Source organism: Aptenodytes patagonicus, chromosome 7 (assembly GCF_965638725.1).
Source record: "Aptenodytes patagonicus chromosome 7, bAptPat1.pri.cur, whole genome shotgun sequence".
Classification (NCBI taxonomy): Eukaryota; Metazoa; Chordata; class Aves; order Sphenisciformes; family Spheniscidae; genus Aptenodytes; species Aptenodytes patagonicus.
In genome coordinates, this window is record NC_134955.1 from 61,763,821 (window position 1) to 61,834,605 (window position 70,785).

At 45.6% G+C, this 70,785-nt stretch overlaps 2 protein-coding genes and 1 long non-coding RNA gene across 4 annotated transcripts; 1 reads left to right on the forward strand and 2 right to left on the reverse strand.

Annotated features, from left to right (window-relative positions):
- Positions 1–3,573: 3,573 nt before the first annotated feature.
- On the reverse strand, positions 3,574–11,741 carry CKB (creatine kinase B). Of its 2 annotated transcripts, none has more exons than XM_076345522.1 (8): positions 11,662–11,741; positions 10,513–10,725; positions 9,232–9,386; positions 8,203–8,335; positions 7,113–7,284; positions 5,426–5,549; positions 4,522–4,711; positions 3,574–3,939 (listed from the first exon to the last, which is right to left on the reverse strand). In XM_076345522.1, exons 2-8 carry the CDS (start codon positions 10,703–10,705, stop codon positions 3,761–3,763), a joined length of 1,146 nt encoding a protein of 381 aa, XP_076201637.1. In that variant the 5' UTR covers positions 10,706–10,725; positions 11,662–11,741; the 3' UTR covers positions 3,574–3,760. The 2 variants fall into 2 exon arrangements, with proteins under 2 accessions (XP_076201637.1, XP_076201638.1); XM_076345523.1 differs by lacking the exon at positions 10,513–10,725 and adding an exon at positions 9,867–10,054 and having other exon boundaries at positions 11,662–11,732.
- A 992-nt stretch (positions 11,742–12,733) lies between these two features.
- Positions 12,734–16,300, reverse strand: LOC143163725 (uncharacterized). The gene is made up of 3 exons (XR_012995956.1): positions 16,081–16,300; positions 15,402–15,580; positions 12,734–13,853 (listed from the first exon to the last, which is right to left on the reverse strand). It is a non-coding gene; the product is annotated as an uncharacterized LOC143163725 (long non-coding RNA).
- Positions 16,301–16,401: 101 nt separating this feature from the next.
- On the forward strand, positions 16,402–40,873 carry TRMT61A (tRNA methyltransferase 61A). The gene is made up of 4 exons (XM_076345524.1): positions 16,402–16,467; positions 19,243–19,607; positions 29,259–29,525; positions 38,756–40,873. The coding sequence occupies exons 2-4, from the start codon at positions 19,277–19,279 to the stop codon at positions 39,082–39,084; spliced, it is 927 nt and encodes a 308-aa protein (XP_076201639.1). The 5' UTR covers positions 16,402–16,467; positions 19,243–19,276; the 3' UTR covers positions 39,085–40,873.
- The last annotated feature ends 29,912 nt before the right edge of the window (positions 40,874–70,785 follow it).

The window sequence follows — 70,785 nt, forward strand, 5'->3', positions numbered from 1 at the left end:
GCAAAATGGAAAGCCGGAGGAAAACATTGCCCTGGCTTTGGCTGTGTTTGGGGCTGAGCCGCTCCGAGCCAAGCCGTGCCGAGCCGAGCAAGGATCCCCAGCGGAGGGCAGGACTCGAGCAGCAGCCTCCCGCGACCCCAGGCAGGGCTCTCGCCAGGCATTGAGCAGATAAAACCCCCTTGCTCCATATTTTGATTTCGTAAGAGAGGAGTCAGACGGGTTGGCCACCTCATCCCAGGAAGCAGGAGCCTGCCTGGAGCACCTGGACCTCCTCGTGAGGCAGCCGTCCTGTCCCCTCGCTTGGCTGGGGGCACAAGGGAGCGTGCGGGGAGCTTGACCACTTCACTCAGGCCTGGGAGCTTCCCACAGCATGGCAGGGTGCCCAGGGTCGATGCCGTAATGCTGAGCTTACCATCGTCCTCTGTGTGGCTTAGTCCGCAAGCGGGTGAAAGACCATGAATAATTTTCCAGTACACAGCACAAAAGTGGAATAAGGAGCATTTATGGGCAGTCTACTGCCAGTAAGTGTAATGTGAGAGGTCAATGGTTTCCTAAGCAGCTTGATTTCTTGAATAAGGACCCTGGGGTCCCAGCAGGCGATGTGCTGCCTGTGCCACGCAGGCTGAGAGGGAAGGGGACTGGGCTGGCTGACTGCTGCCGGCGCAGGCGTTGCCCTGCACGGGCATCGCACGCAGGCCAGGGCTAGGCAGCTGCTCCTCCGAGGAAAGCAGAAACATTCAGAAGAAAAAGAAGACAATGACAAAAAGAAATTCCCCTTGAAAATGTTATAAAAACGGTGCGTGTTTCGAGTGGCGAGCCGGCAGCCGAGGGACAACATGCCAGCCTGTGGGAGCAGGGCATGTGAAGGCAGAGAAAGAGGACAACGCAACAAGGCCCACGTTACAGCCGGCAGAGCTCAGCTGCTCTCACTGGCAGCGGGACGGCAGCGACGATCGCTGCTTCCGAATCTGTAAGCGAGAAAAGTTCAGTTGAAACTTCACTGGAAAGCCCAGAGATGCAACACGCGCCTGCACGCCCCGAAGGGCTTCCCGGCCCCCCTCCTCCCCCAGCCCGCACCCACACATCATCAGCACTTTTTCAGCCAATGGAGGAGCCTGTGCACAGCTCCAGGCTTGGTGAGGAGTGACGCCATCACCGCTGGGTGTGATGCAGAGCATGAGCTCACCCATCCAGAGGGCCCTGCCGGCTGCGCCAGCTCCTGCGTCCTTCCCAAAAGCTACGTGACACGGGTGGCTCCACCAGCAAGGCTAATTGCAGTTCCCCTGTATAAAGCACAGCAGCGACTGATGACCTCCCTCTCCTCCCCCCAGTTTAAGGCCAAGGCACCCCTGACACATGGCAGCTTGCCATCACCCAGCACAATTTCAGGTGCTCGAGGCACGAGCGAGCGGCCACTCCATATGACCTACTTTGTACGGCCGCAGTATCTGAGCGACCCACGGTAGGCACCCAGGGCACGACGGTGAGTAATGCTGAGAATCAAACTGAAGCTTTTAAGGCAAGGGGGTGGGAGGTTTAATTTCTCTCTCAATCACAGGTTTTTAGCGAGTCCCAGCTGGGGTAGGTTGCTGTGTCCAGCCTTTTGTGACAGGTTTGTTCTCTGGAATATTTTCAATTGCTTTGTACAAGCTGAAACAAAAGCATGGTCGTGTTACTCCTCGTGGCAGCACAGGAGGGAACACAGCAAAGCTGGTGGGTGGGAAAGAAAACCAATTTAAAAGTATTTTCTAGTTGGATGCAAGCATTGAAGACTGGCTTGCTGCTTTGACCATAATTTTTTAGCCAGCTACAGGTCCTCAGCTATAGCTCAGCTACAGTCCCCTCAGACTGCGGGGACCCAGGGGCTAAAATGAGACAGAGATGTAGCAGCTCCAATGGGCTGCGGACACAAGAGAATCAAGATGCACAGGGAGAGAGATGTTTTTATTAGTCCAGCTGATATAGCTAAAAAAAAAAGACAAGTCTTTAGGCACGTCCTTCCATTAGATAATTGCTGTGAGCGTAGTAACGACGCCATGTTGAGGAGAGGCACCACTAAATGAACACTCTCTGATTACAAGATGCAGCACCAGCTATTTGCCAAGCATCTGTGAACAGTGACATGAAGCACAGCAAGGGGGATCTAAAGAATATACAGAACCAACCGGTTGTCTCTTGCACCATTTTCCCTTCCCTGCTCTCACAAGCCTTGTACAGAAAACTCCCTGTGCTGATTAACTCAAATACAGGAACATCACCCAGCACAGAACAAAACTCCTACATGTGATCTCCTCTCCCCCACTCAGTTAAATTTGAATCATGTAGAAAGCTATATTAAAAAAAAAAAAAAATCTCATCTGAGATGTTAATTCAGCCTTTCCCTCACCAAAATTTAATTAGCTTACCCCAACTGGAGCCATCACTTCAGCTAAGTGACAGCCTGCAATCACAGCCTTAGAAATATCACAGCCTCTACAAAAGAAAGCTTATCTACGTGAGTCTATATAAAGCTGCACGCTGTGAAGCTACGTATCAACCTTTCATCACACTCCCTCTATAAAAGTCAGGTTTTAGCAGTGGGTAGAGCTGTTGAGCAGGTGCTATCTGCTTCCCAGGTTGCATGAGTTGCAAAAGCTGTTGCTATTAAGGGTCCAGTGCTCCTAGCTATCAATACTTCTGGAAAATGTTGTTCTTGTAGGTTAATAATATGACACTTCCACACAGCAAGCACACATGTATGCTGACGACAGCCATTCTGGAGAACAGACCTACTTGATACAACACTGTAAGCTCACACCCAGAGAACAGCCTGAGCTTGCAAGCCAGACCCAGTTTGGAAAAAAAACCCAACTATTTAGCATGTTTTAATTGACTATACTGCTTTTTTTTTTTTAGGTTCATAGGACAACTGATGCATAGGTCAAGAGTCAGCTGAAGAAAGCTACAGTTACCTGGTATTTTCCTATAACTAGCAGTTCACAGCCCCCATCTCTTCCCTGGCTAAGCTGAAACCACTGAAGAGAGAAGCATGGGCTTAGTTTAAGTTTCACCTCACTCCTTACCCCGAAAAGAGCAATTAGTTGTTTATACCAATTCTCTGCACATCTCTAGAGATTAAAGATGTGATCTTCTCCCCACAAACTAGCTTAGCGATACATTATGGGCTGAAGTCTGACCTCAGAGCACTGCCCCACAGCCCCAGGAGGACCTGCCTAAGAACAGCAGCCCTTTGTACCCAGATCTGTCTCCTCTCCCTTACAGGAGTCAGCCTGGCTTGCTGCAGTCAGGATAATAACAGTTTACAGTTGCCATGAGCAGATGCACAAGTCAAAGCTTGGAGGTAGGGCATGTTTGCAGTGACTCACATTTAACACTAGTTCTCAAGTTTACAGCAACTACAATCAAGTTAAAGGTTCACTTCTGACACTGCTTTTAGCCACACCCCAACTCGAGTAGACTGCAGCAACACAGCCAGGAAGATGTGCTAGCACACAAAACCAGCCCCTCTAGCATAACTAAGAAAACTAAGTCACTTAAATATCAGAGACATTCAGTTAACACATCTAAGACATGTCAGGCCAAAACAATAGTTTATTTTGTTTTCAGCAACATCTCAGCCATCAAAAAAATAAACTCTAACACAGATGGATGGAAGACTTCTCTACAGTGTAACTAAGTGGGCTCTGACCCCCAGGGGTTTGAATTGGAGTGACATTTTATTATTCATCCAATAAGTTAGGAAGCATGAGAATAAAGTGCTTTATTTCTGAGCTGGTATGAGGTCGTCAATGGACTGGCCTTTTTCAAGGCGTTTTTCCATTTCAATGAGCAGCTTCACACCATCCACCACCATCTGCACCAGCTCCACCTCAGAGAAGCCAAGACGATCAGCATTGGAGACATCAAACACCCCTCCAACAGCAGCTGTGTCCACACCACCTGGAACAAGAGATTTAGTTAGTACACTGATCACTGCTAGCACAGGTAAGTCTACCTTTCTTCCCTCACTAGCTTGAAGTGGAAACCCAGCAAGACAACTCTCAACAGTTGCCACTGCTGCCACCTCCTACATGCAGGGAGATAAAGCTGCATGTGACTGCCAACATGAGCCACGGAGCATGCCATTAGGCCAGCTCTCTGTTCTTTTAACCCATGAGCAATCTAACCTGTGGTCAGAAGTACCCGCTGTAGTATTTCCTAGCCAGAAGTTAAAGCAGGATTCCCATCCCTGCTTACAACAGTAACAGCTGCCACCAGGTCCACCTTATCTGGTGCTCAGAATACCACATAGGACATACCTAGGTAGCCAGATACAGTAAGGTATAAGCAGGGCACTGGCATCCCCAACTCCTCCAAGATATGATTTTAAGGCTTGGTTCTCTCCATGTGCTTTATAACGGTACCTTTTGGATGGTCTGACAGGCACTGCCAGTGTGAACCAAGACAAGGCTCTCACTGTAGCCAGGCTTTTGCCAGTGTCTTAGGGCAGCCTGACTAGGACATCACTGTATCACCTCTCACCTGTGCCTCGTTTCTGCAGCCGAAGCCTCTTGAGGACTTCTCCAAACTTCTCATGTTTCCCAAGGTTCGGTAGCTTGATGTGCACACCAGCACGAAGTCCTGTTCCAAGGTTGGATGGGCAGGTCAGGATGTAGCCCAAGTGTGGATTCCACATGAACTCGTAGTTTTTGGACTTGAAGAGAGTTTCTATCTATAAATAGAGAGAATGGATGTTTAGAGATTGTTCTCTGCCTGAAGGATGTAGATCATCCATTAGCGCTCATTTACAGCTTCAGTTACATAGCAACAGCCACAACAGTTTGAACAGCTATTTAAGTCAGCCACGTAAGCCCCCTCCATTTGGAAAAAAGGGCCACCAGCAAGGGGCTTTTAAGGCCTTAATCTTGCTCCTAGCAGTGAGACAGGCTAAGTTTAAGCTATACTACAAAATCTGAAGTCACTATCTGTTGGGAAGCTTGATTTAGTACATGTCAAGCTGGCGCGTCTGTTAGGATTAGGGAAGGGGCTGGTAAGGCTCAAATTCATATCAAGACTAGAAGCTGAGAAAAGCATTCAGCCTAGAAACTTCAGCTTTGCCCATCCACATTCAAGCAATTTCTCCTCCCACCCAAGGTGTCTCAATGCTTGATTTATAGAACCATGTAGAAATCCTTTAAGTACAGTTTAGACACTTGGATAAGGGTGCCACATCAGAGGACATATTCTAGATTTCATAGCAACAATGCTTTGCCAATATAGGTGTTTCAGAGCCCTCACAGCTCTGGACCTCAGTGTTCCCAGAGACCCAGGCTACGAAGCACCACCATGCAGGACTCCAGAAAGGGCTTGAAAGAGTTTGCATTCTCAGCTCTAACCAGAGAAACATGTGCCATTTGAACCTACAGCTCAGGCAATATTGATTTACCTGTGTTAGCCCAGTACAGAAGCGGGTAAATACTTCCTTCATGTTGCCACCTTTCTGCATGGAAATAACTCTAAGGTGATCCTCTTCATTGATCCAAACAAGGAAGGTCTTGTTATCATTGTGCCTAGGAGACAAGGCAAACAACTTGTCATCTGTCCCACCTGACATTTTCAAGACAATTGTAATAGCACCAAATTACTCATCATTGTAGCTTTTATTTCCAGAGGCTCACTTAGTTGCTTCTTCAAAGAAATTAATCCTACTTCTTTCGTCCATGCAGGACCTAACAGAGTTAAGCTAGTAGTTTTTACCCTGCTCTTTTCAAGAGGTAGTTTGAATTGGCCTATATCTAAACAGGTCAGAATGAGTAATAACATGACATTAGCCAGTCTTACAGTATCAAACCCTAAAATCCAGTCATCCCCCTAGCTCACTTGTGGCCTGAGTTTACAAATTTAAGAGATTTCATCTGTTCAGCAGAGTTTGCAGAAGGGTGATCAGTACAGACTTTGAGGCAGCCCTGTACAGTGATGCTCATAATGACACCATATTGACAATGTATAACAAAGCCTTTTATCAGAATTTTGTCAGATTCTGTTAAACTGCACTTTGTACCTTATCAGAGAACTAAGTTGAGCTTTCACTACTAATTTTAGATCAGGGCTCTTCAAAGATTCTATATAAGCCTCTGAACACCAATGGGCCCCTCTTGTCCTAGCTTGCAGCTGGCAGCAAGTACTACCATCAGTATTTATCATGCTGATAATTTCTCAGCTTGATTAGGATCAAAAATTAACTAGTACCTGAGGAAAGTTATTTATGCGGACAACACTGAGACTTTACACTTCAAGCTTGTAGATTAGTCATGCTCAGATGACAGTGCTATCTAGTGCTGGCAATCTGCAGGTAGATGATGCAATCTTAAAGGTGACCTACAGAAACAAAGCATGCTTCCTCTGGGTTGTATTGAAGCAGCTACAGTAATAAGATTGGAGTATTCCAGTTGATAAAAACCTAGCCCTTAGCTTACAAGGGAGCAAGTTAATTATGCTGCAGAAGCTCCTGAGATGCAGAGTTTTATGTAGGTGACCTACATCTGACAAGCAGAACCCTTCCATTCCACACCTCTGCATCAGTCAGCTCATGTCACCGAGTCTCTGGGGGCAGGGAGGGGGGAATCTTACCACTAGTACAGGTAAAGCCATACTAGTCCAGCATCAGCGAGTTTCTGCAAGCAGAAGCAACGAGACTACAAGGGAGCAACCATGCATCCAGTATCAAGTCTGAGCTAAGCCAACGCTACGGTTTGTTACCACAAGTTACTCTAAGCTCCTGGGACAAGAGCTGAATGTAGTGGCACATCTACTCCTTCAGAAGTGATCTACTTTCATAAGCTGATTCAATTATTGTCTGGTGCTTCACTAGACTGTGCTGGATGGGTAGGCTCTGGTTACAGGCTAGCCAAGCTGGCTTATTGCTACCAGCCCAACATGGTGCATAGTAACACTTGTCCAAATTCTGCTGGTTTAGATGCAACTTCCCCAGAGGAGACCACACAAGTTTCTCATTAGATTCAGTAATAAGAGTTCAGAAGCTGCCATTTTGCCCAACAGTTCGAGCCACAACCAAGACTGCAATATTTTTTTGCAGGGACTTTGTACAACTCCTCCCTTCCAGGCATACTCACCAGATACCCCTGGCATCAGGCCAATCTCGTGCCATCCCAGATGCCAACAGAAGAGGAGAAACTGGCTTATCAAACAAGAAGTGATCATCAATCAGCTGCTGCTGCTCTGCATCAGTCATGTTCCTCAGAGCATAGTACTTCCCCTTGAGATCACCTTCCAGACTACCCAGAGCTGAAAGAGAGAATCACTTTTAGGATGGAACCAACAACAGTGCTAGACATTCCCAGCACTTTAAAGACTACACGCAAAGTATGGCAATGTCTGATCTGCTGGGTTTGGTTCCTCCCTTGCTTTCATCTGCAATGACAATGCCTTTGCGGCTTTACAGAACTTAAGGCAGTATCAGATGATTTGTCTGCACCTTCCAGGCTTATACAAGTAGCCTTTGTTCCCTTACATGCAGTATAGAATCATTACTGCTGCTTAACTGTACAAGTAGAGTGCTTTCTTCCAAGGAGAATCAAGGTCATGAATATAACAAACAGTATTATTCTAGTCAAGGACTGTTACCCTGCCCTTGAGAGGTTTTGGAACAACTACACTCTCAGCCTCCAGAACTGCACCTTGAGTGTACCCTTTCCTCTCACTTAATAGAGTTGGGAGGCAATAGAAAAAACCTGCAGCTGAGGAATCTCACTGAAAACTAGGGCTTACTCTAGGCAAGTGCACATTTGGAGCAAGACTACACCTCTAAGCAAGCTGAACATTAATGAAAGTCAATTAAAAGCAGCCACAAAATACTGCAACCATGACTCAAGCCCTGAAGTTGCTACATACCTGTTACATTTCAGGTTTGAGCCATGATGAACCAACCTCTTTCCCCACACACACAGAAAGAAGCTTTCAAGATCAGCAAAGGCCAACTTAAAGCAGTCCAACTTCCCTCTGACATGCGCTCTTGCTCTCAGCTACAAACTGCAATGCTGAGGCAGCTGTAATGTAATGAGCCTTTTTCAGGGAAGGCTCATGTTCAGACTAAGTCTTGAGGGAGGCTGCTTTTGCCATCTGCCTCCATTTTCAAGCTGCAAAGAACACCTCTTGTGCAAAGGACATAAGTAGTTTCCCCAATGCACCCAGTTCTCACTTTACCTTCAACAGAGAGCTTTTCAATAGCCCGCCTCTCTCCTCGACTACAGTGCGGGGGAAGACAGAATCCACGGATGCTTCTACCAGTTCTGACACGGGAACTTAGCACGTAATTGGGATCCAGGTCATCACCTCCCTACAAGATTAGGAAACCAGTGAGTACAACCCCGTTGCCAAGATACCTACCTTAAATACATGTAGGTTCCATGCATTTAAGCATGCACCTTATACTTGAGATATTGACTACTTGGCCTGTAAGCCAGTGTCTTACTTCAGGACTATTTTCTTCAGCATTAGCTCAAGTATCTGTGTAACACAACCCTTGTTTTGAGGCTAAGGCTACAGCTACTAAGTAGTGCTAGAAGATACGGATACCACCACACCATCAGTTTTATGTCCACTTCAGACTACAGACTGGGCTTCTGTTACCCCTTCAGATCTGCAATCTAGAGGTATCAACATAAGGCAAACCCTTGTTGTTTATGTAGGTGTTTACTCTTGCAAATGAGAATTATTCACTACTGTCCTCCAAAGTCTTGTTTTAAAGATGACCTATGGCTAGCCAATCAACACGGCATTAGGAATTCCTAGAGTCTACAGTAACATTTGAAATCCATAAAATGGGGAGAAATCCTTAATCCTAGCCATAACAATGTCTATTCTATAGTATGAGACCACCAGGTGATATTTAAGATCCAAGATGGGATACTAGAAAGTGTTACGTTTTATGACAGTCCTTGATGCCTAGGACAGTGTTGTTTAGCTTGACTACTACAGCCCACAGTTCATGTTAAACATGTTTGGCATGACCTACATTGCAGCAGCACATGAAGCTGGTTCTACCCAGCCACTGACATCCTACAGCCACAAGCTCTTAAGCCTAATTGTACTGGACACAAAGCCTTGGGGGGGGGGGTTCTGTGCTGGGTGAAAGTGAGGGGACAGAGCCTGAGCAATCAGTTTAGGCAGCTGCCAACAGCTTTACCCAGTCCTCAGATCAGTAGGCATCAGTAATTGATCAAAAGTTTATACCTGCAGGTTATCAGCATTCAGGTCGGTCTTGTGCTCATCAGTTGGTTTGTAGCCACCATGCCTGTCTTCAATAACTGGATCAAAGAGTTCCTTAAACACATCATAGGATTCTTCATCACCAGCTACGCATCCTACTGTCATTATGAAGGGATGGCCTGGAGTGGTAATAAAGTCAGAAGAGCTAAGTTTGGGTGATGTTTGGCTGTATTCCAGTGCAGCACTAACCAGGCAAGTTCTTTAGTGGTAGGTCTAGTCACTTAGAAATGCATTCTTACGTAAAAACATTTGGAGAGACCCTACATTTTACACTTCATCCAGTTAGTCAAATGCAGTGCTATGGAAACCCGTAACTGTTGCCATTAAACCACGCTAATTCATCAAGCTTGGTTTAGGACAAATTTGCACAGCACATCCAATTTCACTAGCTAATTTAGACCACTGGATAGTATGTCTAAACAATCATGTTTTGCTGTAAGCAAGCATACTTCACTTTTTGTTCCTTCTGCTACAGACAGAGCTGCATTTCTGTAGTCTGCTCATAAATACCACCTCCACAAGATTAGTTGTAAGTCACCATATTCAAAAGCACCAGTTACTTCAGCTGGCTCACACAGAATATTCTCAATGCATTTTACCAGGATTATCAACCCCAGTCTGAATGACATCATCCAGGGTGAAGCCACTGGGTGTGACTCTGTCTCTCAGTTTCTTGTATAAATCCAGGGTTAGAACTTTGGCCATGTGGTTGTTGTGGGTGCTCAGGTCCGGGTACTCCTCATCAGGAGGCAGTCTCTGATTATTTAGTTGGGCCATTTTGATATTGCTAGAGTAAAAATAAATACTGTAATGTTAACATGTAAACACATCTGCTCCCCCTTTTTTCATAGAAGTGCTAGAGAACATCACATAACCAGTTTGGAATAGGAATAGACCAGAACAGCCAGGTAAGCCCACATTTTTTTCCCCTCCGCGGTTGCGTTACAATTAGAATGCATTTGGTTTGGGGTTTGTTTTTTTTGTTGTTGTTCAGATTCAAAGTATTTAGCAGAGCAGTTACATAATTGAAGTGTCTGGGAATTGATTTGTCAGATCACAGCAAGGAACATGGCTTGATAGAACAAGGCCTCTTTTAACACAGCCATGTGTTTAGAGCCGTCTCTCAATGGTTTATGAGATTTGCCTCTCAGAAGCTCAAGAGTTCTGGGTGCCGTTGTCAAGAAGCACTTCCAGTAAGGAGGGAGAACAGATCGTTATGCAGATCTAACGGTCCCCAGCCGTTACCTGGGTTGTCAACCCCAGTCTGGATGACATCATCCAGCGTAAATCCACTGGAAGTCTGTTTATCCCTCAATTTCTTGTACAGGTCCAGGGTCAGCACCTTGGCCATGTGATTGTTGTGAACGCTCAGGTCAGGGAACTCCTCATCAGCAGAGTGCTTCATCTTCAGGAGGTTGTGGCTGTTTGAGAAGGGCATGTCTGACCCTACCGCAGTCACTAGGGGAGAAAGAGGGGAAGCCTATCACTGGGGGCTTGGCAGGCCTCCAAACTGCCCAGGATGGGAAGCCAGGCACCCAGGCAAGGTCACCTTGGCTGTTGTTCCACCCGTGCCTTTTACACCTTTGTTGCTACAACACCTTCCACAAGAGCCAAGGAGGAGGAAAGAAGAAAGTTCTTCACCTCCACCAGCCTTGCCCCATCCTTAAACATCCCAGCCGCAAGGGCAGGGGCTCTCCCCGCTCCTCCGAGACACCGTCCGGGTGAAGGGACGCACCCAAGGTCGCACAGAGCAGCCGTGGCAGCGCCGGGCAGACCCCGCCGGCGGCTCTGGGATGGGGGGAGCGTCCGGACCGCCACGGGGCTGGGGGTGCTCGGCCCCGCCGGGACCCCGGGCCGGGCAGCAGGTGAGCGGGGCGGCACCGCGATGCCCTCGGCGGGCGGTTGCGTCTCCTCCCGCCGCTGCCGGGCGGGTGGGGGGGGAGGGAGGGACCCACCGCGACCCGGCCCGAGGAGCGATAACGCCCGGCGCCCTCCGCGCCCGCGGAGCCGCGGCTGCTCCCCGACTCGGGAGCGGAGGGGTGAGAAGCATCCAACAAGCCATTATACAACAGACGGCTCCCTCGGGGGACCTGGCTGGGGCGAGCATATGTAACTACCCTGCTAAATACCGGGTTAATCTGGTTTTAGAGCGGGGCCGGCTCCAGCTGGGGGCAAGCCCGGTGAGCACCTGCGCCGCGCCCCGCTGGAGCTCTGCGCCACGTCCCCCACCCCGGCTCCACGCCGGGCGCCCCTGCCCCGCGCTGCCCCCCGCCGCACCCGCAGCCCCGCTCCCCCTCCTCAGCCGGACCGGCTCCACCCCACACAGTGGAGGGGGAAAAAAAAAAAAAATGTTATTGTAAAGCTGCAGGACGGCTCGGCTGCCCCGGGACTTACCGAGGGCTCCGCAGCCAAAGCAAGGACCTCCGCGCCCGCTCAGCGTCCCGCTGCCGCCCTAGCCGGAGTAGAGCCTCGGCACCGCCGCCGCGCCTCTTTTATATAGAGCGCTACCCGCCGCCCCATTGGCCGCTATTTATAGCCCATTCATTCCATTGGGCCAGGCGTCGGAAGGCGGGGCGAGCACCCTGCCGCTGGCCGGGCCTCGGCTTGCCGCCATTTTGCTTGGCCTCGGGGAGACAGGGCGGTGTTGGGGGGGGGGCGCGGCGAGGCCGGTGGGACTGCGCCGGGGCCGCTCCCCGCAGCGGAGAGGCCACGGCGGCCTTGGTGGCTCCATTAAATACATACATGCATGCGGGGGAAGGTTTCCGCAGAGGTTCCATCGGCCAAGGGTTGTCCGCAGGTGGCGGTGCCGTTGCACACCAACACGGGCACACAGCCTGTTGCCGTTCAGGCTTCACACCTTGGTTGAGGATTCGATAACAGGTGTAATAACCTGCCATCCTAAAAATAAGGGCTTTGTAGTGTCAGGACTGGCATGGCCCGACTCACGTGAGTGAGTGACTGCCCCCGAGTTGGCTTGGCAGAAGGCACTGATGCGCCTGTGGATCTGGTGCTCGGCCCCCAGCACCCGAGAGCAGCGGCCTCATTCTGCAGAGGAAGGACCTGCCGCTCGCCCTGCGCCTCGCCTCCAGCACCTGCGAAGCTGTGGGCTCATTTTACTGTTTAATTTGAAAGGAAGTAGGGTGGTTGTGTAAAGCACAGTGAGTCTCCTGCTCTTGTCATGTGCCAAAAAACAAAGTCTTAAGTTTTATTGGAGAGTGGCTGATTTCCTGCTGAAGGCAGAAGCAGGAAGGCTGGGATTTGACCCATCTAAAGCTCACCTGAAATTCACGAAAAGAGTGACTTCCACTGGTCTGTTTGTAGGAACAAGCAGGGTTTGTCCCAAAGCTAAGATGCAGCTGAGAATCCCATTGTTTGCAGAAAAAAATACATTAGCAACGTGAAAGACTATCTTGATCTGACTTTCACCTTTACATAATAGTTTCTTTATCTTTCTCTGACGTGTATTTCTCAGGACAGAACCCACGTTTATCCTCCTGTCCACACAGAGAGTGTACTTACCCATGTGAATGCGGATCTGAGTCGCGGAGTTGCTTTCTTTGACACGAGTTGTGAATGGCAGGAGACATCAGCCGGAACTCTTTCCCCACCACAATTCTTTCAGCACCACAACCAGTACCCTCACCCCGACGACGAGAAGCGCGTGCACTTTAAAGAACCGCTTAGGATTTTTGAAAAAATATATACATATAGAAGAAATCATTACAAAACAAAAAGCATAGACTGCTTCAAATAAAAACGCGTTGTGTTTGGCTGCCATCCAGATTTCCGAGTTATTCCAGGTCTGATAGACTGAGATGCTGAGTATACAGATCTCCAGTAGAAGCCAAGGGCTCGACATCTGTGCAAGTCTGGTCTCTTATCTCTCGGATCAAAGAACAAATCCTCTCTCTAGGTCTCCTCTGCCTTTTTAACCTCACAAAATCTTCCCCTACGTTTTACTAGTTTCACACATTGCTCATGCTTCAGAATAGTGTAAGTTGCAAATAATGCCTTCACTAAGCAAGTATTAAATGAATGTAAGTGTAAAATCGTACCCAGAGTCCTCAAAATAAATGTAATATTGCTGGATGACCACAGTTGCAACACCTTCTTTTTTTATCTTTTTTTAAATCTTTTGTCAAAGTCATGCATAGTTCTGATTGTGGATTTTTTAAATGTAAACCACTCAGTTGTTATTTTTAATTTATAACAATAGAAATAAAACTAAGTACATTTTCTTACATTACACCATATTTTTGTGATGTTTTTCTTCACAAAAAAAAGTATATCAGGGTAGGTAGTGAAGGCTCCTTCTGTCTTATCCCATAATCTGTTGCCACACAAACAGAGAAGCAATCAACTGTTCTGTACTATAATTGTTCTGTAGATTCGTGGAGTCAAGGTCACCTCAAGAGCCAAAATCCAAGGATCCATTTCTATTCATTGGATACGCTCTTTCCCTCCCAGTCTTGCAGAACAGGGAATACCAGTCATTATAGTTATTAGAAGCTGGTAGTATTATCAATGTGCCGTTCATTATAGCACTTCCGACACAAAGAGACACCTCTTCTTCACAAAACTTTTGTCTGAAAAGAAGACATGGAAAGAGAGTCGCGGGCGGAAACAACCAAAATATATCCAATTTACCTGTTTAATAAACAATGCACCCTCTACCCCCTTTTCCTCACCACTGTTTGACAAATTTCTAGCATGCAGTAAGTCAGAAGTGGCTATTACCTCATTGGGTTTTATTCAGACGGCATTTTAAGATTTGCTGAAAGCTGTGTGTGAATCGGATCCTACCTTTGTTACAGCATCCCATCCCAGCTTCCCTAGTGACTTAATTATAGATGCTGTGCAGTGTGTCAACAGTCTCTGATCAACCATTTTATCTAGCTCATCTGCTGAGAGAATACTTTCTTTGGATAAGCCTGTATGGCCTGTTAGACTGTGATAAAGGCACCAATACGTACTTTCCGTGCTGGGATGATATCTTAGTGCATACTGACTTATACGCTATGTTGCCGTTCTGCAGCTCAGGATGGAAAGGTGGGGCAATTGCTCCAGAGATCTCTGCACTGAGCTTTAACAATGAAGAATTAAGGGAAGTTAATCATGGGCCATGCAGCTAACTTCCTAAGAGGCTTAATTATAAATGTCGTGCAGTGTACAACTGCAAGAGGAGATGGATGTTAGCTAGTGAATGTGTCTTCCGAAATTACTCGCGTGAACGTAAGATGAACCTGAAGAATTAGAGGATAAACATCTTCTTGAAAATCTAGAATAATATTCCAAATTAGGAAACAGCAAGAGAAAGTGGTTTGCTACAAACAACTGATTTGTTTCCAATTCCTAATTGACAACTAAACAGCACTTGAAAATTAAACATAACACTCATGTATCAGTAGATTAAAGAAATTGGTTATAGCTGCATCTGCCTAACTTCTCAAATGAAACTTCTCTTCCCATTTACATTTATCGCTTAAAATATATTTGCCTAGTTATTATCCGTGGTGTATTTTTTCACACTGCTTAGGCAGCCTGTTGAAAATTACTGATCGTTTCCAGTGAGCTGAGTGCCTGTGGAAACTAGGGGTTGCCGAGTGTCTTGATCTTGCATACAGTCAGACCCACAGTGATCTGAACAGCAGTTCATCATGGGAAAGAAAGGACATAAGAACATAAACAATGACAAATATAACCAATGACACTAAAAATGACAGAAAAAAACCCAAGGTAAGTGCAAATATAAAGGCACAGTAGAGCCATGATTGCCAGTCAGAAAAACAGCTGAGTAGGAGTTCGCAGTTTAAGAAACCTTGAAACTGCATACATTATGTTTAGATTAGATGGAGGAGAGTTTCGTAACTAAATAACAAAGACTACTGCAATTATGATATTGGCAGGTCAATAGCATAACAAAAAATATGTTCTCACTGAAGGTAATGGGCAAAAATTCCCTTATACTTGATGGAATCACATTCATTAAAAGAATCACAAATTGTCATCTAAACGGCTCTCTGTTATTGTGTTCTTGATTGTGGAAGGATGACTTTTTCTCCACTATTGTGCATTACAGGTTATTGGTGAACGCAGCACCATACAGTGTTATCTGATTTAGCTGGGAACATTACCTGCACGTCCAGGGTGATTCACATGCTCTCTGCTATACCCATACCCCTCCCATGCCAGGTGGCCTCGGCTTGTTACAAGCAGAAGATGAGGCGATACTCTCCTCCTTTGCTCTTCCTTGCCTCCTGACTACATCCCCCGTACCACTGGGGCACGCAGGGCTCTCCACATCACTTCAGTCCTAAACACGAGACAGAAGTAGGAGTTAGTACCATGCTATTTGGAGTTTAGATAACGATTCCGCTGCTTCTGAGCCCACATTGTGGTTTCTCCTCCAGCCTTACAAAACCCATAATGAAAAGCTTGGTCGGCCTTGACTGCCTTTCCCCTGAGCAGGCTGCCATGGGGCAAGGCAGGCAGAGCTTTCCCGAAGCCGCCTGCCCGGGCACCGGAGGCGAGGCCCGGCTCCACCGACAGCAAAGGCAAAGCCACTCCCTGGGGAGGGGGCTTCACCGCTGCTGGCAGAGGCCCTCAAGACTCCCCAAACACACGCTTGATGGGTGACAAACATGAACTCCCATTGAGTTCATTGGTAACCCTCATGGCCCTTCACAGCAACCCGCCGCCCACTGGGACCCCTCAAGTTTCAACAAGAGGCACGGTGAACGGCAGTTGCCCCTCCGCACCCTCACGGCCCCACAGCCAGCCGGGACCACCGCCCCCCACCGAGACAGCACTCACCCCGGCCGGATCGGCGAGGGGTGCCCGGAGGGTTGCTGAGGGCGGTCGGTGACCGTCCCTCCTCCTCAGGGACACAGCAAGGAGCGCTGAGAGGACGGGAGGCTGGGTCGGGCAGCGGCGGGCTGCGGGGCGGAAGGCTGAGGGGACGGGCACCTTGATCGGGCTGCGGGCGGTGGGGGCTGAGGGGCCGTGCGGTGGGGGCTGAGGCTGACTGCGCCGGGCACGGCTGGCGGCGACTCCCCTGCTCCACTCAGGGCTGGCGGGGGTGGAGGCGGCGGGGAGGCGGGAGCGTCAGCAGCCTGCGACCGGGGCGGAAGGAGGCGCTGGGCGGGCACCGCGTGTGAGGAGAGCCGGGTCGGGCTTGCTGGCGGGGCTCAGCCCCGGAAGGTAACGGCTCTGGGGATGGGGAGAACTGGTGGCTGCTGGGGGGACGCGAGGCCCTGAGGAGCGGCGGAGTCCCTGGGACGAGGCTGGGCGAGGGCGCTCCCGCTCCCCGCGGAGCCGCCGCCCGGGCCTGTCACGGGTTAATGCTGCTCTCTTGCAGGCTAATCCCTCCTCTGACCCCGCCGGCGGGCCTTCCCTTTCCCTGCCTGGACTGTGCTTTTAACCCTCCCTCAGCACATACCGAATTAAGTCAATCAACTCTGTACACGGCCCCGGAGCAGCCATTAGGTTCCTGGGTCCGCTGCGACGGGCTCATACGCTCCCAGGGCGCGGGAACCGCGTTACCGCCCTCACGGCACGGCGGCCGGGCTGCAGCCGAGAGGGCGCGGGGAGAAACGGCCCTCGGGGGGGGGGGCGGGAGGCGGGAGGCCCTGCGACCGGGGGCAGCCTTTCTGGAATGAGTGGCCAGGTAGCGGATTCACCCGCCTTCGTGTTACCGGGGGGCCCGTACTGCCCGGGAGGTGAGACAGTTATGTCTGCCTCCTCCTCCTCCTCCTCCTCGGGACGTTCCCCCTGCTGCTGTGTCAAGCAGCCAGGTTTCTTGGAGAGGGAAGAGGCAGCCTGCCAGGTCTGTGTGGAAGCTGGTCAGGAGCAGGAGAGGTGTATCTGGGTTTTGGTTGAAGGGAACACTGAATCATTTTAGTGGTTTAATTTGTGAGGCTGCGAGGGATCGCCTGGGTCATTGAGTTTGGGTTGCTGCAGTCATGGCAAGCCCATAGAAAAGTCCTAACCCCTTGCCACAAGGCACTGCCTCACCTTCCCTTCCACTCCCACTCCACAGCACCGTGTGGCAAAAGTAATGCTGTACCAAGACATCTGCGTGCTACCCAGAGAGTAAAGGAGAGAAATGTAACAACAGTGCATGAGGCTCTGCGTTGGAAGGGAATGGAAAATGATTGAAAATGAGCAAGTGTAGATCACTGTGCTCCCTGCCATAGGGGGAGACAAAAGAAACTACCAAAACCTCTCACAGACCCCAAATTTACCCCAAGTGTATGAATATAACGTGCCAGGTGAGATCTGAGCCTGAGAGATTTGTCACTTGGGATGTCAGCGTACACTGTTGCGACAATTAGCTGTGATAAGTGTAGCGGCTCAAAGGAAGGCAAAGAAACTGGAAGCCAGTTTGTGTAATCAAAGGCAGAATAATTCTCTCCATGTCCCTGCAGACATGCTGCAGGAATGTTGCTTTTGCACATGGGTGTAACCACAGTCTAAATGCTGTGAAAGAAATGGATTACAGTTGAGCTCCTTTCAAATGGTACTGTTCTAAGAGCTGAAAACTACGTTGCATTAATAGTATCTAGAATGAGAACTACAAGTGTCATTTATGAAAGATTAAGACATGAATATAGTCAGAAGGTGCAAGCTATAAAACACAGTTAAGCATTTGTACTATCTCACAAAGTCCAGTATGTATACATTTCTGAATTCATGGGATGCCCTTCTTACTGTTTCACCATATGTCCAAGACAGGCATCTGTTCTGCTTTGGCATCTGAATACCTTACGCAATAAGCATGTCATAAGCTTTGGAAATTTTGGCCACAAGCACATCTGTTTATCAGTCTCAGTGACTGCAGCGGAAAAATTATAAATCTAGCTGCTTAACAGTAAATTGAACTACAATGAGTTTTGGTCAACAAAAACAGACTAGAATTTGAGAACTAAAGTTTTTAATGAAAACAATGAAGTAGGACCAAGCTGTTAGATATTCCATACAAAAGCACTGGAATCAAATAATTATTCTGAAACTGAAAGTAACACCGCTTTTAATTCTCTCGTGGAAGAAGTACCAGAAATCTGATTTTCAAAGCCTTCTGTCATAGGCTTTAATTTCTAACTTTGGGATCACCATTACTTCATGAAACAATTCCTTCCACAAACTGATCAACCTGCAGCTTAGCTAGTTAGCTGCCTTATCTGAAAGGCAATGCCAGGTTTCATTGTAAGCTGCCTTCTAGTTTCTAGATTGTCTTTTCAAAGACAACAAAATTTAATTGTAATTCTCTAAACAGCTCTGAGACCATGGGGCGAAAGTGATACAACTGTTTGCATTAGCTTGCAAATGGTTGTTTACATTTAGTCGCAGCACAGATCACTTCCCAGACAATTACTTTGCACCCCCAATGGCAAATTAAAGGCCACAATATTCTTTTTTCCTTGTAGTTAGTCAGATACTACCTTTATCCTATCTCTAAACCTTCATTTGGAAAACTTTCCAGTAAACTTTTGTTAGTGGTCCTACTAACTAATGATTGATATCCAGGCAAGTAACAGTTGTCTTATGTTGTAAATCACCAAGGGATAAGCCAGCAGATGGAAATAGAAGTTACTACTTAACAGCATACTCTGAGAGCTTTTGAACTGGAATTGAACAGAGTGCTGAAATTCATACTACCTTGCAAGTTTCTCAGTAGTATTGTGGAGCAGGCTGAGTAAATTATAATGTATTTCCTAAATTTTCTTTAAAATGTACCATAAAATGGGAAAAATATTGATTATATTCAAATCTGTGGGATCTTTCCATTGATTTTAATTGGATCAAGAGTGCAGCGGGGAGGAGGTCCCTGAACTTCTTGGAGTTCTCTTGCTAACATCTTATTTGCACAGTGTGGTTTTGTTTTGTATTGGGGAAAATAAAATTACTTGGTTTTATGTCTGTAGTTTCAGCTCCATCGTGATCCTGCAAAACTCTTGACATATTTATTCTCTTCAGGTGACAACCATCAGCCAACTACAAGACTGTCACAATGAGTTTTGTTGAATATGGAGATACAATAAAGGATGGTGACACAGCTATTGTGTTCTTGGGCCATGAATCCATGTTTCCTGTGAAAGTCCAGCATGGCACTGTAACTCAGACTAAGTACGGGGTCATCAGGCATTCCACGGACCTCATAGGCAAGAAGTATGGCTCCAAAGTGACCTGCAGTAAAGGAGGATGGGTGTTTATTCTTCATCCAACTCCAGAACTGTGGACCATGAATCTTCCGCATAGGACGCAGATTCTGTATTCCACTGACATCTCTATAATCACCATGATGTTAGAACTGAAACCAGGCTCCATAGTATGCGAATCAGGTAATAATTAACATGTTGAAATCCTCTAGTAAGAGCTAACACCAACACTTTCATGAAAAAACAGGCTTATCTTTACATTTTGCAAAAAGTCTCTTTTTTTTCCATTGTGATATAGTTTTCCCAGCCTACACATTGAGTAATTCTATTTCATGTGCACGTGTTATCAGCTGCTGTTTCTTCAACACGTAATGTTACCTCAGTATGCTGGCCTTGTGTATGGGTATACCTTTGAGTATGTGTTTGATTAGTTCATCTTCTTAAAATAAATATATAAACATTTGTCCTTCCCTTTTCTGAAACTGTTGTCAAGTACTTAAAAAATATTTTTAAATATGTGCTTTGAATCGAAATTCAGGCATTGAATTTGCAGTTTGAGAGAAAATAGTTGAGATAAACTAGTGGAAGAGACTCTGATGATAGAGTGTTGAACTAATAAGGGAAATAACTTGGCAGTATTTATATAATGTGATACCATGTAAGTACATATATTTCGTCTTTCTCTTCCTAAGTGTGATCCGCTTGTAGCACTGCAACTGCGTGCAAAACCACTGTAGCTGTAAAATACAATGGATGATGTGTTCATCACAGGGCTGTGTTTTGTTTCTAAACTTGGTTTAACTTAATACAGCTTCCATGATTTTGCTGAATTTGCAAGTAAGGAGTGAAATTTCCTATTAATAGGTATTTTCCTGGTTAGATACAGTTTATAACAATGCCTTCATGACTTTATTACTGCAGGCAGTATGAGGCTTGCTTGATTTGATGGCATCTCTGTAGTTTGGAAAAATATGAACTGAGGTAGTTTGTCCTTGTTTTTTTCTGGCTGTTTCCTTTGAGCCTTTTTATAAAGTAGTTTCATACACTTCCCTCTCAAGCATAGAAATGGCAAAGGATCAGCATGATGCGGTTGTGCTGCACTGCATTTTCTTACATTTAACATTTACTGTTCCCACCCATGCATAATTTTGGGCAGCTTTTCAGGCATAATGACCACGTTCCAACACAATCGAAACACCACTTATCTCTGCATCCAGTTGCACCCATTAAGAAACAGGTGGTATATGGAGCTGGTTGCTGTATAGCAGCACTCGAAACGGGCAAAGCCATAGGCAGAAGCCTCTGGTACTGCTAAAATGGTTGGGTCCTAAGAGTTTATAATTTGGTTTGTAGGATGATCAGGCATTTTTAGTGTTGTCATGGGAAGTAGCAGTATTGTTCATTGGGCAGCTCTTCACCTCTTCCCCTCCCTGCTATGTTTAGACAGGATGGGAAAAATAAACACAGCAAATTATTCAGGGTGGAGGAGATTTGAATTGCTCCATGTCCTGCCTCACTTGGAATAGGTGAATGTTAAAGTACAGAGCTGCACATAAAATGTTTTCAGGGATGTCAAAAGTACCTAGAAAGGATGAAAATGTTTAAAAGCTCATTTATCTGAACAGCTAAGAAATGGAAACACTTGATGAGGTAACCTATCCAGGTTTCCAAAAATGTTATGAGTCAAAAGTCATAGCCACAAACAATGCTTTTTGCTAATGGAAAACTGTCCCCAGGTTTATTTTAATGCCTATGTTGTCAAAGTGTTATAACTTCAGCTTTCCAGGAAAAGTGAACAGTTTTACCGCTATAGTTGTGCTTGTATTGCTTGAAAGATTCACTGTTCACAAAGAAAGAAAGAAAGAAAGAAAAGAAAGCATATTGCATCAAATTCATCTGGTTAACCTTGAAGCAAGAGATCTTGCTGCAAATTTGCTTGCAACTGACCAGAAGTGGTGATTTGAATTAACAAATTTTACAGGTATTGACAACTGGAGTCTCCAGTGTGATGATGTAACCTACTTTGGTGCCATCCTAAATTAGACAGTATTCAGTGATCCAAAATCATTAGTTCTAGATTAACCTTGTGTGGCCTAGACGGAACCAGCCCAATGGCGATTAATAGAAACAAGACAGGAAATCTGGTCTAGTAATGATATTTGAGTGTGCTTCCTGCTGGTGCTGTTTTTAGATGTATTTTGAGCATTAATTAGCATGGAGGCCTGTCTTTTTTATTACTTGAAATTGAACTGATACACATAGTTGCTGTACGGACTGGCAAAGCACCACTGTAAAGAGGCCAGGCTCTTTTCCTCTTGTCTTACTAATTAGACCATGGAAGAGTGCCCTGCATTTACCCAGTGTAAGCAAGCAGAATTGTGGATTAGTCTCCACAACTGTATGAAGAAAGGATCGATAAAGTAAGGTGAAATACCCTCTGTGTCATGTTGTAATGCTGTGAATACGAGTGTAAATGATCTTTTGGTGTGATTATAAAAATTCAGTAGAATAACCAGAAGGCTTAATTCTGTATCACTTGAATTATGCAGTTTAAATTGATGAGTCATGATTTGTCATAAATTATATAAACATATTAATACAGTTTTTTACTATTTTTAATCATCTTTAATAAATACATAAAGAGCAAGCTTGTCAGCAGTGCATGCACCATTAAAATGATCCAGGCATACTCTATTGAGGCTATAAGGGAACTCGGCATCAGCCTGATCTTTCATGACGGAGGTGTAGGAATATGATCCTTTTTGTGTTCTGCTAATTTCTAATTTATAAAGGTATGTTGAAATTTGAAAACTGTTAGCACCGTTACTGGAACTACGATCTCTTGAAAGCATTGGTCCCTGGTCTGAGGAATTCCCCACTCTGATACAGTCTTTAACAGCCCGATCTTTCCAGAATTAAAGGATACTTGAGATAGCTGCTAAAATACCTGCTGTGGGTGGCCTGGTAGTGTGAAACTTTAGTTCTTGTCAGGTAACTCTGATCCCATTTGCGTTCATTGCATGTGCAGCCGCTGCCTAGATAAAGCAATAAGCTGAATCTTTTTTTTTGTGTCACCACACTCTCCAAAACTAATCTTGATGTCAATTTCCCAGGCAAGGCTATTTTCAGTCCAGTGATTACAGCTGCCTGTAGTATAACAACTCCATTTGACAACAGATTTTGAGGTTTTTACATTTATTTTTATACTACATTGGAACAAATATGAAACCTTTCAGATATTTTTTCCAAACAAAAATGTGTGGAACCCTTTTTTTTGTTTTTCTTTCCAGTCCCCATGTACCGAGGCTTTCTTACTGTCCTCTCTCCCTGGTGAGACCTAAACAAGTGTCTGTCCTAACCCTCAGAATTACTCAGGGAACGCAGTACAGCACTGTGAAACCTCATTTAATCTGATAAATCTCAGAAATATTTTGGCTTCAATGGAGCATAGTATTCAGACAAAATGTAATTTAGTCAAAAGTATTCTAACCACCATCCCACTGATCCTTCAGCATTCAGCAAAATCAGACTCACATGAGCAAAAATGTTAATTGGATTTTTTGTTTCCCTTCAGCTAAATCCCAAATTAAAAATTGCTAAACCTTGTTCATTGCCACACAGCAATGGGTTTCCGAGCCCACAGACTGGATTTCTGAAGACTGAGGACAGTATTCTGGGTCCTCATGGTTTCTCTGTGGAAGAGTAACGAGAGCTGCCAGCCAGCCTTACACTAGAGCTTCTCAAAAACAATTATGAAATTTTCAAACTCACAGCCTGGGTATAGATTTTGTTAAGAGTACACTCATAAAAAATTAATGAGGACTTAATGATTAATGGATACTTAATAAATTATTAATAGTTTATTGTGGAGTTCCAGCAAGTCAGCTGTATGCTTATGACTCTTCTGAAGTGCTTATAGACTTTTTGACAAATACTGCTCATGTCTTTACAATTTTTGTGGCATAAGCGTATGTAAACTGTTTCCAGCCGTATCTTTACTGTAAAGTACAGACCAAAGTTTGTAAGTATTAATTTGATTTTGGAACGTGCTCATACTAATTAAGTCTATGTTTTATAATGTCTCCCTTATCTACCTCTTAGCAGCTGTTCAGGTTAGAGTGAGAGAAGAATTTGAAAACCCGATCCTTCTATAGCGCCTTTTGAAGTATAAGAAAGGCCTCATCAGTACAAATGTGAGAGAGTATAGTATTCTCTTGACATACCAAAGAACTGAACCAAAACTGTGGCCACATGAGGCATCACTGTAATGTATTCAGACTTGTGGCTGACCTGCAGTTGATGAGGAATGCTGTTCATACCCTAAAGCGTTTGTTTGCAGACTTTCTGGACTCGCTTTCATCTTACCATTTCACTTGACCACCATGCGCCTTTCTCGTGCAGCTCTGAACTTAACAATATTATGTCCGTTCTGCAGAAGATCCCTCCCTAAAGAACTCTGACTTTTGAATCTCTAAGGAAAAATTCTTTTCAGTCTTCACATTCCCATTCCTTTTGTAGGCAGTGCCAGCCTTGAAAACTTCCCTAGTATCCTTCCCCCAACTCCTCGATCTGGTCAGTAAGCAGTGGCCCTCTCTGACCTCCAGCCGGCTGCCTAAAATGCCTATTTCAGTATGAAGTCCACAACAGATAGGCAGGAGAAAGAGCTAATCTTCTGTAAAGGGAACTTCTTGATGTGCTGTTTCCTCTTTCAGCCGCTGGCTCATCTTGAAACTCTTTCTCTCCCTCTCCTCCTCCCTCTCGCTGTCCCTGCTCTTGCTGTGTCTTACCTCTGCCACCATGATTTGTGCTCTTGACTGCCTTCACAGTAATATCTTTGGGTTAGTTTCCATTAGATGCTTAATATCTCTTCATACATTTGCTAAAAATTCTTAATGATTTTCCTGTTACATAAACTTGTCATGTACAGTGAGCAGTCTTCCTCTGTTCAGTGTTTCTTGACAGATATTAGCTGTGGAGTTGTTAGCTCTGTCTAAAGATTAGTTTTCCTTTAGTTTTGAGGCTCCTTCCGTTCTCATGGCTGACTCATGACCTGTCTTACTATTTTCTGGGTCTAAGTGGCGTAGCTAGGAGACAAATAGAGCAACACTGTCATTGTTTTGTTGTATTTACTCATTTTAGCATATCTTAGGTAGCCAAATTTTGCATCAGAAACTTCAGTTCTATTAAAATGTTACTAGATATTGTATTGACCCAGTATTAAATAATACTCTGCATACTTTTCACTTTTCCTGTTTTCAAGCAATATGAACCTGTGTATGCGCTTAAGAGGTTCTTCAGCTTTATTCCAAAATGCGTTTGCTTATGCACTGCTGTAAACATCTGTAGGTCCTAAATCACAATTTGTAGTTCCTTTTTTAAAAAGAAGCACCGATGATGAGAAATTTTTAGGGAAGACAAGCCAAGCGATAGCCTGTGATGAAGAAATGTAGTGGAACACAGAATCAGGTCACTTATGTTTATAGCAAGGGTGGGATTCCAGGAGGTTAGACAAATGTCCTTTGCAATAAGAAAACCAGACTAAGCAGAAAACAGTGTAAAAACGTACTCTCGTACTAGTTATCAGTCAAGTGCTATGCTATGGTAACACTCATGTTTCTCTTGACAGTGTTCTGATGTGTATCTATACTGTGTTGAAATAGCACGTTATTTTTGAACAGCTCAGATGTTGTCCACCACAGCTTTGAAAAGGTGAGGAACAATCTTAACGTGAACATTGTCTCAAGATGGCTGAGGGGTGTGGAGGCATCTCTGGAAAACCTGTCACTTGAATAAGCAGCGAATGAGAAGAACAGATCTGTTTGACATCAGGACATCAGGGGGACGATCCGGGAGTTCACCTGATCAATACTTTCTTGCTACAAATCAGAAGGAATTATCAGTAGGTGCTGAGCTAGAGTGTTTCATCTAGGTGTCCACTTGTTAGGATTGAAATCCTTCTCAAACTGCAGTGTTTTCCTTGTCTTAGGAGAGGGCAGAAACAGTCCCCTGAGCTTAGATGTATCAGAGAAGAACGGAGTGTGCTTGAGCCCAAGAAGGGAAGGATACTACATCGGTCTGCAGGGCCATAAGCCACCTAACTCGTGGTTTTAACACAGGATCTTAATTCATGCCTTTGGACTGAGATGGACCACTTTCCTAGTCTACATGCTGATCCCCTACACGGTGCTTCCTCTTCAGATTTTGAGCTTTGAGAATGGCATATTGGGGACCCTGCAGTGTCTCATTAAATGCCTGCAATGCAGATGTCTGCTTTTTGACTAAGATGTTTAAGATCACAGAATAGTCAATGTAAAAGAGCATCATATTTTCCAGAGGCATTATCAATGACCTAAGTGCTCACCTAAGTAAGCTCTAAAACAGCAGCTGTGGTGTTAAGAATGTCTTCAGTACAGTTTGAATTATCATCATTTTACCTCTTCCATAGAGTCCATTCATGATTAATACGCTCTAGTTAAATGGGCATTGTCCTGTGGTAGAGAGCAAACAGTTTCTAAGGCTATTTATTGTGCAAGCTGTCAGAAAGGCAAGCATCCTGGTGTAAAAATTATAAACTGTACTTGTTCTAGAAGTTGTCTTATCTTCTGCTTTCTAGGCCAAATCAGGAACATCTGCATTTCACTGCACCTATATGAGAATGAAAATCTGTTGAAGTCCATCCAGTTCTTAACTTGCCTCTTCTGATACAAAATATTAATTTTGGGCATTCAGGTTTTTGGTTCATTTGTTTGCAGGTAATTCAGCTATGATATTTCAGGTTCAGTAGCATTCTAGTTCATGTTTCAGTAGTGCTCCTTGCGTTTTGCTGCTTCTCTGACTGATTCTGTATCATGCTAAGGATGCCTTTCATTTCTGAAGGAAACCTGAACCTGACTAGAACTTATTTCAAACTGGTGCCTAAGACTCTTTGAGTCACATTTTGCTTAATTCTGCTTTTTTCAGTGGTGATTTTGAAATAAGGACAGAGAGAAATGGAAAAGGAATAGAGAAGGTGGCGGGAGGACTCACATGTTGAATGTTGCAGATTTGCAGGGAAGAAGGTGAATATAAACACTCATTTCCCCTTCTACAACATCAGAGAAACATAGGGTTGAACCCCTACCTTCTGTAGACAGCGCTTATTGGGCTTTAGGGGTTGTGTTGAGTATGGACTCATGTTGAAGTGCCAGACCCTCATATTCTTAATGAATCACATCAAGCGTGCTGAACTATCAGGCATATGAAAGTTGAGGATCATCATCATCATTTCACAGGACTGGGTTCAGAATCTGTCATCTCTTCAAGGGGAGATTTTACAATGGTGGGTGATTCATAACCATCTTGTTCTTTGTTTGCTGCAGTTTTGAGAGTGTTGTCACGAAGGAGGCAGGCAGCATCTTCAGAAATACTCTCATTAATGATGTTAGTGTGATAGAATTTGATATGTTAAAATGTGATACATATGTATTATTCTCATGTTTGTGGTAGCCAGTCAACAATAAATAATTCCTGGCAACCTTGTTTAACAAAAGCTCAGTCTGTAATACGCCTGCAAGTGGTGACTTCCAACATCCTGGTTTTAGTTCAGGGTTTGGCTTGGAGTGTTTGTGAATAAAAAAAGAGAACCAGGAAATAAGCCAAAAAATCTTAATGGGTTTTCCTAGGAAGGAGACAAACAATATCTTCTGTGGTGTTTTTAAGAGCAGATTTAAAAAGAAAGTGATTAGAAATGTAAAAGAATATGAACAAGGAAACTGGATACATGCACAAGCTGCCTCCCTCTTCTGCTTACAGCCCAGCTGTGCTGACAGGCCTTCTGTTCATTCCTTTAGATTAGCAGAGAAAGATGCAGAAAGTGTGCAGCCTTACCCATTTGAGAGGAAAAATCATTAAATTCCGTCAGTTTGCAAAAGTTCTCAGTTGTGCAATCCTGCCTTCTGGCATGAAATGTAAAGGCAGAATTTCAGTCATTTTAGCATCCTGTGAACAATAGTTCCCTGCTCTTGTCATTTAAATAAAAAATCAATGAAATGCTGTTTCTTTGCTATGCACATACATAATTTGAGTTTTTACAACCACATGGCTACTGTGCTAACATTACTCCTTTTGACCAGGGAAGAGTTTATGTTGACATTTAGAGCCTACAGGTGCCATGACCGGATAGTTTTTCATGTGTGCACATGTAACTGGCTTTTGCCTTTTGTTTGCTTTATTTTAATACTGGCATGGATGCATGGATTTTCACTTTAAATAAATGTGTGTGTCACAGTTTCTCTCTTCCCTTGGACCTCTCTGAGGCCAGTGCTAAAATCTGTAGGTCCTCCCTCCCTGACTAATCTGCTCCACTAAAGCTGGGGGGAGGGTGCTAGTCTGCTCGTTGGGGTCAGAGCCCTCTCAGAGGGAAGCAGAGGAGCAGTGCTGATTCCGCAGCGCCAGTCGGTTGATCTGGTGGCAAACATGGGCCCTGGGCTCTGTTTACGGTCTGAATGGCTCCCCTTTCAGAGCTGTCGGATTAAATACAGTGCCACGACAATGCTTCTCCCCTTATGTGACTAGAGGGCAAGAACCTTGGATCCATCAGTAAACTCTGGCTTCCTGTACAGTTACGGAAAGTATCGCTCCAATTAAGCAGCTGTACCAGCCCCTGTGTCCCCTAATTGATTTCCTTTCTACTAGTTTCTGAGCTTTCTCCACCACTGCTGTACTTCAGGTTCTGTCCTTTATAATTTTTTTAAGATTTATGTTAGTTGAAAGAACTTGCTTCAGGCTGAAATTTAGCCTGAACAGTCATTGAAGATAGCTAGAAATAGATTTTCTTTCTACGAGAGAAATGTGTTCCAAGTACAGAATTATAAATCAATAAACACAGATAATTTGGGGTTGCTGGGGGGTTTTCAGTTTGGGGGGTTATTATGTTAAATGCCACATGAGTGAGTAATTTGCAATGTGAGTTGGTATATGGGTGTTTTCTTTAGTGAAAATGTTGGTTATTAGTCATTCATCTATTTAATATGCCAGTGGATCATTAAAAATAAGTCTCCTAAATTATCAAACTAAAACAAAGAAAAAAATCTGTCTTAATAGTTACTCCCTGGTTCTACATGGTAATTCTACTTACGTACAATTTCAGGTACGTGATGGATCTCATTAGACTTCGTTAAGGTTGTGTAGGCGTGTATGTATGTAAGTCACCTGTGAAATCAGGTTGGTTGGTCAGTGTGACTGCAAGGAGCCCAGCGGCCTTAGTTTTGGATAATGTCAGTGGGAGCTGAGGATGGCCGGTGCCTCTTAAGAGGCCTGGGCAAACAGACTCCATCTCCTGAACGCCATTTGTTTGCATGGAAGTCAATAGGATTTTCAAGCTTGGATCCTTGCCAACATCTTTTCTTTGTTTTCATGAAGTATAAGGTTTTGAAAATATGTTAAAATTTGCCTTCATGTCTTTTCACCCTACAAGAGTCTGGCACTTTGAGGAAAAACTCTCTAGTTAATTTCCCTGAATTTTTCCTGTCACATTGAATTGTGTTCTCTTGTGGCACTTGTTAGAGCTATAGCTGACCCTTGGCATTATTTTTCTATTCCAGGTAGATAGGACAGGTCCTGAGTTTGCCAGATTTTTAATTAATGCTTTGAGGACCCTGAAGACTGTTTCCTAGTTCATTTAGTCCCTCTCTCCTTGTGAAGGAAGGACTGTTCTCTTTCAGTAGTTTAACGCAATGGTTTCTGTTCATTTGGGTTTTGAGTAAGTGTTCCAAGCAGGAGGACTAATGGAGAAGACCTTTGTTCTAACGTATAGCACTGTTGAAAGGCATTTCATGAGTTGTTTGTCTTTTCTAGGTACAGGCAGCGGATCCCTCTCCCACGCCCTCATCAGGACAGTGGCTCCCACAGGACACCTGTACACGGTGGAGTTCCACCAACAGAGGGCTGAGAAGGCCAGGGAGGAGTTTCGGGAGCATGGGGTGGAGCATCTGGTCACCGTGACCAACCAGGATGTCTGCAAAAATGGGTTTGGTGTCTCAAACATTGCAGATGCTGTGTTCCTAGATATTCCGTCTCCGTGGGAAGCCATAGGACATGCAAAGTCAGCGTTAAAAGCTGAAGGTAACTGCACTTACCTCTTTCTGTTCAGGAAGTACTGTGCGTGCACACATCTCTGCCTTTGAGCCATACGCTAGATCTGGTCCCTTCCATTGTGTGATAGCTGTTCTCAAATGTCAAAGTCCCTAGGCATTTCTAAGGCTGAAAAACATTTAAAAGAGGTCTTCAATTTCAGTGAAAGATTTGAAAGGAGAAGAACAACTTTTTCCTACAGGCTTGTGCTAGCTGCTACAATTAGCATGGGCAGTTTATAAAACACCCTTTGAACCTTTGTCAGGTGCATTTTGCTAGATCTGAGGTGTGTGGGAAGCAGCAGTAACAATAAATCCTGAAAGCAAATTTTTTTGGCAATTCAGTGGAAAGGTGTTTGTATAAAAGGTGTTCAGACGCACTTCACATCAATCATTGCAGATTTGGACCTATTTAACAGAGCACCCCATCAGTAATGTTAAAGAAAATGTGGTTATACTTAAGGCGGAAATTGGCAAGCATATTTAAATCTCTGCTGTTGGAGCTAATGAGAAGTTTGCCATTGGTTGCAGTGGGAATGGAACATAAAGGCTGTTCTAGCTTATGCCAGTTATTTGGGATTGTGACAGCAAGTGAGAACTGCTGTTGAGGTATTGGATGGATTTTGTCAGTTTATTATAAATCTTTTCCCTATTGAAAAATAAGCTTCAGTGTATAAATCATTCTTTTATCCTGCAATAAGTTTTCCCTAATTAATGTTATACTAGTGTGGATCTGAACTAACTTGTGCCAGATCACTTCCATCTACAAAAGTGACTTCTAATCAAGAGGGCATGGAGTGCTGAACAGTGCCCATGCTGGGACATGAGTTTAGTAAAACTTGATTATGTGCCAAGGCCCAGTTCTTTGTTAAAATATGTAATCACAGGCCTGACTTTAAGTGAATTGCTAGGTCTTCTTGAAGTCACAGGATTTAAGCTTGTTCTTAAAGGTCACTGAATGTGCATTACCTTGCTCAGTCAGGACCAACCCAGCTGTTAGGCTACCTCAGCTACTACTGAAAATTTTCTAGAAAGCTTTCTGATACCAATGTAACACATGCTTTCTTTAAAAAGTGAATGAATAGAGACTTGTTAGCACTCTGTACCTGCAAGGGTTACAGCTCAATTTGTAGCTGCTTTCCAATATGTCCTGGGAAAAAAATAATTTTCACTGCACTGTATGATGTCCTTCCCATGCTTAAATTATCTAATCCAGTGAACACAACACTCAGCTGACTTCCCAGCTTAGAAGGCGCTGCATTGCGCAGTCCAATTTGAATTATTTAAGTGGTGCATGTTTAGAATACTAAGCAGAGCTGCTTGAACAGTTCCAAATTTTGAATCCTTGTCTCACTCCAGCATTTGAAATTCTAGAAAAGGTATTATAGTCCCAAACTGGCCATACCATCTGGCTGTACTTTTCTGTGCTATGCTACAAGGTTACATCTGCTTAGGCAATATAAATAATACTTTAAAATTGCACATTTTTGTGTTTTTGAAGTGGCATCATGCACTTTATGTACCAGTCAAAAGGTGAAGTTGCTGATCCTTGCTGCAGTTTTTGCTGCAAACAGCCACCAGTGTCTGAGATCTGGTATTGGTCTAAGGCTCATCTTCTGGGTTTCATAGTACCTGACTGAGCCGGGGGCATTTTTTTATTTTGCTATTTTGCATATAAACAAAAGCTGTTTTTCTTCTTCATATAAAATATAATTGATTGCAGTAGTAATAGGTACAAACTTACACACATTTCTGTTGTATTCCAAATCATGTGAGTAGTTTTGTTGTGGTTTTTTTTTTTTACTGCTGTAAAATCTAAAATATGATAGAAGGGTATCTGTAACTGCTTCCCTTTCCCTACCGCAGGCAGATAATTTTATAGTGCTCCTTTGTTTTGTTTTCAAATAGTTAAAACTCTTCTGCAGTAAGAACACTCTGTGCACATACTGCTGTTGTTCCAAGGGTTAGTATAGTGATAAAGCATCACTGGAGAAAATGAGTCGTTCCACTCTTTTCCCTCCGCGCCCTCTCTCACATCTGGACAGGGTCACATTTGAACCATTCACACTGTGGGTTTTATTGTGATGTGCCATGACAGCTGTACTGCCAGATAGTGGTAATTTCTTCCCTAAAGTCTTAAGGTACTTTGAATGAAATCAGAGCTAAGCGAATTCAATATATAGCATCACTAGCCTCCTCTTTAAAACCACAATGTTCATTATAGACTGTTCAGCTGAGACAGTATGTAAGAGAGAGTTCTTAACCTTAACAAAACCTTATCAAATCAGTGTTTTCTCTCCTACTTAAGCTCAAGATCCTGAATAGTTGCAGCTCCTAGTAGGCTGAGTATTAATGATCCTCTTTACAGAGTACATTTATCACTCACTTTATGCCTTGCAGTATGCTGTAAATACACTACTTATAGTAGCTTGGCATCCCATTTAAAGCACTGCCAACCTCTGAAGAGCTAAAAGAATAAAATGGCACAGCAGGTTTGTGCCTAGAAGGTTCTTGTTCTCTGGTGATGTGCTCTGCCGACGTTCAGGCTTGCATCTCAGCTGCATCCATCTGTGCTGATTTCACCAGTCACAATTTCAGCAGAAATGCTGCTTGTAATATCTCTCGGGCACTGCTGCACTGCAGAACTTGCTTTCATTTCCAGACCTGCACTGTTTTTCTTTTGCAGCATCTGCTGATTAATGCTTTTCTGTAGTCATAGCTGCTGTTCCCAATATCTGACCTTGGTGGTTTTTGCAAAGTTGCTGTTAACCCCTTCAGGCTAAATTTTAAAAAATGAAGAAAATGAAAAAATTGTGAGGTAACAAAAATATCCTCAATATTCTACAGTTCTTAAATGCCCTGAAACTTTTGACTCACAGTCATCTCGCAGCTGAATACTGTAGTCCTTTCAATATAATTCTGCACCCACCTACTCTACTCTCGTAAATATTGTCTATTTCTTCCAAGGCTGTGGAAGATGAGGCAGAAACCCATTTGTACAATAATTTTCATATAGATTTTAAATTTTCAGGTAGGGAGATGGAAAAATACAGCCATATATTAGGTTGGATTGGCTCTTGCATTATAAATCGGTCCTTGGTGGTGTTTAAATTAACAGTCTGAGTCACAAAATTATTAAAACCACCCCTCTTTTATTTCCTTTCTTTCTTTTAAAGATTTTACTCTTAAATTCAAACTTGACACTCCCTCTTGAGCGTCATAAAGCTGCTAAATTACGAGTTTGTCAAATGGTGATCCTTGAGATATCACCTGAATCAGGTAACATGGTGCTGTCAGGTCTCCCCCCAAAACTCTGCAGGGAAAGTTCCCTCTGAACATCTCCCTGTTTGGGCCTCTGCATTTCCTGCCATCACGGAAGCCCTTCAGCAGTACTCTGCTCTTTGTAGTAGTAGTTTTCATTTCCAAAGTCTTATGTTTGTTTCGTTTGTACACAATGGACTTAAAACAGGTCTTGTTTGCATTTTTTTCCCCTTAGCACAGCCATTGATTGTTGTCCTAACCTGCCAGGTTTGGTTATTACAGATGCCATGTAAGAGAATAAATAATACCTCATCCTCCCAGTAGCCTGTGGTGCAGGTAAGGCATTGCCTGGTTTAGCGAGTTTCAATTTTCATTTGGGCTTGCCTCCCTCCTCCCCTGAGCTTTCAGGGAATACCACATCCGTGTAGAAAGTCTCACTGGCTATTTTTCTTGAGCCCCAGAGATTATTCATGGTCCCGTTTTTAAACCACCCAGGTGTGACTTTGAGGAGCAGATGAAATCCCTGGCCACAAGTCTCACACCTGTGGTATCTGGGTAGGGAGTACCCCAGGCTGAATCACACTGAGAAGGGGGCAGTGACTTCAAGGCTGATGTTGTTTGGGCTCGGGCTACCTCAGGAAAGCACAGGGAATGTGTTAGGGCAGGAAGTGGAGCCTGACAGTCTAGCATGCTGTCGTCCTCCACCCGTGCAGGTGGTACTCAAGTCGGTGTCAATGCTTCTCATGTCCCCAGGAGGTTGTTTTGGAATAAATGGATGAAGCAATAAGTGCTTGCCAAAATGTCAGCACCAGCCTTTGCTAGTGTGGTACCTGCTTTGATTCAAAGGAGAATTAACTCAAGGTGAGGTTAAAGATCCACAAACCAACTTTAAATTGAAGCATATCCTCTCAACATTGAGGGGCCATCTGGTCTAGTGGAAAGCTGCCCCACTAGGACCTAGGACCGGGTGCTAACCCACAAAGCAGCTTCATCTGGTTCCCAAGCACCGGCTGTTTGCTGAGCCAGCCCCAGTAGCTGTATCTCATTGGAGGGCATTAGTCTAGCGCCAGTCTGTTGGGGATTGGTAGGTCAGGTGCGCACGATGGGCCTGGCCTGAAGTGAAAGTGATTCTCTCACATGTCAAGAGTCAAGCAGAAGGATTCCTGCATCGTAATCCATGCTGTGGAATGCTGGCCAAAGCTATCGGCCTTTACACAGTTTGTAGGAGGTAGTTTGGGATGAAAGGATCCTTAAAGCAAGTTGTTAGGTTTTCTTTCCCAATTTGGAGCCAACGGATTTTTTAATTTCCTTGTTGCATGCTTTTGCAAGCCCATAATAGTGAGCAGGAATAAATTCCTTTTGAAGGATGCACCAACAAATGTAGAGGTTAAGGTCACATTTGCAGAAAATCACATCAAGCTCCTATTAATGAGCTAGCAAGTGATTTGGAGAAAATTTTTTTTTCTGAACCAAGAAACATCCTTTAATTTCTTCCAACAGCCGAATCCTCTAATTTCACTTGTCAGGGAAGCTACATCAAATCGCCCACGAGCACACTCACTTAAAGGACGTTCTGTCCCCTTTTACAGAGGCAATATTTTTAGTGTCCTACTAGCACAGAGTAAATGCCACGGTGATGCTGCTCAATGACTCTCCTGCCTCGCCCCTACATAATGATAATGCCTGTGTGATTCTTTTTCTTCCGTGAGATCTTTGCAATGTAATCTTCCAATTATGACAATGCACTGAAGTCCCAAAACCCAAAGCTGTGCTCTTTTACCAGAGATAAAAATGCTGTGTTGTATTCTTTACATCACAAAAGCATTTCTAAAATTAGAGGCCCTTTTCCCTGGAACTTAATGGTGCTGCACTACATATGTTCTTTTTGCATCTTTTGAATAATATTGGGATGATGAAAGAACCTGTCAGAGCACTTGTGACACATACTATAACCTACAGAAGTGAGAGCACATAACTTGGACACGTTTTCTGTATCGGAAGCATGCACTGGAGTTCTTGTCAATTGGGTAGCACTGCCAGGTTTTCCATACTTGAAACCTAATGAAGTTAATAGTTAATACTAAATAGAACTGGTAGAGGTATTAGTCCTTGCTCAGACAAACCAGAAACAAAATTGTTTGTGGGAGTTGCACAGGAACGTACCAGGAACTGCTCTTGACAGAGGAGCAACTTTCAAGGCACTGACCTCTTGTAAAGATGCAAGGGTGTGTCCCTTGATTACTAATTAGATGCTGTCTGTTAAAATGTACAGTGCTATGTGGATGCAAATCTTGTCTTTTATTTCCCCCTTCCCTTAAGCTCTGTTCTCTAATCATTCCAGTCTGAATTGTACTTCAGTTTTCGTATCCTCTCGACCCTATTGCTGGTTACAATGACTGCCAGGACTGTGTGGGCTTGTTCCAGCCTATGGGTTCGGGAGATTTAACCTCTCCATTAAATGTTTCAAACTAACTCACTCCCTGTAAAATTGAAGGTAGAAAAAAATTTAAGTCTTTCATACAGTCTCATTATTCTCTTCTCCTCAACTGTAGCACTTGTCAGATGCATTATACATGAATAAACACATTTTTAGACAGCTCTTCAGATCAAAAAGCTCACACAGCTTCCCAATGTGAACAGGATTAATCTCAGATAATTACTATATCAATTTATGATGACACGCAGATCTCATTAACCAGATTTAGGAACGGTAGCTTTCCTAAAAGGAGAGCTCTGAAAGAACACAAATTCAGTTTGTACTAAAAAGTTTCCGTTCAGTTGTTTTCACTGCTCTCTAGTCAAGTCCACCCCTTCGTGATCCACAGACACAGCAGTGTGCCCCAGCGAGTGGAGAGGGAGGGAGTACATGTCTTTTCTTCATTCACTAAGGAATCCTTGGCATGGCAAGACAAAGCAATGCATATTCAAGTCCTTTAAGCCCTAAATGCCTCTTAATGTCTAAAGGACAAGAGGGCTCTTGGAGAATCTGAGAATTGTGAATGCTGAAATCTAGATTTATTCTGTTTGGTGATTGTGACAGAAAGGGTGTTGCCTAGCTGGTAATCCGGGGCAGGGGCGCGTACAGAGGGCAGCCCACAGTGTAGAGAATTCAGAAGCATCTGGTCTGTTGAAGATGATGGCATCTCTGCTCCTAGAACAGATGAGCATGTCCTTCTGAGTGCTGGTTTTCTGCTGCTCAGAGTCCACTTTTTTTGCTGATCTAAACACACCATGGCAATTGAAGCTTCCCAAATCTTTCTGGTTTAAACAGCCTCTCACAGTCTGGAACTGCAATTTCATTTTTGTCTTCCAACCTTCTGCTAATTGTAGCTTTCCAGTCTTCTCCTAATACCTGCTTAATCAAACAAGTCCAGCCTGCAAGTCAAATCCAGCCTGCCTGATGGTGTGTACAAGAAAAAGCAGAGGAGACCCCTCTCCCACTTGTTAGGATCTATAAAGACAGATGCTTGGTGGTTTTGCTTCTAAGCTATTTGTAGGTATATTTATTTGGGAGGGATGTATAATAATAACAATAGGTACAAAAGGGAAAAAATGAAATTGGCAGAACTACTAAAACCCACTGGATGCTCTCAGTTATATGGTATACCAACTGTTACGTGTTTTCTCACTCTTCATACCCGAGAAGCTTCCACCAGTGCAGTAAGTAAAGTAACATTATTTTTTGCGCTTCCCCTCTGGATATTAGCTATTACAAGCAAGAGCTTTCTTCCCTACCAAGCAGCTTGAAAGCCTATTTTCTGTAACCCTACTTCCCCAAGCAGTCCGCTTTGCAAGGAGGTAGTCTGATAAATCATCACCAAGTTTGGTGTTGACATGCTGTGCTCAGCTGACCATCCCGAGGCAAAATGAAGGGTGCTCTGCCTTTAATTGAAGGCTTGACAAGAACCGTAGGCGGCTCTGCAGCTTGTATGGCAACAGCTGTGTGCAGGCTTCTTAGTTTTTGACTGTAAATCTAGAGCATGTGAATTCAGAAGCCTAAACATATCTTGAAACCCTTGTAGTCAGAATAAATAAGAACAGACTTACTGTAAATGTAAATATATTTCCCTTTTTTATTGCAATATAAAACACCAAAACCAAAAAGCCTGAATGAAATAGTAGTAAGTCTCTGGTGTCTCTGCAAATTCTTGTTTTGCAGACAAAGAGTTGTTGTGAACTGACATTTAGCTAAGTTAGACATTTGTTCAGTTCCCTACACAATAAGAATATAACAACTTTCTTTATAACATATGTGCATCGTAGTAGCTTTCTAATTAGGTAACAGAAATTTCTTCCTGAGCTTTTCTCTTTTACATCTACAAACATGGTAGAAGCGTGTACTGCTTTGGCCGGAAAAGATTAGCTGTCTGATTCAGAATCATTTTGGTAGCCCTGGCCATCCTGATGAACGTATAAATCTAATTTCTTGGGAGCTAGCGGACTGAGTGTGCAATTAAATTGGCATCAACAGAGTTGGTTAATAATGACATATGCCAGCATTAATTTTGCAGGTGATTATTAGATTTGTTTTTTAATTGTCACTCCAGGGAATTACTTGTCCAGGGTACTTCGTTCTGAAGATGCACGATAAGAACCCCTGCTGTGGAGACTTTATTTCAGGACTAAATTTAAATCCTACTTAGTGTATGGTGGATTAATGGTCATGGAAAGTGTTCTTCCCCAGTCAGTACCCAGCATATCATTGCTGCACAGCAACTAGAGTGCTACAGTGATGCTTTCAGACCTGATGCTTTCTTTTTTTAGACATGTGACTTCAGAAACGAAAAAGGAAAAAAAAGGGGCGTTTGAGATAAAGCAGGCTTCACATAGTCCCAGCATAGCCTCTATTTTTAGCAGGATGCTTTGCTCTCACTTACACGGGTTCTTTAACTACTTAGACAACTGGTGTTGGAAGGCTTGACTGGATGAGCCTGGGAGAGGGCTGGCAAGGAATGCAAATCAGGCCAGCAAGCATTTTCATCTAATTGTAATAAGTAAAACAATAGCTGAAGCTGCGTTGCCCAGTGTTCCTTCCCCCAGCACAAAAGCTTTTCAGGAAGGGCAGTTGCCTTGTGGGACACTGTGTCCTGTGTGAAAGCACATGCCCTGGCTTTATGGCAGACAGCGTCCTCATAATTCTTTGATCTGATTTGGCTGTGGCTTTTCAGAGTAAATCTGAATCATTCTATTCTCAGCTGTTAAGGTGACATTGTAGCATGCAGAAAGTTGTAGGGGGCCTATTAATACTCTGTATTTAGAACCAAAAATCTAAACTGTGCACAGACAAGGAGACGAGTGTTAGTTTATCACCTGAAAGTCTTATCCTGGAGTTTTGAAGCATTTGCTGTAAACCTGCCTGATGTGATATCCACTAAACTTTAATGCTCAGGAGATACACTAGTCAGCTTGACTAAAAGGGTAAAGCCTTAACAGCACTCCCATCTATGGCCTGGAGAGATTACTTTATTCTGTACACGCATACCGTCGTTCTCAAATAAACACAGCCGCTTTTGTCAGAGTGTGTGTGCACGCACGCTTATATTCTAATGAAGGCAACTCTGTACAGTGTGTGGAGAATGACTTCTGGCTTTGTGTAGGTGCCAACTTCAGTTCAGTGCCTCAGTCCAGAATAGTGGAGAGTGATTCCAAAAGAGTCGCTGCTCTAAAAGGGATCAACTTTAACGGTTTTATTGTGAACAAATCTGGTGGGCAACGCTGGATTTGGAAGATGAATGAATTTGCTGTTGCAATTTTTAAAGGGTCTGAAGCATCGTGTAGAGTCATCCATGTTTGATTTTGTGCATTTTAAACATACATAGTTGCCTCATGGAGATTTTCTTGAAGAAAGTTTTCACTTTGTATAATAGTAATTCTATGTGCATCTGGGAGAATTTGAAAAAAGATAAAAAGTGCTTCGTTTTGGTTTTTGCTCTCTTTTCCACTACCTGTCTCATTTTGCAGGTGGCCGCATCTGCTCTTTCTCCCCCTGCATCGAACAAGTCCAAAGAACCTGCCTAGCGATGGAAGAATATGGTTTTACAGAGATTAACACCTTGGAAATTCTGCTCCGAGTGTACAATGTAAGGACAATTAGCTTGCAAATCCCTGACCTTGGGAAAGCAGCTGAGGATAATTCTAGCACTGGCTTTGACAGCAGCAACACATCAAACCAAGGTAGCCCATGCGCTAATCTGCAGCAAGGAACTGTGCAGTTCAAAAGTGGCGTGCCACTCAGGGAGATGGTCGGTCACACTGGATACCTGACCTTTGCCACCAAGAGCCTGTTTTAGTATGTGTTGAGTTTGTGCAGTTTGGAGTGTTTTGTATGTTTGTGTGTGTATTCTGTTTTCATGGTTCTTTTTTGTAGGGCATCCAAATTTTTACTTGTCAGGGAATTCCATATATAGTCAGATTTGGTTGGAATATGCTTTGTTTAAATAGCACACAAGCATTACCCAGAGCAGCATCAAGGGAATGTTGAAACTCTGGAATGGTGCTCCACTTGCTGTCAGAAAGAAGATAAATTAATAGCGAATGGCCATTCACTGGAATGTGCAGAATAAAGATCCCTCCCGATAAGAAAGCAAAACAAACAGCACACTAATTGCAAATAAGTTGGATTTTTTCCTCCTCTTTTCTGAATTACTTTCCCAGGTTTATGTTTTTATTTTTTTCTAGCACCACTAGACACTTTTTTTTTTTTAAACTTCTCTAGTGTCTGTGTTGCTCTGAGGAATGTGAAAAGTGCCTACTTGCTTCATTTTAGATACGAAAGTTGCGAGGTCATAGGGTTGCCAGCAAGACTGATCACACAATTAGTGTTTCCTTGGAGTAGTGTTTGGCTGCACAGAGGATTATTGGCAGTGCTCAGGAACACCACCTCTCACTCCATTCCAGGCTGGCATCTGCAACTCATTTAGATTACACAAAGGTCAAAGAAGTGTGCTAATTGCTGGATTTGGTTTAAAATAGTTTATTGTGCTCATCAATTTATAGTAGAAATTTGGACCTGGATTCATACTGTAGTCTTCTAATAGATCATCCACTTTTCATAGTTGATGAATCCACTGAAAATTCACTGAACAGCTGGTTAGTATTATCTGAACACCTCTTTGGAAGCAGTGTGGCTGAGGTTCCGTTTGTTTGGTGTTTTATGTGCATTATGGTGTGTATCTTCCTGCAGTTGAATGACAGATTGCTTTTGGCAGGATTTCTGTCTCTAAATTGCAACAGCAATGCAAACTTAGTAAAATCCTCAACCAGCTTTATTAACTAAGTTTTCAGACCACTTACTCTTTGGTCTTCCATACAAAGCTGGTGGGTGTGATGAACTATTTGAATGCTGGATTAAATTTTGTATTTACAGATTAAAATAATTATGCAAATTTATAAAGTTCCTTCTTTCTTTTTCTTTTTTTTTTAATGAATTCACAAATATTTTTATTGCAGCCAGTAGTACTGTCTCTGGAACCGTTTAGCTGTGCCTTGCATTCGGTACCTGAATACATTGATTGCCGTGTAAGAAAAATAACCATTCATAAACTGCTGCCTGAACATTTGAACCTGATATCCCTCCCCCATTCTTGACAAAAATAAACAAAGCTAAGCTTTCAACGTGTTATAGCAGAAAGCTAATCCATAACGGTTTGAAGAAAGCTCAACCGATCACGACAGCAAAGATAAACTGTTGAGCAGATTAAAGGCAGAAAGCAATTCTGTTGAACTAAATCAGTTATGTAAGTTGGCCTACAACTGTAGCATTTCTCCAGAAATTATGTGAAAGTTCTCTTTCTACTGCTGTTAATGTCCTCCAGAAAGGCATGCAGTAAACTGTTAACACTGTTCCTATGGTTTGGTAGCTGTATTAAAGTGACATGCTGGCATGTATATGCGTATGCACGTGTTTGTGTGCTTAAGCCACCACCACAGAAGTAAGGCTAGGGTACTAACGTAAACCAGAAGAAAGGATGGGGAAATACAGCGTTAATGCTACAAGGTTGTTCTTAACTTCCTTCAAGGGGACTCTCATTCACTAACAAGCGGGATCCCCGATCTTCACCAGGGATCATTCCAGCCCTAGACTTGATTCTTTTTTCCTGACAGATTTTATTTTAAAATAGCGTAACATTTAAACAGGATTAAAGAGGAACAAAGTCATGTTTCTGTCCTACAAATAGATGTGGAATGGAAATACCGATGTGTCTTCATGGAGCTTGAAACAAGGCTGATGCCTTTTTGCCTACAAAGCCCCATTCAAAAACCCTTGAAATAAACCATTGACTTTGCATGGTCCCATATTGATTTGATCCCTGCTGAGGAAGGGCAAGCATTGCGTAAGAGGAGAAGGATTTCATTTCTGCCTTTGCAATATTAAAAAGGCTTCTGTGTTTTTGTTGCCAATCACAGCCAAGGCCAGCAGCACTACACCGCTTCCTGCCATTGCTTTGTTTTCAGGGTCACAAGGAGGATCCCACACTGTCCAGCGTGGACGGTACTGTGCTGCCAGAACCTCCCACTGTTTAATTCTGCTTATAATCACCCGTGTTTTACATTCTGGCCACGTTCCCTGCCAAAGGTGGTAAATCAGAAACATGGGTCTTTCCTGCCGCACTGGGGGAATCTGCCTGGGCCACGCTTTCAGAAACTCCTTTCTCTTTTTAATATGTTTTAGTCTTCAGTCTGGAATGAAACATCTCTTCTTCCTGTCCTGACTCAGTTTGGTCACACGTTGGCAGGCTGCACGTTTTCATTGCTGCCGTGCACTTGGATCCCTCAGTTGTTGTGGACAAGCACCAGTACACAGCTCTGCCCAACAGCCAGGTTCAGCTTGTCCCGTTGTGCTCCGTGCCCTACAAGCTAGCATGGAGAGCAGTCTTAGACACCTTGCAACCTACAAGGCAAACAGTAATGACTAAGATGAGGCTTGTGAAAGACTTGAGAGGTTTGCTGCTGTGTGCTGTTTACCTGTGCTTTAATTAAAGCGTTACAGATCTGTATCTCTGTGGTTGTTTCCTGCTTACCTGTTAGCACAACGCTGTTTTCCTCTGAAGAAGTGATTATAAATCCTGCTTGAGAACCTTAAAGGGATAAAGTAGCAAAAATGCTAGGGACTCATTCTTCTGTTAATTTCCTGCTCTGTCTTCTCCTTGGGTACTTTGGGATATGTGATGGTGAGAAGATGGTTCTTCCTGGGAAGCGTTCCAGAGATGAGGGATCTGGTTCACGCTTACTCCCTCGAGAGTACATCTGTGCTCCATTAGTCCTGGTGAACTGGATGATTGCGGAAGTCATGGTGACCTAGAAAGGAGGGGGGCCCAGAGATGCAGTGGGCCTAGATCTACTTGTAAATACTAGCGCTCCTCCCAGCAGTCTGCATCGTTTAGGTGGGCGAGTGCACTGGGCACCCCACGTGTTCATGCCTTAGCAGGTTCCTTCTGGACAGAGACTGGAGAAAACTGTGCCCTCCTGGGCTGCAGTTCAGTGGTGTTCGGTGCTCCCAGCTCACCTCTGGTGCCAGTGGGAGCAGTGCAGGCTCAGAAAAGGAGGGTTGAGAAATGGCTGGGCTCTCAGAGGCCGTTGCCAGGCTCCATCTCGGCTTCTGCTTGCGCAAATATGAGAGAAGCACAATAAGAGCAAAGTGGGAGAGTCAGCATTGCATAACCATGATGTTACACCAAAGGTACGTGCAGCTGTGACTAGTCAAAGGGAGGAAGGGGGTTACTCTAGTACCAGAAAGTTCTGTCTGTGTCACCATGAGGGAAAGCATTTACATGCTGCTGGCCTCTCAAGTGCTCCTGAGGAACTATGTTGTTCAGATGCCAGAAGAGGGGAGCCAGATTGTGTTATTTCCTTTCTCCCTACGTGATGGCTTCTGAACTGGAATGAATCTGCATCAGTATCAACACAGGGAACAAATAAACCTTGAATTAAATAGTCAAATAAAAATAATCCTCCTCACTGGTATCCAGCCCTTTACCTGCATATCTCGCCCAGGAGCTCTGTGTCCTTTCGTAGGCTGTTCAGGACGCGCCGTTCTCCTCTGCTGGAGGGCAACAGCTTTGAACTCGGAGGTTAGCTGGCTGATATGCTGATAGAAATAAATGCAGAAGCCAGCTGGGAACACTGGCCTGTGGGGCATCTCACCGTACCTGTGTGTTTCTACCCGGCCACTAAGGTAGATCGCCCACAACTGGGCTTCCCTTGCCGTGGAGCGGTCCCTTCCCGTCATTTCCCCCCTTCTGCCCTTAAACCCGAAGCTAACAGATGTACTGCTAGCACGCACCGACTCTTCCTGGCGATTCGAAGCGACTCAGATTGCACAGCCAGGTTTTTGGCAGAGGCAGGCATTTTCCTCTTCTCTTTACTGGCCCGCAAGGTGGGGAGAAGGGCTATTTTTTGTCACCCCACCGGGACATGCAGCCGCAGAGGCTCTGCAGGTACGGCTGCTGCAAGGTGCTGTGGTGGGAAGCTACCTGACTGCTCGTGACCCCGGGCACCCTGCGGAGAGCGGTGTGCTGCCATGGAAACAGCACAGCATCATTGAAGCTGCTGAAGACCTCAGCCTTAAGTTATTTCGGTGGGGGCTGAGTGGGTTGATGCTAAATACCATATTCCTTTATAGTTCTTAAGAGGGCGATTTGCATGAATGGTTCCAGTGGAGCTGTGGAGAAGCTCTCCCCAGGGGTCCACATAGCTGCGGGAATCAGAGACCAGGACCGAGTGAATTCAGAGCTACTGCTCCCAGAGGTGCTGGCTGAGCTTTTTCCATCTTTTTCTGATAGCGCCGATACTGATTCAGCACGAAGCCCATGTGCGTGACTAGTTCTAGTCAGCTAGGAGAAACTGTTGCTTTAGCAACCTCCCTTTGTATTAGGCACCGTGCAGGAAGGGGAAGTCTGCAGTGGGATTTTCCTCTCTCTTCTGTTGCTTTGGGGGGGCTGTAGTCCCCTCTCCTTCCTTGAGTCAAAAGTATGTTAGCAGTAGTTACCCCTAACGCAGGTGTCTGGGACTCGGCATGGCTGGTCCCTGGGCATGTGGAATGAAAGTTTGTGATGCCAAAATATTCTGAGCCAGAAGTTACTTTATTCCACCTGAGGGGTGAGGAAGATGATGAGATTGTAGGCTCTGTGGTACTTTTTGCATTGGTCCCCCATGCCCTTAGAAATTGTCCATAAAGCACTATTTCAGAATAATTAAAAAATAAATCAAGAGCCACTTATTCCTAGGAATCAGCTGGATAGGAGAACCAAATCTGCTCGGAGGAAGTGGAAGAAGCAGTAGCAAGGTAGAGAATGATTTCTGGGAGAAGGCGCCTCCTTTCCTGGCCTTTTGAAACGAAGAGGCAGTTCCCCGGAAGGTTCCAGGTGCTCCCCTTAAAAGCTGTGGGTCAGAAATGCTCATTAGTGAGGATGTCGGTTCAATCAGACTGTTTTAACAAGGCGTGTAGGCTGGGATCTACAACCGGTGGAGTGGAAAGGAGGGAGGGAGAGGAAAAGCGTTTTTTTTAAAGCATCTGCAGTCAGCTCAACCTGTTGGGTTACATGTACGTCATGTCACGCTGTTGTTAGAAGAGTCGCGGTATGGTCTAAATTATCTTAGCAAAATACACAATATACTGATATATAATACAGAAAAGAATCACCCATTTCAATACATTACTAGGCAAGAGCATGGGACACAAAAGAGATTTGATTACCTGTGTTGAGAAATCAGGTTTAACTAAGACACCAGTTGCAGTTTCTGCATGTTCTCTTGCTGTGTTTTTGTGTCCTCTGTCAGATAAGGTGGAAACATTTAACAAAATGGGTAATACTTGAGTGGAATATATACCCCACAAGCACACAACGCCTCGCAGATAGGAAACCTCCAGTTTTCACAACCCAGTGGTCCCAGGAGGATCCTTCATTGTCAACATTTCCTCGTCGATTTTAGCAGCATTTTAAAGAGAGAGAAAATTGCCCTTTTTCAGTGGAGAGAGCTGATATTCACATGGTTAAGACTCATTATCAGCCTGTGGACACATGTCAGAGCAAGGACGGCAGCACTGGACTCCTTAAGGTTTCTTATATAGACTATAAATGGACTGTATCCCCCCTCAACGGGTTGCTAGCATTACATCCAGCCCCTATGCATTGCTAGCATTATAGCAACACCAAGAGGCCCAGGTGGGCTAAACACTGCACACAGAGCCTGTCCCGAAGAGCTCACCAGCTGAGCAAGCCATGGGCAAAACAGATGTGGCGTGACAGGCGCACGACTGTGCAGCACGTCAGCTAGCCCAGGGCTTTCTCCCGACCTCGGGAACAGTGTTGGGTCTTGTGCATTATCCTTCAGAGCATTTTCAGCCTCCAAGGGAATACGCAGGGCTTGGTGTTTCCTTCAGACTGAGCAAGCACCTTTGCACCTGCCAGCTCCTTCTGTACCACTTCTGATGGCGGTATATTAGAAGAGTCAAGGTGCAACATGCCTCCCTAAGAGAAGAAAATGCGATTCTTCTGCATGATAAATCTCCATGTGAGACGTGATTTCTGCTTCATAAGGAAACAGTTCCTCATTTCTCATGCAGTTTGATTTTGAACCTGCAAACATTTACTCAGGGAGGAGGAAGGGATTTGTAACATGGTTGCGGAAGGAGGTGGAAGTACCTGCTGCTGTTGTGAGAGCACGGTGGTACCTCCACGTTAGGTAGCTGCTGGCTGCCTGAATCTCAAAGGAGGTAAAGGGATTTAATGCCCCAGCTCCTACTGATTTTCCTTACTCATTTATTTCAGTGGGATTTCAGCACAACTGCCTTGATGACCTGGCCCTGGTTGCATAGGCTTCTTTGGGAATCATACAGCACCATGCTCATTTTAAAGACTGATGCATAAGGGGATTGTGTAAAGTCAGTGGCAGGATGGAAAACGGGACCTGATGTCCCAGATCTTCCCCCTGCTAGAAGGGTTACAGCTCCTTCCTAAATAACAGTGCTCTCCTAATGCTAAGCAAGAGTCTCCTCCAAAGCAAAGCTGTTCCTGCTCTCACATGGCAGCATCTCATTGCCCACAAGTTCTTACAGTACCTGGATGCAAATACAGTTAGATAATGTTCACCATGTCACGACTCATTACCAAATTATAGCATGCAGCCGTATCGGTGCTTAATGATTTTCTGAAACTTTAATTCATTTTACTCTGTAGCCATTTTCATTAATTAGCTGGATTAATTTTATACAGATTAAAAATGTAAGTCGATCTCTTTGAAGCAGAAAAGTGGCATTTTTAAATCTATATTCTATCCCAAGCCTATAAATACATCTGCCTCATAGAAATCAGCTGTTTATGGTTGATCTTACAGCAGAGAGGATGACTCAAAGAGGCTTATGCGCTGCATTGTTTTTATCAGAGCTGAAAAAAAAAAACCCAAATTCCCTGTGAATTAGAAGGATCAGTGACTATAGATAGATCCTGTACTTTTCCCCCTCCAGATGAAATGTGGCACTGGTTTCAGATCTTCTGGATCCAATGCAGTCACCCTGGCAGCAGATAGTCACATTTTGTTGCACTTTTACAGAATACCAGCCAGCATTTGATTTCCTTGAGTAAAAATCAATAAAGCAGAAATAGCACATAGGCTGCTAATTGCTCAAAACGCCACGCAGCCAGCGGTTTCCTTTCGCCCTGCCCCACTGCATTATAGAGCATCTAAGAGTGGTTGAATTCAATTATACACCTTAAAGTAATATTAAAAGACCATGAGCAAGGCTGCAGAGCCACCCCATGCAAAAAGCTAGGGACTCTAATAGAATTAAGGCACTTTCTGAAGCCATTAATTGTAGGACAAAAAGGGCAGTTGTAGGATAAAAAGGGCTAAGTAATGAGGTTGGGGATAAGGGACGGAGGGTAGAGGTCCTAGTTGGGTCTCGCAGGAGTGTGGAGGTCACAAGTGGCATCCCAGCGTCCGTGCTGGTACTTGTGCAGCTCAACATCGTTATAAATGACCTGGAAAAAGGGCTGAGCAGCTAGCCAAGGCGGTCTGCTGATGGCACAAAGTTATTTATGGCAGTAAGGATGGGGACAGGTTGTAAAGAACTATAGAAAGACCTTACAGGTGAGTCCTTCTTATGAATGACTGACTGGGCAATAAAGTGCAGGTGAAACTCAGTGTAGATAAATGCGAAGGGCTACCAGGGTGAGGAGAAGGGGGGCAACCCTATCGGGAAGCGTGAGCTGATCGGTGTCAGGTACCAGGTGTTGGGGCTGCAGCACAGAGAGAGAAGCTCAGTGCTCAGCAGCAGCTCACAGCGGCAGCTGCTCCTGGCTGAGCGACACTGCTGAGAGGAGCACCATCATCCTTTCCGAGGGAAGGACAAGCTTGTTCCTTTTCAGAGGAGCTGTTTTAAACCTCCTAGCAGAGCGTGACTAAACGGAGCTAATCTAGGAGCTCATACCCATTTACTCCGAGGTCCCTCTGTACCTTCCTGGCAGTGATGGTCTAAAGCTCCGTGACACTTCCCAAAACATGTAACAGCTGCTTGCTGCAAGTCAAAGTCAAGTTCCAGTTGTGTTTTCAACCACAGTAATAAGATTTATATTGCAAAACTCTAGTGGTTCTTAACGGCACATTCGCTCACTTGTAAGATGGGAGGTTTTCATTATTACTTTGTTTCCTAAATATTTGAAAGCCTTTGAAAAGCAGGGGGCTTGCTCAGCTGTGTCTGTAAACATTCAAATGATGCTGGACTTGTTTTCTACCCTGTATTTATCCTCTGAGTATGCGTGGTGTTGTTTAGCAAGTGCAGCAGTCTTGTCAGACCAACAATGGAAGAAGCCTCCTACCTGCAGCACGGCCTGGGGAGCTAAATCTCCTGGCTCCCATGCCTGAATTTGTGATGAACCAAAGAGCCAGACTTAAATTCCTCCTTTAAACTCCATTCCACCCAAAAACAAGGACAGCAACTGCCAGAGCACCAGGAAGGGCGCTGCCGAGTAGCACCTTCGGCTGCACTAACTGATGGAGAGCTGGGCAACCCTCCTTGTCCCGCGGCTGCACCTCTCAGCCCATTTACCTGCAGCAGGGTTTGGACTGCAAGCGGGTGGCTGCAGCGGGGAGCAGTCCTGTTCCCCCGCCAGGCAGCTCGAGCGACCTTGGGAGGTGGCACAGTTCAACAGGAGCGGTTTGTTTTACAGGCATTAGGATTTTACCAGGAGTTTCAAGAGACAGCTCTCTGCCTTGGGAACAGGCGACGCAGCAAACGCTGGTGACGGTGCTCTCCCCTGCAAGGCACCCCGCAGCTGTGGGGAGTATCTGTTTCACTGCTCCTGATCACGGCTGCCCATGGTATTTCAACTTTTTTCTGACTACTGAGTCGTCCAACTCTTCCACTTTGGGAAAAAAATGCAATAAACACACACTACAATTTGCATGAAATTTTTCAACAGCCCAGGCTAAAATCAGTCTTTATGTGCTTGGAATTTATTTAAAATAATTGCTATTTATGCTTTTTTTTTTTGGCTTTTTACCAATCTAATCAGCATAATTTGGCTGTGCTGGAACAAATCTACAAGACTCCAGAACTGCTCTTGCAGATCGTGCAGATTAAACATGAACTAATTAATAGATTTCTGGATCTCTAAGTCCACAGCTTTGGAAAAAGCTGACAATGCCCATCAGTCTTCCCACAAGAAGAGAGAGACAAAACCCAGACGCACCAGAAAAATGGCTACAGATGGAGATATGTGTGAGAAGTCTTTGCAAAAGAAAAAAAACCAAAACAAAGACATTGGGATGTTAAGCAACAGCAATTAATTTATTTTTTTTCTTCTGAACATTTCAAGAATAAAGACCTTTTTCTGACTTCAGTTCATTCTTTTGTGGAAATTAAACACGGTTCTGTAAGAACTAGTGGCCATAAACCACCGCGGGGTAAAAAGGAAAACATAGCAGAAGCTACAAAGACGAATATTGAATTCACCCACGAGTTAGTCCAAGCACATCCAAAAGCCATGACGTCAGTAAAAAGGAAAAACTCTATCGCCCTGGGAATGAAATCAAAAAATTGCTTTGCCAATATGCGAAGGCTTCTTCATTCTGAAAGTCTTCTAAAAGTTTCCTCGGGAGACAACAATAACTCGATCAGAAATGTTCCAGCAGATGATGAAGAACAATAACAGCTGCTCCGAAGCTCACGGCAAACAATGGAAAGTCCCCAGTTCATTTGCTCAGTCTTGAACGGGGTCCAAAATTCACAAAATTTCGGAGAAGAGGTAAAAGCAGCTGTCTGCCTGCGATAGTGGTGTTCACGCAAGGGGGGAACCGGAATGGCCCCATAATTCAAGCCCCGTCCAACAACTGCCACTGACAGTCATGCTCCTAAAAAATGCGCTGCAGAAGTGGGTACAGCGCTGGTCCTGGAGAAGGATGCTGCCTTCCCAGGCTCGGCATTTGATGGGATAACGTGGGCAAACTTGGAAAGGTCTCTCTGGAATTAGACCCGTCACACATAAGGTGACATTGTTAGATCCCAGGTGCATTAAAGAGGTGTTTTTGTGTTCCTGTTTGGTTAGTCACACGCAGTCAGGGTGCCCTCCTGATCCCACCGGTACCAGTTTTATGGGAGGTCTCTCGGTTGAATTCGCTGGCACTGAGCTTATCAAGCTGCCAGTCAGGGCTGATTGGGCCGGACAGGCTCTGCTCTTTGACCTGATCTGATTAACGTCCCAGACGGTTTCACCTTCAGCGGTTACTCAGGGGATACCCGTACACGAGACTGCTCTAACAATCTCCCCTTATCATTGCTACCTAAGGCCTTCACTGCCATGCAAGAGCTTGAGGCTGCCGTGTCTCTGCCCGGAGCCCCTGTTCTCATACCCGGTGCAATTAGTGTTAATGAGGAAATTTAAACCAATGGCATCAGAAACCCATTTGACTCATTATCTTTGAAATACAGATGAAAGAGGCAAGATGGCTTCAAAAACATCTGAAGAATGTCCCAGTGCTGGAGCCTGAGTTTCATGGTGCGGTGCTGACGCTGCCCTGGCTGCCGGGGATTTACTGCCACATAACTGCAGCCGGAGCCAGCCGCCGGCACCCGGGGAGCGCCGGGCCGAGCTCCGCAGCGGCACAAGCTGTGGGTGTTGGCACAGCCTTGCAAGGAATTTCAGTTCGGTTTCACTACCAGTAGGGAACTGTGCTGCCACAGGGGTGAACAGCGTAAGCAGTGGGTTTTGCCAGCGGAAGGACAAATTCCTCTTTCGCCTCTTCAGGACCTGGAGCAAACCTGCGCAGCAAAGCTTCATGCCTTCCCCATGGTTCTAAGCAGAGCGGCTTTGCACTGCATTACAGTAGCTGGGGAAAGTAAGCAGGAACGAACTGAATCCTAATAACATCTACTTTGCTTTCATAGCTCTTTCCCCCCAACACAGCCCCCAGAAAAAGAAGTATTTGGGAAGTCCCAGATACTCTTTCCCCACAATGCAGCTTAAAGTCGGTTTCAATAAAAGACCACACTTCTCTGCGAACGGAGCTTTAACAGCAGATTTATTTCTTTAGCAGGAAAATCAAGCTGAAGATAAAATAAAAATTAATCCTGTTCCTGAGCCTTTCACTAGGTACATGTTTATTTTGTCATTTCTCACAAAACTACACAGTCTTTTATTTGAAGGGAACTTGTGTTGCATCATACCCTTTTGGTCAGGTACAATAAATACTCCTAAAAATAATCCTAATAAACCTTGTGCAAACATGCACATTATAAGCACACTCCCTTCCCAAATTCCTGTCCCTGCCCCATGGAACTGAAATCAGGCTTTTTCCGTGACATGGTTAAAGCCTGTGCACAGGCTGAGCAGAGGCTCTGGATCCTCGTCCTTATAGTTAAAATCCGTCTGGAATTTGTGTCAATTTATCCAAAGAGCCACTTGGAAATACAGCACAGGGCTTAAAACCCCCTCCCCTGTGCTATTTTCGAGCACAAGCTCTGAAGCATTTATTTAAATCGCACCCACAACATTTCATTTTGGTCTCTTTTTAATGTGTCAGTTTAAATCTCTGCCCCTTTCTCAGGCAGCTCTCGGGCAGTGCGGTGGCGTTGGGGCTGATGCCTGAGAGCAGGAACGATGCAGGGTGCTTTCATGGCAGCGGCACCGCGGGGACGACTTTCCCATCTTACAGCTTTGCACGTCTTGGTAGGCACGGGGTAGGTCAGTTTACGCCCCGAAAGGCATGTTGGCACTTACTTTGGCATATGTGAATGCAATGCAGTCAGCAGCCTTTGCTTTACCTCCTTAATCACCTTTATAGCTTTACCTGCCTGCGTCACGTTCAGACATTCGTTATGGATGGGGGGTTTTTTGCATTAAAGGTTTTATCTGAGGGAAACGAAGCAGTTGTGCCTTCACCACAAGTAATCGCGCTCTGTCATCAATACGCATTTGCAGAGCAAAGGCTGGGCAGCAACAGAAAATTCCCCCCGAGGTAGATGTCCCCCAGAGGCAACGGTGCCGTGAGCTGCAAGAGCAGGAGGAGCGCACACGCTGTGCCTGCATGTGCCTGTCACCTCTTGGGACACTGCAAGGGACTGATGTTATCCCACTGGAGAAACCATGTTCTCTCCCTGCCTGTCTTGCCAGGAGCAAGCAAGGAGGGAGGAGGCAACTTCAGAAACCCAAGCCCCAAAGCTGGGAAGGCTTTTTCCATGTTCCTTGCTGAAATTGGTCTTTCCAATTTTCGGCCTGTCTTCTCCTCCCAGTCAGACCTGTCGCTGAGGAAATGCTAAACCCCAGGAACGCCAGCGCCGATCTGGGGAGGGCATGGGCAGGGAGGCTGCCTCCCCTCTGGGGAATCAATCCCTCTGGCTGCAGGGACAGTTTCTCACAAATTCAAAACAAAGAAATCAAAGAAAATGTGATTACCTGTACAGGAAAGCTTCGGTTGATGGAGCAGGGCCAGTGTCCCCGCTTGCTGCTGCCAAACCGGTCTCTGTGTTTGACCTTGGATGGGTCACTCAGGTCCAGCACGGCACTATCACGGGCAAGGACCCTGCAGTGAGTCAGCATGGGGCCAGATACTGGTGCTGGCTCTGCCCTTAGCATTCTGCTGTCTTTTTATTATTATTATTAAGCCTTCTAACACGCTTGTTTATAATATTAGTTTCTACTCTACAAAGGCCGTATGGACATGGTGATCGATTATATGCAGAAAGCAAAGTGAAGGGTGCTTTATAAAGTCAGCATATTAGCGGTTTATTCAGTAAATTAATGTCTTTTAGAATGCTTACGTACATTGAAACAAAGATCTGTCATAAATTTCATAGTTTAGGCCTACAATTTATATCCAAGCTTTCTGAAAGCCGGGGAACCATCCAATATAATTCTCTGGACAAAATAAGCACTCTATACTCTTCATCCAATATGAAAGCAAAATGTTTGGAGGTCTCTGGAGCAGAGTTGCAATAGCCAAGCTCAGCTGTAACGCACACTAGCTGGAAGCCAAATGAGCTTGTGGTAGCACAGATTAAAGAGGGAGCGGTGTGATGCAGCCTAGTGCATCCCCTGCTCCTCTCACCTGCATCCCGCCAGCCCGGGTTGTGCAGAGGCAATGTTTCAATTTAGTAAAGAAAGTGTTCTGTCATTTTTTTCCAGATTTTCACAAGATATAGCCTGTTCTCAATGTAAATATCAAGAATCTCAAAAAACTCTCCCTCGCAGCACACAGAGCTAAATGAAAATGTCTCTTCCTTAGAGCTGGCACTGTTTAAGAAGTCTTAATGAGCTTCTCTTATTCATAAAAATGCTTTGTTTTTAAAGCTTGCCATTTCATATTTAAATAACAACAGCTTTAAATGTGACTTTTGCATCTCTCCAAATTTGCAACTTTTTTTCCTCCCACCTTCCTCCGAAGTCCACGTTACAGAGCATACATGGTATGGCCTTGCAGCTACCTCTTCCTGAGGGAAGTCCAACAACTCACCAAATGGCAACTAGAAGGAAATATCAGTGGGGAGAGTCAATTTTAGTGAGAAGAAAGGAAAACACCCAGAGATGAAAATCAGGCCAGCTTGCACCACCGGTGGAGAGTCCCATGGGACCACTGAAAATCATAGCCAGAGGACTCGACTCATGCAGCACCTTTCCTGGGCTTTCTCTCTGGTTTCTTTTCATAGAATCATAGAATCATTGAGGTTGGAAAAGACCTCTAAGATCATCGAGTCCAACCATCGACCCAACACCACCACCCACTAAGCCATGTCCCTAAGTGCCTCATCTACTCGTCTTTTAAATACCTCCAGGGATGGGGACTCCACCACTTCCCTGGGCAGCCTGTTCCAATGTTTCACCACTCTTTCAGCAAAGAAATTTTTCCTCATGTCCAATCTAAACCTCCCCTGGCGCAACTTGAGGCCATTTCCTCTCGTCCTATCGCTTGTGACTTGGGAGAAGAGACTGACACCCACCCCGCTACAACCTCCTTTCAGGTAGTTGTAGAGAGCGATGAGGTCTCCCCTCAGCCTCCTTTTCTCCAGGCTAAACAACCCCAGTTCCCTCAGCCGCTCCTCATCAGACTTGTTCTCCAGACCCCTCACCAGCCTCGTTGCCCTTCTCTGGACACGCTCCAGCACCTCGACATCCTTCTTGTAGTGAGGGGTCCAAAACTGAACACAGTATTCGAGGTGCAGCCTTTTAAGGTCCAGCCCAGCATCACGTAACATGGACACCTTGCTACACCTGCATGATGTTGCTCTGAATTCTGCCTGCCTGCAAAAAGTTGAAGAATTGGCATTCTCTGTTAAATTTTTTCCAAGCAAGAACTATTCTTTTAATTACAGGTTTTAATGTGATATAATGTTACTCCTGTGCTCTCAGGCACCCTGCTGTGTGCTTTTGCGGAGCAACAGTAGTATCCTCGCAGTGATAAGATCTTTATAAACCTGTTGCCCTTGTTAAACAAAGAGGACTTTGATTCTATAGTAACACTGCGTTTGGTGAAAACTTTCTTTACAGACAGTCCTTTCCTTTCAGCCTACTAGAAAACTCTACCATTGACCTTCAAAGGCTTTTGAATTCATGTCTAGCAAAGAAATTGCAAGGTGAGCACCTGACTTTCAACCTGTTTGTTGGAGCTGCCATTGCTGGCCCCACCTCAGCACGTAACCTTCAGCCGTGGACTCTGAGCTTACAGTCAGCACTTTTACCACCTGAGCTCTTTGAAATGCCTTTCAACCCCACTGCAAATGGTAATAGTGGTGATAGAGGGAGATTAAAGGCTGATGGGGGATGTCATAGGAACTACAGTATCTCTCCAGTTCTCTGCCAATATTTTTCAGGAGCCTATTTCCTCTTATATCAGGATATATATAAAAAAAAATCAATATCTGCCTTATGCAAATACTTCTTATCAGCAGATAAATGCACCTGCACCACCAGGCATATGCGATTAAGGAGCCTGGGCTCGAGGTGACACAGTGGTAGCACATGGTACCATGCAGAACAGCAGGTGGACTCTTTCCGTCTAAAAAGTTATTTGTACTAACTGTAAGGAATGAACCATTAAGCACAAATGACCCATTTAGCAAAATGCTTTGCAGAGCACCATTGAGTGGACCCTCCAATCTAGCCTAAATGTGTCAGTTCAGGATCGTGGGGTGGGGGGAAAATATGGCTTTAATCCCTTAAACTCTTGAGATGGGCAATATAATATAAATATCTATAATGTGAAACTGCGTGTCCATGATCCAAGGTTCTATTGTGGCACCCAGGAGTTGCTGGAGTACACCAGCAATGCTTCCTTTCTTCTAAGGACAGTAATTTGGGGAGCAGTTTCCAAGGCTGCCATGTATTAAGTGTTTTTCTCAACGAAACCATGCCCAGGATTTAGGGATCAGATCTAAACCCACGGACGTCATTGGAAACCCTCCCATTGACTTCAGCAGCCTTTGAATCAGCCCCTTGTTTCTGCGGGTGCTGCGGGAACAGGGATACACAGTGCTCTGCAGAAGTGTTTTTAAACATGTATTTGGGATCATCCCTCCCTCTGGCAACTTTTAGTTTCGCAGCTTAATCTTCAGACAGGAACAAGAGTAGCTGAAAGATTTTCCCCCTTCCTGCAATGAGTTAATTTTCTCCCCTACTATATTAGCTGTCATACATCTATATATATTGTCATTTGTTTCTTACCCTCCTCCAGATCAGAGACCTGCTTAATCACTGCCTGTCAACTCCTGCCTTGCCATATTTCAGCCTGTTCATTTAAAATGTTGTTATTTGCTCCCTGGGCAGCCAGTAGTAAACCAGAGAAGCAATCAATAAATGTCCTTAACTGGAGCTCAGGCTGCAAGCGGAAGCATTGTCTAAAACAACAGGGGGAGGATAAATCCTCATTTCCTTCCCCCGGCACTGCTGATTGCATGTATGCACTGATTCACTTGTCAGCTTGCCATTAGCAGATGTGCTCTCCCTCCCAAGGCACAGGGGTTGTGAAAGAAGAGAGAGGAGAGCCACACACAGGAGCAGCGGGTACCCCCTTGGGCAAGCTTAGTCTCCTCTCCAGGCTGGGCTCACACCTCCAGGACATCCCTCCCTGGGGAGGGTTTGGGTGCCTGCAGCTGGTCCCCACCCCAAGCACTCGCGAGGGTCTGGTGCTGGCTGGCATGTCATGGCCCCGCAGCATCCCACAGGCAGGCCACCGCGCCAGGGAGAGCTGACGGTACGGCACCAGCATGCCAGCATCCCTGCTAAGGGCTGAGCTTTGCGTTTGTCCTGCTCGGTGCTGAGCTCACCTCTATTGTCACTGGTGCATCTCCCCCACCAGACCCCGAGAAGCCGCGGCACAGAGTGATGGGGTCTTCCCAGCCACAGCGGGTCTGGCAGACAGAGGAGCTGGGCAGGGAACATCCTTTGGCAACGCGGCAGGCAAGAGGCATAGCTGCCTAAGCAGGGACAAGGGGACATTTTCAAGGACAAGACACTAACTGCTTTTGCCGCTCCACAAGCCAAGACATCAGAGCGAACCAAAACCAGGGTGGCCACAGAGACAGCTGGCAGCCCTGTGGACACGTGTCGGTTGGAGCTGCTGCCCCTTCAGAAGCAGGGAGGAGCTGGGTTCCTCTCCATCATGACAGCCTGTGCCAGGTGCCCTATCCCTCCCCACGCGTCGTCTGCCACATAGCTCATCAGTGGGAGCCAGAGATTTCCTCCTGGCCTCGAGTGGCAGTACCTCCGCACCCTGAACCCATAACCCATAACCCTTGTCAGAGTTGCAAACACTGCTCAGATGCAAGCAACGTTCTCTTCCTCTTCCTGCTCTCCCAGTCCTCCTCTACTGGGATTCTTTGGATGCAAACAAATGTTGTTACACTCCCCAGACATCGTTTTGGAAACTAGCAAGATTATTCTTCTTACCAGCACTTTACACTTGGACAATACCACAAGATTACAACAAAACAAAAGCAAAAATCCACCCCGAGTGTTGCCTGCTGCAGTTGAACTCAAAGGCATTGTCCAGACTAGGAAGTTGCCTCCTGTTGTAACTTGCCGATTAAATTGAGGTACCAAATGCCTCTTTAAATGGCAACCTAAATAAGAGTTAATTCTGCTGGTGGCACAACAAGTAACTGATGTGGAAAAGGGTTGGTGGGGAAAAATGGTAAAAAACAGTTTTATTTTGTTCTGCCAGTGATGGAGCTCGTGTAGATGACTCTGTCCCTGGGTGCTCTCGCTCATCTCTGAAGCTCCCACCAGCCAGCCTGTGGGTCACCATGCTCCCATCCAGCCTGAGCTCCTGAGCAGATGTTTCCATGCCATTTAATGCCAACGTGATGCACGTCATAAGGCATAAACCTGGCATTAGGTGAGCAACGGGGACACGAGCAGACTTCACTGCAAGACCAAACTCGTTTCCATGCTCGGCAATGAGTGAAGGGAAGCACCATGCTCTTTGCAACACACGTCTTGAGGTTCATGGTGAAAACAAACAGTTCATCTCTGCTCTGTTTGCTGCCAGGACTCTGCAGCCCTCACCAGCCTCGGGACAGAAGTCTGGAGAAAGCAACCATCACTGCAACACAGCAAAAGAAACAGAATTTACTACCAGTCATTCATCGAACAAAAAAAAATCTCTGCTTGGCTGAGGTGACCCTTTTTTTGATTCCCAAACCCCTCACTCTGCATGCTCGGAGGTGTGAGCATCCCGGCAGCACCCACTGCCACATGCTCTGGGACCAGGCACTGCTGCATATCTTTGGCATGTTAAGCAAAGCTGGCACAGAAAGGTGCTGCCCAACCTCAGCACAGGGGTAAGAAACACTGTGCCAATAGCAAGTGTTTGTAGGCTTGAGTCCTGTATTTAAGTGGCTCCAAATGCTTAATACCGACATCTTGTTTGAGACAGTAAAAAGGCATCAGCCATGTGGAATGGGCTTGCGTGACAGCTGTTTTACCCCAGAGACATTTAAATAATCACTACATTAATTGCATCCCAGTTTGTATATTTTAGCCCAGCACAACTGAAAACAGTATCTGTCTTATGCACATGCATTTTAAGTCCACTTAAGCATACAAAGCCATGAGACGTGGTTTTCTTTCCTGCTGTCTCTGCCTGGGATCCTGTGCGTGTCTACAAGTGTTTCTATTTGTTCCCCTTATCCTAACATTTTCTTGATACAGTCAAATACTGGAGATATCTGTTAGATTTAATGCCAGTCCATAGGATGGATCTTCTTCAGTTTTAGTCTTATCTTTCTCTCTAAGCCCTCAAAAATAAGTGTTCAAAACTTATTAAGTGTTCCTGAGTTGACCTATAGAGAAAAACTAAGCAAATGAAGGTCATGGAATGATGTTTTGCTGATAGTCACACCTTTTAGGAAAGATTCAAATTAGAAATCGTCTACTATTAAACAAGCAGGATACTTCCCTGTGGGTAAACCAGGTACTCCGAACGTCCCCCCATTCCTCCTTCTTCCCCCAGCTTTATATGCTGAGCATGACATCATACGGTGTGGAATATCCCTTTGGTCAGTTGGGGTCAGCTGTCCCGGCTGTGTCCCCTCCCAACTTCTTGTGCCCCCCAGCCTGCTCGCTGGTGGGGTGGGGTGAGAAGCAGAAAAGGCCTTGACTCTGTGTCAGCACTGCTCAGCAGTAACGAAAACATCCCTGTGTTATCAACACTGTTTCCAGCACAAATCCAAAACAGCCTCATACTAGCTACTGTGAAGAAAATTAACTATCCCAGCCAAAACCAGCACAGAAGAGTTCCAGAGTTCGGGAACAAGAAAATACAGCTGATTTTCACTCCTGACTCTGATTGCACTGCATTGCAATAGCCTGAAATGTCTTGGTGGGCTCTGCTTGTTTCAGTAGCCTCGTTTGGTCTGTATTAAGCTCCGTAGGTGCAGCTGCCACTTAGTTATTTTATTTTATTTTTAATTTATTACTTGCACTCTGATCATTGCTGTTGGCCCAAACCTACGATGACAATTCTACAAATCACAGCGGTAGTTAGATGAGAAGTCCCTTCCAAAGGGACTTGACTCTCCTAAGTCAGCAGAGGGATTCCCAGGGGTGCTAAAGCAGATCCGAAGTAGATATGTGATACAACAGCTGCAAGTAATGGAAGGAGGAAAGATTGTAGGAAAATAGTAAAGGAAACAGAAGGTTACACAGATTGCTCAAAATATCCTTTCATTCCTGCCAGGTATTAGTCAGTCTTGTCTCCAACAGTAACACGTCTTCTGCTAAAGCAGTCCTAAGAACCACTGTTTTCTGGCCTTCTTCTCCTAACGTGATCCAACATCTTCTGCCTTGACACTGGAAGCTGGGAGCAGGCAACCATGTTGTCACATCTGCAGCTGCCAAGGTGGAGAAAAAAAATCAGGCAATCCTGGCTGATCTACTCATATCTCACAGTCATCAGCTGTCAGCAGTGAGACACTGGCTGTCCACGTTGTCCTGTTCCATACACACCCTGAAACCAGAGAGCTGCACACACAGATGGACCTGGCCCACACTTTTAAAGAATTTTTCCTTTTGCCTTCATCTCCTCTTGCAACAAACCAGCTCCCCGGATGGCTCACGCTACAGAAATACTCTTAGATATACAGCTTAGAATACAGCTCTTGGATACAACTGAAGTTTGAGAGATCCTACCATGGTGCTGGCTGGAAGAAAATATGTCTTGTCAACTCCGTTCTCGGATGACAATAAGTATCACATGAATCATCACCATCCCAGCCAGAGAGCACTATTAGTGTCAAGGAGAATAATAAAGAAGATAAGAAGCATGGAAGAGCACGTGCAGCCCACTCTAATTACTCCCATCACTAACAAGTCAGTGAATCGAAGCATGAAAGTGAATGTGTGCAAAAAAGTGTAAAGCTGAGGAAAGCACCCCTTATTCCCTGACGGGGAGGGAGGAAGCCTGTATCAGCAAAACAAAGCTTCAAAGGCAGTACAAAAAGTTGAGCCTGAAGCTGTGCTGGCCACTCTGTGCCCTTGGGTGACTTTTGATAAAGTCAATCTCCCTTCTGCAAAATAAGGATGGTGCCTCCTTTCCTGCACCATTGCCCATCTGGATTTGGTGTTTTTCAAAGTTCTCCTGGTAGGTGACCGTCCTCTGCCCAGCACAGAGGAGCTCCCACCTCTAGGCAGGAATCCCCAAAACCTAAATAACAATCTGCACAAACTGTGCTCCCCTGCATTAAACGTAGAGGCAAGAGGCTCTGTAGTGGGCTGAAGACTACTAGGTGTACTCTCTGGGATCAGGACATCCCTGTGAGGAGATTGAAAGTGCCCTATTTAGTGCCCTTTCTCGAACGCGATCATCATTACTGTTCAAGAATACTCCTCTTTCTATTCTTCCCTCTTGCTTCCACTTCAAAGGGCCTGTGACATTACAGCAAACTGGCAGAGAACGAGAGCATCCAGGCAGTTTTTAATCAAACCGTGCAATTAGGGTCTTTCCCTTCTCATTCTGCCAGCCAGGGATACTTGCCGTCATGCTCTGTTAATGTCCTCTGCTCTGGAGCAGAAGTATCAGCTCAGACCCTGATTCGGGCCTTCCATGTCTGGGAAGGAAGGACTATTTCACAACCTGATTCAGAGCCTCCTGACACTCAGGAGAAGGGCTCGTTCCAGTCCTGACTCACACTGTTGTGATCTGATTCAAACCCTCCTGGCCCAGCAGGGAAGCAGGACCCTGACTCAGACGTCCGGGTTCAGAGCAGGGTGACTCAGGACTCCTGCGGACCACAGCTGTGATGACTTCTCCAAAAACACCTCTGCTTCTCTGCTACCTACTGGGGGACATGCAACTGCCTGGGTGCTTGGGATAAGCTGTTCTGAGATGCACCTTGGACCAGATCAATACAAAGAAGTTGTATGTTCAGAGAACAGTAGGGCACCAGGATATTCAGGCTGAAGTTGCCCCATGGGTAAATAGATGCTAATTCACCTCTGGTGATCACTGCACTTTCAACCTGTTGCAAGAACCTGCCCGGCACGGCCCCTCCTTCTGACACAGTGCCAGGTCTTGTTCTGCAGACGCTGCTGGATTGATGCCCTTTGCGTCCTGCCTTGAAGAATTCAATGAGCTTTTTCGGCATCAGCAGCTCAGGGCTGCTGGGTTTTGTACCTCGTGCTTACACTTACGGGACCTGGCAGTGGCTCTTTAATTCTTAATCCTTCTGAGAAGCAGACTGTGTGTTCCTTCCAACTTGGATCAGTCTGGACCCCATTAGCTCTTCTCACTCGGGTGTGCCTAGAGGAGGTGGCAGACGTACAGACCCAGGCAAAATTGCAGTCCTTCACTACTGCAATCAAGGCCCATGAATTTAACATTATATTGGAACTGAATTCCTTGGTAAAGCCCCTTTGGCTTCCTCGGCATTTCTGATTTCTCTTGGTGTATTTTCCTTTTTGCCTTCCAGATTGCCATTTATGTTCAGAATGGAGGTTAGGGTGGGCCACAGGATGCAAACTGCTGATGCAATCCGTCTAGGGGCCCTCACTCTCAGCGCTGGTGGGTGTTGACTGGCCCCACATCTTCAGGGACAGGTGTTTGGGTGTGCATACACAGGGGAGGCTGGAAGCTTTACAAAATCTTCACTGACATCCAATGATGAACAGTGAGAAGAGCAGGCAAAAGCTGCTAGAGAATCCAGAGCAGGATCAATAATGTTACCTTGTGAACAGGACAGTCCTCAGGTGGTGCTCCTGGTAGGCACCATCCTTGGATGAGGTCTGGAGAGGTCAGCTTTCAGGTGGGCTCAAGACATCAGACACATCCCATTGGATCCCAATGCCCTCTCCAGGGAACAGAGACATGTTGCCTATCGGTATGTGCTGAGACAGGGTTGGATCAACCTTCCCTTGGGATCTCAGATCCGCAAACCACACTTAATTTCCCCAATCTCTGGGTGGAGGATTAAGCTAATGTCATTTTAGGATTTGAAAAGAAAAAAGAAGAGAAGAGAAGAGAAGAGAAGAGAAGAGAAGAGAAGAGAAGAGAAGAGAAGAGAAGAGAAGAGAAGAGAAGAGAAGAGAAGAGAAGAGAAGAGAAGAGAAGAGAAGAGAAGAGAAGAGAAGAGAAAAAGAAAAAAGGGAAAGGAAAGGAAAGGAAAGGAAAGGAAAGGAAAGGAAAGGAAAGGAAAGGAAAGGAAAGGAAAGGAAAGGAAAGGAAAGGAAAGGAAAGGAAAGGAAAGGAAAGGAAAGGAAAGGAAAGGAAAGGAAAGGAAAGGAAAGGAAAGGAAAGGAAAGGAAAGGAAAGGAAAGGAAAGGAAAGGAAAGGAAAGGAAAGGAAAGGAAAGGAGCCCTCCCCTGCAGAAAGATTTGTAACTCATAGCTGCTTTGCAGAAAAAATTGGATGGGGGTGGGGTGGGCTGTGAACTTTGGGACTGTTGGGGCGAGTCTGGTACCAACAAGCACCAGGGCTGCAGTTTGGGCTTGTAGAAGCTGTTAGCTAGACGGGTTCTCTAAAAGGACCAATACTGATCAAAATCAAACATGCATAAAAAAGTCACTAAACATAGCAGCATCTGAACCCTCCCCACAAGGCCTGGGAGCCAGGAACCAAAGAAGGAGGGCGGGATATCTCTAGCATCAGCTGCCTCTGGCTGTTGGCAGAGGGCAAGAGTGAGGGACTTGGCTCTCCATCTTGAAGCCTTCACACCACTGAGGGTCCAACCTCCCGCAAAGATAATTGTGGCTTTGGAAGCCCAGTTCATAGCAGACCCCAAGATGTGGTGAGACCAGTAAAGCGGTTTTAACGTGGAATTTTATACCAAGAAATGCAGTTTCCTTCTGCTCTTTAAGTTTGCTTCCTTAGTTTCTAGTTCAGAAAGGGAAAAAATGCCTGGCACGCCTGAGTGCTGCCTGAGCATTCATCATGGAAAGAGGCAGAGATTTTCCTGGGCACTGCAGCCCTGCGATTGTTTGCCTTACTAAAAAAAGTGATCCTAACTTATCTTAACCCTGAGATCCCTGGCGTTTTCAGCAGCGCACATCAGACCGGTCTCAGGGAGCCGAGGCTGAGGGCTTGGCATGGTGATTGCTGGCTGAGTGGGGACAACGCACTCGCTGTTACACAATGCAAGATGGCAGCGTTCCCAGCTCAAGAAAAGTACAATCCCCTCTCTATGGGCAACAGAAAACAGGCAGGGCCGTTTGTCGAGGCAGAGCAGGATTTGGGGTGGGCTTTCTGAAGGGACAGGCGTGGACCGGAGCACGACTCGCATTGAAAAGCCAGACACCAGCATCGCTTCTTAAAAACCCACCTTTATTAAGATTTGAGAAACTCTTCATTGTTACTTGCTGGTTTTGTCTTGGCCCTGTTATGCTAAGCATGGCAGGGTCAGAGAGGAGGGGGAAAAGATGTGTTAAGGAGTTAAGTATGTTTTCACACCATATCTCAAAATGCTCCAGCGTCTTGGAGACTTAGCACCAGCCTCCCAAAGGTTAATGCAAAACAAACTGTAGCATGGTTAAGTAATTCTTTTTCACATGATGCAGCTGCAATTTGTCCTTCATTGTCATTAAAACCAAAGAAGCTGGAAGTAAATTATTTTAGTCAAATCGGGACACAGCTAAGTGACCAACAATCCCACTGCTATGTCAACCCTGAATGTTTTGGGTTTTTTTTCCCCAGAGACTGATGCAGGCTGAGATACTTGCATTTGCTCGCTCGCTCACTCTCATGTGATCAACATTGTTTCACTCCCCCAATTTTCATCGCGAGAGGTACATTAGCAGGTAAGTAATCTATGTAGTTATATTACCATTTTCCTCGCTGAAGAGCAGCATGTGCACTGCAACAAACCGCTAGCACAGCCGGAGTACAGAAATCCATACCTCCAAGCTGCAGAACAGCAGAGGTAACAGCACGGCTTTGCAGTATTTGCTCTCCTTCCAGTCAACATTCAGCACCCTTGGGTGACCTTGCTAACATTTCAAGCCATTTATCTGAGCAAACCAAATGTAAGCCTGCGTATGCTAAACACACAACTTGAGCGAGAGCTATGTATTTCCACGTTTCCCTTTTTCTAGCAAAATATTTCCTGGCCCCTTTTTCAATAGGGGCAAAACTGGTAGATCGGGTAGAACCGAGATAAGTACAGTCAATCTGAACACAGTCAAACAAATGACTGGTCATGCAGTTTATGCTGAATAACCTGGGCCTCAGTTGATTTACATGAGTGTAGCTCCACTGGTTTCACTGCCTTCTGCCTGTTCACGGTAACTTTCTTTTTGACCCATGCACTCAAGACCATTTTGTTGAAAATGCAGCGCAGCACCTCCTCATCACCGCTGCACCGGCACCCTGCCCTGTTCACAACCTCATCTTGAGCACAAGCCTGCTGATGCCAAGGGGCTTTGGACACTGCAGAGGCCTGCTGGCATTGAAGTCACTCCCAAGATCTTTTTTTTTAAATTAACAAATCAAAAGGAGGTACATTCCTCAGAGAAATAATGTTTTTATATTATCCGCTGCTCATCTCTGGAAGGTGAAGGTACAAGAAAAATGTTGTTTATGAAATAAATAGTGATGTTGCCATAGACTTTAGCTGAAAGAGGTTCAGACTCTTGTTCCCGAATCCAAGAAATCCCAGCTTAGTTATTAAAGTCACAACTATCTTCCTTTATTACTGATTTTTTTGGTCCAATATATGCACAGGTTTCCAGCCCCTGCTCTTGCCTGACCCTTACCAGATGACCCTTCTTAGTCCCGGCTATTTGGTACCACACTGTCAGGTATCTCCTTCCTTCACCAGCTGCACGGGAACTGATTTACTTGCCCTTTAAAAAAATCATCTTCCTCTAGACATTTCTTCTTCTAATTACCCAAACCTTTGTTTCCTTTCCACTGCCTGATAAGTGCTATTTATATCCACAGCTGCTGAAGTATCTTCTTCCCAACAGCAGGTGAAGAAGATTCCTATCACAGCACATGCTCTAAAAATCCTAATCTGTTTTCTAAAGCCATTTGATGCTACCTGTCTTCTGCCTTGTGGAAACTGCCTCTCTGTATTTTAGTGGCATGCATGAAATGACAGGAATGTCCCTGGGAGGGGGAGCAAAGCAATGAAAATTAAAGAAAAGCACCAGGACAATACCACTAAGCTGACTGCAGAGCTGAAAATGGTGGTCCCACCTCCTCTCACCTACACTGAAGCACTGGGGCTTCCCAGCTTTGTTGAGGAACCTGCCAACTATCCTCCTTTTCCATGTGGGACTAGTTTTCTGATTGTCCATCTCCTTGAATCTCCTCACTCTACTGTACAAGAGAAAAAGTAGAAGCAGCAAGGGGAGAAGATGGTGGAAGAAACACCCTCCCAGCAACAGTTATCCCGTACATCACTTCAATGCTTAGACTGGTGCACCAGAAGTATGCTTGGGTTTGGAGATCTCTGTCCTGGGGTAGTCAACTTGATGGAGTTATAAATCTGCCCCAAACTCAGAGGAGACATGTGGCATGGTCATACAGGAGGTCAGTTGCTTCTGGCCTTGTAGCCTGTGCTGCAAACCTCATCCTATGCTGCAAACCTACCTCAGGGCATGCTGCAAACCTCATGCGGACCCATTCCACACAGCTACATCCAGGCAAACATTCCCAGGTTCAACAACACTTGCGCCTGAGTCAGGTTTTCAGCTTCTTCCCTGTGGTATCAGGAGAACCAAACCTTCATCACACCTGGGGATTTTGAGCTCTGCCATTTGTTTGTCCTACCACAGAGGAGAATTCATAACTGAACTCAAATGGGCTTGGTTACCCTTTGTGTCGGTCAGGCTTCAAAGCAAATGTCATTAAAATTGAACCTCTTATCAGCAATTTCACTGCAATTATTGAGAGTCTTTTCCATTTAACCTAGTGCAACAGAGCCTTCAGGCCCAGCTGTGTGACCAATGATTAAAATGAACAACGCTATTGAACAGGCTGAGAAAGGAGTGCGAGTCCAACTCTCTGTAGCTTAAGGGATGGCTTTTGCCACATGGAAATTTGCAGACCAAAGGGCAGACGCTCTGGTAAAAGCGCTGAACCTACCCGCTGCAGCTATTCACCAGGCAACGCAACTCTTATGGACTTAGTCCCGTAGGTGCCTCCGCAAGATGAATCCAAGAGAGCCATTGCAGGGTTCAGCCTTCAAAATCTATGCTAATCACATGAGCATACTAAAGAGTGAACCAATGTGCAGCGATCAATCTTCAGTCTTTAAAAGTTTTGCAATTGCTCCTTGTGCAATGAACCAACTGCAGCTCCTTCTGGAGAGAGGTCAGTAAGCTGCACCCCAGCAAATTGCCGATCTGATGATGGTCTCCGCTGGCTTCAGTTTTATCAGGCTCCTTCCAGGCACTTGTAATGTAATTGCATTACAGCAATTAATTTTAATTCAAGCACTGGCACCTGGTGCTCAGGTTCAATGTACTGGCATCTCATGTGAGACTGACAAGATGTATCACCGCTCTGGGAGCTATCTTAGTAACGCTCCACTGCCAAATATTTTAAAGGGGTGTTGATGCTAAAGAGATGATCTGAGTTATTTACACCAGAGGCAGCTTGGTGGACCCACTGTAACACACATGGGGGCAACCCCCAAAATAATCATGAAAGGCGCAGAACATGTAATGATGTGTCACATGAAAACAAAAAGCAGATGCTGCTGTGATCCCTGAGCGACTGCCATAAAGCAGGGCAAGAACTCCATATAAAAACAGCTACAAAGTTATCCGCGGAGGGCAAAGGGGAGGAAGTCAAAACAGAGCCATGAGAAGAAGAGAAAAATGTTCCTTTAAGAAATGAAGAAAGTCTTCAGAGTGAGATGAGCCATCGGGAGCAGACCGGCCCCTGGAAGGGAGCTGAAACAGCACAGCGAGAGCATTGAATAGACCGCGATATGAAAACGTGTATCTGGACTTTGAGGGCAAAAATGCCAGTTTTGTGCAAACACTTCTGCTAGGACACATTTATCATGGTTTTTACCTACCATGCCAGGCCAGCATGCCAGTCCCCATGCATCACTGACTGACACCAGTTAGGCAGCCGCTGTAAAACTCTGTGCCCTGGGAATGCTGTACACAGGTAAGCCCTCACGTGTGCATTGGTGACGAGGAAATATCTAGTGATACTTTATGCGTTATTGGAACCTAATAAACTCTACCCACAAAAGTCATTCTGATTTTGGACCTCTCTGCCTTGGAAAACCAAGCCTAGCACACATGAAAATGTCCTGAGAAACCACCTGGTAAAAAAACCAGTCCTTGTCGCAGCTCTTGCGTTGGGCTCCTGGGAACAGGGGTGCCGAGATCCACCAGCCACATTCCCCAGTGAGCGCTACGGGGGCCGGCAGCAGGGATGGCCCTTCCTCTGCAGCAGGGACACAGCAGCAAAGGTCCCTCTGCACCATGGGCTGACAAGGGCAAGGGTGAGCAAATGCCCCTTGCATTCGCCAGGATCTGTTGCCTCTCTCGGTGCAATGTCAGGGCCATTATTCACAAATACTTTGTAAACAGAGGTGTGTTTGCTGCAGCGCGTTCCTGACTGGGCTGGTCGGAGCTGCCCTGGTAGGGCAGAGGGAGTGGAGCACCCGCCTTTTGTGTGCTGCAAGATGTGTGCTGGTGGTATGGTGCCAGTGGCAGCCACACCGCGGAGTTAGAGGCTCTTTGATGTTTCTGGAAAAAGGTCCACATTCCCCAGGTGGGCCTGCAAGGGGTCCCTGTCTGCCCCTGCAGCCCCCATGCACATCCACATTAATCTGTGGGCGCAGGGGGGCTCCCCCTGCAAGGTGTTCTGAGCTCCCTTGGGCCAGTGCTGGCCCCCCACCAACCGCAGGCATCCCCTTCATACTCAGAGCATCCCTCCAATTTTCACCAAAACAGCCTGACCTCGTTCGTAGTAGCCTCCCCAAAGGTGGCACACGCAGAGGGCTCCGGCCGTGCCAAAGAGCCTCTGGCTGTGCCCAGCCAAGGAGGCTCGTCTCCCACCCTGCAACAGCCCAGCGTTGGGTACAAGAAATCCAGGCTGCCCCGTCCCTTCCCAGGACGGATTTGCGTATTGGGTCAGGCTAGTGTTTCCAGCCGCTTGATTTCCAGGGGATAATATTATTCATGAAGCTATTTACAGCCCACAAATCCTTGGTTGCTGCTTGTTTGCTTCTTTCTCGCTCCCTCTTCCCTGTTTTTTACTCCCCCTTGGCTGTTTGTCTGTTAAAAAAAAAGTTTCCCTTGGCTGTACTTTCAGTAGGACATTTCAAAGTCAGGCTGAGATGGGTATTAAATGAGGATAGATGCCAGGTTCCTTTTTGCTACATCCAAAACTACCAGAATAGCACCGAAAGCTGTAAAGTAGGTCAGCTTTGCACAAGAGCTTCCCGAGCCTTTGCTGGGAGCGATGCTGCACAGCCTTCGGGTGAGTATCACTTTAAACAGATCTGGTGCAGCTTGTCTTGGGGGACTGGTGTGATGCAGTGAGACCTCTCCCAAGCCTGCCCCCTCCCCTATATAGACATGATTTGGGACCCAGACCTGCTCCTCTGAGGGTGCACAGTCAGGAGGAGGCACAGGAGCCCCGCGGCACCCCAAGGCTGGGGCCTGATAGCTGAAGGAGGTAGTGAGCGTGAATATGGGGCAGGGTCCCAGCCCGCAGAGGAGAGAGGCTGTGCACGGGCAAGATGGGCAGCAGCAGCGGCAGCAGCTCTTGGATGAACAGCAACAGGCTGAGCAGCAATGCTGAGGACTGAGATTGCCTGGGGGAGCTTCCCATCAAGTCCTGCTCGGCTTCAAGCACGTCACTGTAGAGGCTCGAAAACACCTTTTCGGATACAACCGGTGTACCAGGAGGATTGCTGGTGCTGAGATGATGCATCCTGCACCTGTGGGCAGGAGGACAGGCAGCCGGCTGCATATGCTCTCTTGCCAGTTAAGCCATTGCCACCTTGGTACACCATTCGCAAGGCGAAGCCAGTTCCTTTTTCCCTGCGGTGGAAGATTAGCTCCCTAATTTTGGAAATGTGGAAGCAAACAAGTGGGGATATGGCAGGGGATATTTTGAGGGAGATTCCTGTGGAAGAGAATTAATGGTCTTGTACAACTTTTCTGACTTTGCAGAGCACTTGCTGGTGCAACACAGGAAAGAGCTATGAGCAGAGCAAAAATATATGCTCCTTCCCCAGAACGCTAACCTGGCTTCCTCTGACCCACAGCTCAGGGACGTCCTGATTTAGGGGTGATGCCTGTGTGTTTAATACCCCTGGGTGTATTTGCCTTCAGTGAGTTTGTCTAATTGCTTTTTGAATCTGTGTAACCTTGGGGTGATGTGTTCCACTCTTCACATGCGTGTTTGGGGAACACACAGGCTGTCTCCTCTCTGCTCGCTCGGATTTCAGAGTCCTGCCCCGTCCCACGCAGCACCCTCAGCACTGGCTCTTTGCCTGGGGCAGGACCGTCTCCTGAGCTGGAGACAGGTACGCCGGGAGGAGAGAAGAAAGGAGGAACAGGTCCAAGTCCTCAGCCATTAATGGAAACGCAGGAGCACGAGGAATGTAATTAGTGTTTTGGCATGGTGCTTGGGAAAGCCAGAGAGGCATGTCAGAGGAAGGAGGAGAAAGGGATCAGAGGATAAGCCGGAGAGCAGAGATCACAAAAACAGAAAGCAAAACACAGGGCCAACATTGTGAGGCCCCTAAAGGACAAAGGTCTCCTTGGCCGGGCAGCTCTGCCATGCCTCTCCTGGTGGCTTCAGACACCTGCGCGGCCTCTGGGGATGTAGGAGACAAAGCCTATGGTGTGAAAGGCTTCTTCAAGGACCTGCAATCCTTTCTAAACCCTTTCTACCCTGAACGCCACTTCTGTGGTTTCCATGGAGATGTCATCAACAGGAGAGTGAGCGGAGGTCCACGCGTCCTGGGTGGGAGGGACCAGCAAAAGCAGTCTCACTCTCTTGCACCTATTACAAGTCTAAGCAAGTAAATAGATACAAATTAGCTAGGAAAATTCTCTCACTTCCCTGACGCTTGCAGGAGGCACAGTGGAGGTTCACACATGGTGTCCCTTTGATATCTTTATGTGCTGGAGGCAGGCAAGAGGAGATGGAGAGCGAGGGGGATGGAAAGCTTCTTACCACCTCCAGATGAGCTCCACAGCAGCAGCACAGTCCAAAATGACAAGAAAATAACCGCTTTCTACCCTAAAAGGCAACAGCAGACCTTCAGCAAAGCCTTGAGTTTGCTTAAACTGCAGGAGCGAGCCACAGCTTGGCTCACTGAGGCCACCTGTCTCCGCTCCCTCCCAAAGGGTGCGGCTGTCCTCCCCAGCTGTCCTCTGGCCATCGTGCCCCGAGATGGGGTGGTGGGGTGGCGGTCTGCTGACAGGGAGGAGGGAAGGCTTGGACCTCACCATCGCTGTGTGTTTATTTGCAAGATGCTGTTGTGTTTGGATAGAGATCCGGGCAGGATGTGTCTGCAGTAAACACAGGAAAAGGGCTGACGCTGGAGTCGAGTGGAAGGGCTGGCAATAGTTTCAAGTTTTAATTAAAATGGCCCCTCTTGGGGTAGCATGTGATTCCCAAAATGAGGGCTGATAACGGTAGGCAGGTTGCTGAGGGCTCCCTTTTCAGAGTGCTGTGGAGGTGCCTTGGTCGCTTGAGTCTCCTTTCTAGAAATGGCCTGAGGGGACACGAAATACGACTGGGAAAATATGCATGGATTTAAACACTGAAACAACTCTTGATAATTTTCTTTAACCTCAAAAACAAGCATGCTTTTTATCCAGAAACAAAACCTAAGTTGTGCAGTGTCAGTTGTGCACAAGCCCTCCTCATTGCAAGTGCTGCTTCTTGGCTGGGGAATAAGAGGGATATTAAAGAAACTCTGGGTTGCCGTTTCTGTAATTTCACAATTCCCATGCTCAAAATGTCTGAAGGCCTGTAAATGGATTTTCCATAGAGCACTGCCCCCTGCTGTGGGCTCGCCATTCCCACACATTTCACTCCTCACAAACCCTCCTGGTAGGAAAAATCTGCAAAATAATGGTGGTCTCACAAAGTTCTGAGCCATTCGCTGCCTATTTGTCTGCTCGATGTCCTGTGGGTCTCCCACAGAGCAGAGGCTTCCTCAAAATGTGAGGAAGAAGAAATACCAACAGAACAAAAGGGGCAAAGGAATTCAGTCAATGTGTCTCTTTACCTCAATGAAATCCCTGGCTGACACCTGAGATCTGGGGGCATTTGGGTCTGCAGCAGCTGTGGCCCAGGCCTTTGACACCGGGGCTTACCCCGCCACGGAGGCACATTGTGTGACTAATGCAGCAGGTGGGGACGGATGGGACCAGTTGAGCACAGTTGCTGATGCCACTGGGGCAAGCCCATACATACGTGAAGGGCTTGAGCGATTTTACTGCTCAACAGCAATGGAGGAAATACACATCTCTAAAGCATCGCTCATCTTAGTGCTAACACGGTGCATTGGGTCAAACCCTCAGCCATGATGCTCGGGGAGTTACGGTCCTGCACAGCAGTGGGAGAGGCACCCCAGGAAA

What these genes read in the sequence shown, in the direction of transcription:
- TRMT61A (XM_076345524.1), top strand. Translation starts at nt 19,277, where the DNA reads ATGAGTTTTGTTGAATATGGAGATACAATAAAGGATGGTGACACAGCT. An exon ending in CTCCATAGTATGCGAATCAG is followed by an intron (nt 19,608 to 29,258) that starts GTAATAATTAAC and finishes TGTCTTTTCTAG; the next exon opens with GTACAGGCAGCGGATCCCTC. An exon ending in GTCAGCGTTAAAAGCTGAAG is followed by an intron (nt 29,526 to 38,755) that starts GTAACTGCACTT and finishes CTCATTTTGCAG; the next exon opens with GTGGCCGCATCTGCTCTTTC.
- CKB (XM_076345522.1), bottom strand. Translation starts at nt 10,705, where the DNA reads ATGCCCTTCTCAAACAGCCACAACCTCCTGAAGATGAAGCACTCTGCT. An exon ending in CCTGATGCCAGGGGTATCTG is followed by an intron (nt 5,550 to 7,112) that starts GTGAGTATGCCT and finishes CTTGTCTCCTAG; the next exon opens with GCACAATGATAACAAGACCT. An exon ending in TCTGTACTGGGCTAACACAG is followed by an intron (nt 4,712 to 5,425) that starts GTAAATCAATAT and finishes CTCTATTTATAG; the next exon opens with ATAGAAACTCTCTTCAAGTC.